Below are 72,089 nucleotides of genomic sequence, written 5' to 3' on the forward strand. Positions count from 1 at the left end.
AAATTTTAATTCTAGTGTCCTTTGTTTAGGAGAAAAATGCAAAGGTACAATACAGCTTTTCCTTGCCAATATCTCTCTTTTGCAAAGAGATAGGCATTGGAAAATTCACGGCTATAACGTGTAGATGAAGCACTAACAGGAGGCTTTAAAATTTTCATTCTAGTGTCTTTCGTTTGGGAGAAAAATGCAAAGGTACAATACAGCATTTCCTTGCCGATATCTCTCTTTTGCAAAGAGATAGGCATTGGAAAATTCAGGGCTATAACTTGTAGATGAAGCACTAACAGGAGGCTTTAAAATTTTCATTCTAGTGTCCTTTGTTTGGGAGAAAAATGCAAAGGTACAATACAGCTTTTCCTTGCCAATATTTCTCTTTTGCAAAGAGCTAGGCATTGGAAAATTCAAGGCTATACCGTGTAGATGAAGCACTAACAGGAGGCTTTTAAATTTTCATTCTAGTGACCTTCGTTTGGGAGAAAAATGCAAAGGTACAATACAGCTTTTCCTTGCCGATATCTCTCTTTTGCAAAGAGATAGGCATTGGAAAATGCAGGGCTATTACGTGTAGATGAAGCACTAACAGGAGGCTTTAAAATTTTCATTCTAGTGTCCTTCGTTTGGGAGAAAAATGCAAAGGTACAATACAGCTTTTCCTTGCCGATATCTCTCTTTTGCAAAGCGATAGGCATTGGAAAATTCAGGGCTATAACGTGTAGATGAAGCACTAACAGGAGGCTTTAAAATTTTCATTCTAGTATCTTTCGTTTGGGAGAAAAATGCAAAGGTACAATACAGCTTTTCCTTGCCGATATCTCTCTTTTGCAAAGAGATAGGCATTGGAAAATTCAGGGCTATAGCCCTGAATTTTCCAATGCCTATCTCTTTGCAAAAGAGAGATATCGGCAAGGAAAAGCTGTATTGTACCTTTGCACGTGTAGATGAAGCACTAACAGGAGGCTTTAAAATTTTCATTCTAGTGTCCTTCGTTTGGGAGAAAAATGCAAAGGTACAATACAGCTTTTCCTTGCCGATATCTCTCTTTTGCAAAGCGATAGGCATTGGAAAATTCAGGGCTATAACGTGTAGATGAAGCACTAACAGGAGGCTTTAAAATTTTCATTCTAGTGTCTTTCGTTTGGGAGAAAAATGCAAAGGTACAATACAGCTTTTCCTTGCCGATATCTCTCTTTTGCAAAGAGATAGGCATTGGAAAATTCAGGGCTATAACGTGTAGATGAAGCACTAACAGGAGGCTTTAAAATTTTCATTCTAGTGTCCTTCGTTTGGGAGAAAAATGCAAAGGTACAATACAGCTTTTCCTTGCCGATATCTCTCTTTTGCAAAGAGATAGGCATTGGAAAATTCAGGGCTATAACGTGTAGATGAAGCACTAACAGGAGGCTTTAACATTTTCATTCTAGTTTCCTTCGTTTGGGAGAAAAATGCAAAGGTACAATACAGCTTTTCCTTGCCGATATCTCTCTTTTGCAAAGAGATAGGCATTGGAAAATTCAGGGCTATAACGTGTAGATGAAGCACTAACAGGAGGCTTTAAAATTTTCATTCTAGTGTCCTTCGTTTGGGAGAAAAATGCAAAGGTTCAATACAGCTTTTCATTGCCGATATCTCTCTTTTGCAAAGAGCTAGGCATTGGAAAATGCAGGGCTATACCGTGTAGATGAAGCACTAACAGGAGGCTTTAAAATTTTCATTCTAGTGTCCTTCGTTTGGGAGAAAAATGCAAAGGTACAATACAGCTTTTCCTTGCCGATATCTCTCTTTTGCAAAGAGATAGGCATTGGAAAATTCAGGGCTATAACGTGTAGATGAAGCACTAACAGGAGGCTTTAAAATTTTAATTCTAGTGTCCTTTGTTTAGGAGAAAAATGCAAAGGTACAATACAGCTTTTCCTTGCCAATATCTCTCTTTTGCAAAGAGATAGGCATTGGAAAATTCACGGCTATAACGTGTAGATGAAGCACTAACAGGAGGCTTTAAAATTTTCATTCTAGTGTCTTTCGTTTGGGAGAAAAATGCAAAGGTACAATACAGCATTTCCTTGCCGATATCTCTCTTTTGCAAAGAGATAGGCATTGGAAAATTCAGGGCTATAACTTGTAGATGAAGCACTAACAGGAGGCTTTAAAATTTTCATTCTAGTGTCCTTCGTTTGGGAGAAAAATGCAAAGGTACAATACAGCTTTTCCTTGCCAATATTTCTCTTTTGCAAAGAGCTAGGCATTGGAAAATTCAAGGCTATACCGTGTAGATGAAGCACTAACAGGAGGCTTTTAAATTTTCATTCTAGTGACCTTCGTTTGGGAGAAAAATGCAAAGGTACAATACAGCTTTTCCTTGCCGATATCTCTCTTTTGCAAAGAGATAGGCATTGGAAAATGCAGGGCTATTACGTGTAGATGAAGCACTAACAGGAGGCTTTAAAATTTTCATTCTAGTGTCCTTCGTTTGGGAGAAAAATGCAAAGGTACAATACAGCTTTTCCTTGCCGATATCTCTCTTTTGCAAAGCGATAGGCATTGGAAAATTCAGGGCTATAACGTGTAGATGAAGCACTAACAGGAGGCTTTAAAATTTTCATTCTAGTATCTTTCGTTTGGGAGAAAAATGCAAAGGTACAATACAGCTTTTCCTTGCCGATATCTCTCTTTTGCAAAGAGATAGGCATTGGAAAATTCAGGGCTATAACGTGTAGATGAAGCACTAACAGGAGGCTTTAAAATTTTCATTCTAGTGTCCTTCGTTTGGGAGAAAAATGCAAAGGTACAATACAGCTTTTCCTTGCCGATATCTCTCTTTTGCAAAGCGAAAGGCATTGGAAAATTCAGGGCTATAACGTGTAGATGAAGCACTAACAGGAGGCTTTAAAATTTTCATTCTAGTGTCTTTCGTTTGGGAGAAAAATGCAAAGGTAAAATACAGCTTTTCCTTGCCGATATCTCTCTTTTGCAAAGAGATAGGCATTGGAAAATTCAGGGCTATAACGTGTAGATGAAGCACTAACAGGAGGCTTTAAAATTTTCATTCTAGTGTCCTTCGTTTGGGAGAAAAATGCAAAGGTACAATACAGCTTTTCCTTGCCGATATCTCTCTTTTGCAAAGAGATAGGCATTGGAAAATTCAGGGCTATAACGTGTAGATGAAGCACTAACAGGAGGCTTTAACATTTTCATTCTAGTTTCCTTCGTTTGGGAGAAAAATGCAAAGGTACAATACAGCTTTTCCTTGCCGATATCTCTCTTTTGCAAAGAGATAGGCATTGGAAAATTCAGGGCTATAACGTGTAGATGAAGCACTAACAGGAGGCTTTAAAATTTTCATTCTAGTGTCCTTCGTTTGGGAGAAAAATGCAAAGGTTCAATACAGCTTTTCATTGCCGATATCTCTCTTTTGCAAAGAGCTAGGCATTGGAAAATGCAGGGCTATACCGTGTAGATGAAGCACTAACAGGAGGCTTTAAAATTTTCATTCTAGTGTCCTTCGTTTGGGAGAAAAATGCAAAGGTACAATACAGCTTTTCCTTGCCGATATCTCTCTTTTGCAAAGAGATAGGCATTGGAAAATTCAGGGCTATAACGTGTAGATGAAGCACTAACAGGAGGCTTTAAAATTTTAATTCTAGTGTCCTTTGTTTAGGAGAAAAATGCAAAGGTACAATACAGCTTTTCCTTGCCAATATCTCTCTTTTGCAAAGAGATAGGCATTGGAAAATTCACGGCTATAACGTGTAGATGAAGCACTAACAGGAGGCTTTAAAATTTTCATTCTAGTGTCTTTCGTTTGGGAGAAAAATGCAAAGGTACAATACAGCATTTCCTTGCCGATATCTCTCTTTTGCAAAGAGATAGGCATTGGAAAATTCAGGGCTATAACTTGTAGATGAAGCACTAACAGGAGGCTTTAAAATTTTCATTCTAGTTTCCTTCGTTTGGGAGAAAAATGCAAAGGTACAATACAGCTTTTCCTTGCCAATATTTCTCTTTTGCAAAGAGCTAGGCATTGGAAAATTCAAGGCTATACCGTGTAGATGAAGCACTAACAGGAGGCTTTTAAATTTTCATTCTAGTGACCTTCGTTTGGGAGAAAAATGCAAAGGTACAATACAGCTTTTCCTTGCCGATATCTCTCTTTTGCAAAGAGATAGGCATTGGAAAATGCAGGGCTATTACGTGTAGATGAAGCACTAACAGGAGGCTTTAAAATTTTCATTCTAGTGTCCTTCGTTTGGGAGAAAAATGCAAAGGTACAATACAGCTTTTCCTTGCCGATATCTCTCTTTTGCAAAGCGATAGGCATTGGAAAATTCAGGGCTATAACGTGTAGATGAAGCACTAACAGGAGGCTTTAAAATTTTCATTCTAGTGTCTTTCGTTTGGGAGAAAAATGCAAAGGTACAATACAGCTTTTCCTTGCCGATATCTCTCTTTTGCAAAGAGATAGGCATTGGAAAATTCAGGGCTATAACGTGTAGATGAAGCACTAACAGGAGGCTTTAACATTTTCATTCTAGTTTCCTTCGTTTGGGAGAAAAATGCAAAGGTACAATACAGCTTTTCCTTGCCGATATCTCTCTTTTGCAAAGAGATAGGCATTGGAAAATTCAGGGCTATAACGTGTAGATGAAGCACTAACAGGAGGCTTTAAAATTTTCATTCTAGTGTCCTTCGTTTGGGAGAAAAATGCAAAGGTTCAATACAGCTTTTCATTGCCGATATCTCTCTTTTGCAAAGAGCTAGGCATTGGAAAATTCAGGGCTATAACGTGTAGATGAAGCACTAACAGGAGGCTTTAACATTTTCATTCTAGTTTCCTTCGTTTGGGAGAAAAATGCAAAGGTACAATACAGCTTTTCCTTGCCGATATCTCTCTTTTGCAAAGAGATAGGCATTGGAAAATTCAGGGCTATAACGTGTAGATGAAGCACTAACAGGAGGCTTTAAAATTTTCATTCTAGTGTCCTTCGTTTGGGAGAAAAATGCAAAGGTTCAATACAGCTTTTCATTGCCGATATCTCTCTTTTGCAAAGAGCTAGGCATTGGAAAATGCAGGGCTATACCATGTAGATGAAGCACTAACAGGAGGCTTTAAAATTTTCATTCTAGTGTCCTTCGTTTGGGAGAAAAATGCAAAGGTACAATACAGCTTTTCCTTGCCGATATCTCTCTTTTGCAAAGAGATAGGCATTGGAAAATTCAGGGCTATAACGTGTAGATGAAGCACTAACAGGAGGCTTTAACATTTTCATTCTAGTTTCCTTCGTTTGGGAGAAAAATGCAAAGGTACAATACAGCTTTTCCTTGCCGATATCTCTCTTTTGCAAAGAGATAGGCATTGGAAAATTCAGGGCTATAACGTGTAGATGAAGCACTAACAGGAGGCTTTAAAATTTTCATTCTAGTGTCCTTCGTTTGGGAGAAAAATGCAAAGGTTCAATACAGCTTTTCATTGCCGATATCTCTCTTTTGCAAAGAGCTAGGCATTGGAAAATGCAGGGCTATACCGTGTAGATGAAGCACTAACAGGAGGCTTTAAAATTTTCATTCTAGTGTCCTTCGTTTGGGAGAAAAATGCAAAGGTACAATACAGCTTTTCCTTGCCGATATCTCTCTTTTGCAAAGAGATAGGCATTGGAAAATTCAGGGCTATAACGTGTAGATGAAGCACTAACAGGAGGCTTTATAATTTTAATTCTAGTGTCCTTTGTTTAGGAGAAAAATGCAAAGGTACAATACAGCTTTTCCTTGCCAATATCTCTCTTTTGCAAAGAGATAGGCATTGGAAAATTCACGGCTATAACGTGTAGATGAAGCACTAACAGGAGGCTTTAAAATTTTCATTCTAGTGTCTTTCGTTTGGGAGAAAAATGCAAAGGTACAATACAGCATTTCCTTGCCGATATCTCTCTTTTGCAAAGAGATAGGCATTGGAAAATTCAGGGCTATAACTTGTAGATGAAGCACTAACAGGAGGCTTTAAAATTTTCATTCTAGTGTCCTTCGTTTGGGAGAAAAATGCAAAGGTACAATACAGCTTTTCCTTGCCAATATTTCTCTTTTGCAAAGAGCTAGGCATTGGAAAATTCAAGGCTATACCGTGTAGATGAAGCACTAACAGGAGGCTTTTAAATTTTCATTCTAGTGACCTTCGTTTGGGAGAAAAATGCAAAGGTACAATACAGCTTTTCCTTGCCGATATCTCTCTTTTGCAAAGCGATAGGCATTGGAAAATTCAGGGCTATAACGTGTAGATGAAGCACTAACAGGAGGCTTTAAAATTTTCATTCTAGTGTCTTTCGTTTGGGAGAAAAATGCAAAGGTACAATACAGCTTTTCCTTGCCGATATCTCTCTTTTGCAAAGAGATAGGCATTGGAAAATTCAGGGCTATAACGTGTAGATGAAGCACTAACAGGAGGCTTTAAAATTTTCATTCTAGTGTCTTTCGTTTGGGAGAAAAATGCAAAGGTACAATACAGCTTTTCCTTGCTGATATCTCTCTTTTGCAAATAGATAGGCATTGGAAAATTCAGGGCTATAACGTGTAGATGAAGCACTAACAGGAGGCTTTACAATTTTCATTCTAGTTTCTTTCGTTTGGGAGAAAAATGCAAAGGTACAATACAGCTTTTGCTTGCCGATATCTCTCTTTTGCAAAGAGATAGGCATTGGAAAATTCAGGGCTATAACGTGTAGATGAAGCACTAACAGGAGGCTTTAACATTTTCATTCTAGTGTCCTTCGTTTGGGAGAAAAATGCAAAGGTACAATACAGCTTTTCCTTGCCGATATCTCTCTTTTGCAAAGAGCTAGGCATTGGAAAATTCAGGGTTATACCGTGTAGATGAAGCACTAACAGGAGGCTTTAAAATTTTCATTCTAGTTTCCTTCGTTTGGGAGAAAACTGCAAAGGTACAATACAGCTTTTTCTTGCCGATATCTCTCTTTTGCAAAGAGATAGGCATTGGAAAATTCAGGGCTATAACGTGTAGATGAAGCACTAACAGGAGGCTTTAAAATTTTCATTCTAGTGTCCTTCGTTTGGGAGAAAAATGCAATGGTACAATACAGCTTTTCCTTGCCGATATCTCTCTTTTGCAAAGAGATAGGCATTGGAAAATTCAGGGCTATACCGTGTAGATGAAGCACTAACAGGAAGCTTTAAAATGTTCATTCTAGTGTCCTTCGTTTGGGAGAAAAATGCAAAGGTACAATACAGCTTTTCCTTGCCGATATCTCTCTTTTGCAAAGAGATAGGCATTGGAAAATTCAAGGCTATACCGTGTAGATGAAGCACTAACAGGGGGCTTTTAAATTTTCATTCTAGTGACCTTCGTTTGGGAGAAAAATGTAAAGGTACAATACAGCTTTTCCATGCCGATATCTCTCTTTTGCAAAGAGATAGGCATTGGAAAATTCAGGGCTATAACGTGTAGATGAAGCACTAACAGGAGGCTTTAAAATTTTCATTCTAGTGTCCTTTGTTTAGGAGAAAAATGCAAAGGTACAATACAGCTTTTCCTTGCCAATATCTCTCTTTTGCAAAGAGCTAGGCATTGGAAAATTCAAGGCTATACCGTGTAGATGAAGCACTAACAGGGGGCTTTTAAATTTTCATTCTAGTGACCTTCGTTTGGGAGAAAAATGTAAAGGTACAATACAGCTTTTCCATGCCGATATCTCTCTTTTGCAAAGAGATAGGCATTGGAAAATTCAGGGCTATAACGTGTAGATGAAGCACTAACAGGAGGCTTTTAAATTTTCATTCTAGTGACCTTCGTTTGGGAGAAAAATGCAAAGGTACAATACAGCTTTTCCTTGCCGATATCTCTCTTTTGCAAAGCGATAGGCATTGGAAAATTCAGGGCTATAACGTGTAGATGAAGCACTAACAGGAGGCTTTAAAATTTTCATTCTAGTGTCTTTCGTTTGGGAGAAAAATGCAAAGGTACAATACAGCTTTTCCTTGCCGATATCTCTCTTTTGCAAAGAGATAGGCATTGGAAAATTCAGGGCTATAACGTGTAGATGAAGCACTAACAGGAGGCTTTAAAATTTTCATTCTAGTGTCCTTCGTTTGGGAGAAAAATGCAAAGGTACAATACAGCTTTTCCTTGCCGATATCTCTCTTTTGCAAAGAGATAGGCATTGGAAAATTCAGGGCTATAACGTGTAGATGAAGCACTAACAGGAGGCTTTAAAATTTTCATTCTAGTGTCCTTTGTTTAGGAGAAAAATGCAAAGGTACAATACAGCTTTTCCTTGCCAATATCTCTCTTTTGCAAAGAGCTAGGCATTGGAAAATTCAAGGCTATACCGTGTAGATGAAGCACTAACAGGGGGCTTTTAAATTTTCATTCTAGTGACCTTCGTTTGGGAGAAAAATGTAAAGGTACAATACAGCTTTTCCATGCCGATATCTCTCTTTTGCAAAGAGATAGGCATTGGAAAATTCAGGGCTATAACGTGTAGATGAAGCACAAACAGGAGGCTTTAAAATTTTCATTCTAGTGTCCTTTGTTTGGGAGAAAAATGCAAAGGTGCAATACAGCTTTTCCTTGCCGATATCTCTCTTTTGCAAAGAGATAGGCATTGGAAAATTCAGGGCTATAACGTGTAGATGAAGCACTAACAGGAGGCTTTAACATTTTCATTCTAGTGTCCTTTGTTTGGGAGAAAAATGCAAAGGTACAATACAGCTTTTCCTTGCCGATATCTCTCTTTTGCAAAGAGATACGCATTGGAAAATTCAGGGCTATAACGTGTAGATGAAGCACTAACAGGAGGCTTTAAAATTTTCATTCTAGTGTCTTTCGTTTGGGAGAAAAATGCAAAGGTACAATACAGCATTTCCTTGCCGATATCTCTCTTTTGCAAAGAGATAGACATTGGAAAATTCAGGGCTATAACGTGTAGATGAAGCACTAACAGGAGGCTTTAAAATTTTCATTCTAGTGTCCTTCGTTTGGGAGAAAAATGCAAAGGTACAATACAGCTTTGCCTTGCCAATATCTCTATTTTGCAAAGAGCTAGGCATTGGAAAATTCAAGGCTATACCGTGTACATGAAGCACTAACAGGAGGCTTTTAAATTTTCATTCTAGTGACCTTCGTTTGGGAGAAAAATGCAAAGGTACAATACAGCTTTTCCATGCCGATATCTCTCTTTTGCAAAGAGATAGGCATTGGAAAATTCAGGGCTATAACGTGTAGATGAAGCACTAACAGGAGGCTTTTTAAATTTTCATTCTAGTGTCCTTCGTTTGGGAGAAAAATGCAAAGGTACAATACAGCTTTTCCTTGCCGATATCTCTCTTTTGCAAAGAGATAGGCATTGGAAAATTCAGGGCTATAACGTGTAGATGAAGCACTAACAGGAGGCTTTAAAATTTTCATTCTAGTGTCCTTTGTTTGGGAGAAAAATGCAAAGGTACAATACAGCTTTTCCTTGCCGATATCTCTCTTTTGCAAAGAGATACGCATTGGAAAATTCAGGGCTATAACGTGTAGATGAAGCACTAACAGGAGGCTTTAAAATTTTCATTCTAGTGTCTTTCGTTTGGGAGAAAAATGCAAAGGTACAATACAGCATTTCCTTGCCGATATCTCTCTTTTGCAAAGAGATAGGCATTGGAAAATTCAGGGCTATAACTTGTAGATGAAGCACTAACAGGAGGCTTTAAAATTTTCATTCTAGTGTCCTTCGTTTGGGAGAAAAATGCAAAGGTACAATACAGCTTTTCCTTGCCAATATTTCTCTTTTGCAAAGAGCTAGGCATTGGAAAATTCAAGGCTATACCGTGTAGATGAAGCACTAACAGGAGGCTTTTAAATTTTCATTCTAGTGACCTTCGTTTGGGAGAAAAATGCAAAGGTACAATACAGCTTTTCCTTGCCGATATCTCTCTTTTGCAAAGAGATAGGCATTGGAAAATGCAGGGCTATTACGTGTAGATGAAGCACTAACAGGAGGCTTTAAAATTTTCATTCTAGTGTCCTTCGTTTGGGAGAAAAATGCAAAGGTACAATACAGCTTTTCCTTGCCGATATCTCTCTTTTGCAAAGCGATAGGCATTGGAAAATTCAGGGCTATAACGTGTAGATGAAGCACTAACAGGAGGCTTTAAAATTTTCATTCTAGTGTCTTTCGTTTGGGAGAAAAATGCAAAGGTACAATACAGCTTTTCCTTGCCGATATCTCTCTTTTGCAAAGAGATAGGCATTGGAAAATTCAGGGCTATAACGTGTAGATGAAGCACTAACAGGAGGCTTTAAAATTTTCATTCTAGTGTCCTTCGTTTGGGAGAAAAATGCAAAGGTACAATACAGCTTTTCCTTGCCGATATCTCTCTTTTGCAAAGAGATAGGCATTGGAAAATTCAGGGCTATAACGTGTAGATGAAGCACTAACAGGAGGCTTTAACATTTTCATTCTAGTTTCCTTCGTTTGGGAGAAAAATGCAAAGGTACAATACAGCTTTTCCTTGCCGATATCTCTCTTTTGCAAAGAGATAGGCATTGGAAAATTCAGGGCTATAACGTGTAGATGAAGCACTAACAGGAGGCTTTAAAATTTTCATTCTAGTGTCCTTCGTTTGGGAGAAAAATGCAAAGGTTCAATACAGCTTTTCATTGCCGATATCTCTCTTTTGCAAAGAGCTAGGCATTGGAAAATGCAGGGCTATACCGTGTAGATGAAGCACTAACAGGAGGCTTTAAAATTTTCATTCTAGTGTCCTTCGTTTGGGAGAAAAATGCAAAGGTACAATACAGCTTTTCCTTGCCGATATCTCTCTTTTGCAAAGAGATAGGCATTGGAAAATTCAGGGCTATAACGTGTAGATGAAGCACTAACAGGAGGCTTTAAAATTTTAATTCTAGTGTCCTTTGTTTAGGAGAAAAATGCAAAGGTACAATACAGCTTTTCCTTGCCAATATCTCTCTTTTGCAAAGAGATAGGCATTGGAAAATTCACGGCTATAACGTGTAGATGAAGCACTAACAGGAGGCTTTAAAATTTTCATTCTAGTGTCTTTCGTTTGGGAGAAAAATGCAAAGGTACAATACAGCTTTTCCTTGCCGATATCTCTCTTTTGCAAAGAGATAGGCATTGGAAAATTCTGGGCTATAACGTGTAGATGAAGCACTAACAGGAGGCTTTAACATTTTCATTCTAGTGTCCTTCGTTTGGGAGAAAAATGCAAAGGTACAATACAGCTTTTCCTTGCCGATATCTCTCTTTTGCAAAGAGATAGGCATTGGAAAATTCAGGGCTATACCGTGTAGATGAAGCACTAACAGGAGGCTTTAAAATTTTCATTCTAGTTTCCTTCGTTTGGGAGAAAACTGCAAAGGTACAATACAGCTTTTTCTTGCCGATATCTCTCTTTTGCAAAGAGATAGGCATTGGAAAATTCAGGGCTATAACGTGTAGATGAAGCACTAACAGGAGGCTTTAAAATTTTAATTCTAGTGTCTTTCGTTTGGGAGAAAAATGCAAAGGTACAATACAGCATTTCCTTGCCGATATCTCTCTTTTGCAAAGAGATAGGCATTGGAAAATTCAGGGCTATAACTTGTAGATGAAGCACTAACAGGAGGCTTTAAAATTTTCATTCTAGTGTCCTTCGTTTGGGAGAAAAATGCAAAGGTACAATACAGCTTTTCCTTGCCAATATTTCTCTTTTGCAAAGAGCTAGGCATTGGAAAATTCAAGGCTATACCGTGTAGATGAAGCACTAACAGGAGGCTTTTAAATTTTCATTCTAGTGACCTTCGTTTGGGAGAAAAATGCAAAGGTACAATACAGCTTTTCCTTGCCGATATCTCTCTTTTGCAAAGAGATAGGCATTGGAAAATTCAGGGCTATAACGTGTAGATGAAGCACTAACAGGAGGCTTTAACATTTTCATTCTAGTTTCCTTCGTTTGGGAGAAAAATGCAAAGGTACAATACAGCTTTTCCTTGCCGATATCTCTCTTTTGCAAAGAGATAGGCATTGGAAAATTCAGGGCTATAACGTGTAGATGAAGCACTAACAGGAGGCTTTAAAATTTTCATTCTAGTGTCCTTCGTTTGGGAGAAAAATGCAAAGGTTCAATACAGCTTTTCATTGCCGATATCTCTCTTTTGCAAAGAGCTAGGCATTGGAAAATTCAGGGCTATACCGTGTAGATGAAGCACTAACAGGAGGCTTTAAAATTTTCATTCTAGTTTCTTTCGTTTGGGAGAAAAATGCAAAGGTACAATACAGCTTTTCCTTGCCGATATCTCTCTTTTGCAAAGAGATAGGCATTGGAAAATTCAGGGCTATAACGTGTAGATGAAGCACTAACAGGAGGCTTTAAAATTTTAATTCTAGTGTCCTTTGTTTAGGAGAAAAATGCAAAGGTACAATACAGCTTTTCCTTGCCAATATCTCTCTTTTGCAAAGAGATAGGCATTGGAAAATTCACGGCTATAACGTGTAGATGAAGCACTAACAGGAGGCTTTAAAATTTTCATTCTAGTGTCTTTCGTTTGGGAGAAAAATGCAAAGGTACAATACAGCTTTTCCTTGCCGATATCTCTCTTTTGCAAAGAGATAGGCATTGGAAAATTCTGGGCTATAACGTGTAGATGAAGCACTAACAGGAGGCTTTAACATTTTCATTCTAGTGTCCTTCGTTTGGGAGAAAAATGCAAAGGTACAATACAGCTTTTCCTTGCCGATATCTCTCTTTTGCAAAGAGATAGGCATTGGAAAATTCAGGGCTATACCGTGTAGATGAAGCACTAACAGGAGGCTTTAAAATTTTCATTCTAGTTTCCTTCGTTTGGGAGAAAACTGCAAAGGTACAATACAGCTTTTTCTTGCCGATATCTCTCTTTTGCAAAGAGATAGGCATTGGAAAATTCAGGGCTATAACGTGTAGATGAAGCACTAACAGGAGGCTTTAAAATTTTCATTCTAGTGTCTTTCGTTTGGGAGAAAAATGCAAAGGTACAATACAGCTTTTCCTTGCCGATATCTCTCTTTTGCAAAGAGATAGGCATTGGAAAATTCAGGGCTATAACGTGTAGATGAAGCACTAACAGGAGGCTTTAACATTTTCATTCTAGTGTCCTTCGTTTGGGAGAAAAATGCAATGGTACAATACAGCTTTTCCTTGCCAATATCTCTCTTTTGCAAAGAGCTAGGCATTGGAAAATTCAAGGCTATACCGTGTAGATGAAGCACTAACAGGAGGCTTTTAAATTTTCATTCTAGTGACCTTCGTTTGGGAGAAAAATGTAAAGGTACAATACAGCTTTTCCATGCCGATATCTCTCTTTTGCAAAGAGATAGGCATTGGAAAATTCAGGGCTATAACGTGTAGATGAAGCACAAACAGGAGGCTTTAAAATTTTCATTCTAGTGTCCTTAGTTTGGGAGAAAAATGCAAAGGTACAATACAGCTTTTCCTTGCCGATATCTCTCTTTTGCAAAGAGATAGGCATTGGAAAATTCAGGGCGATAACGTGTAGATGAAGCACTAACAGGAGGCTTCAAAATTTTCATTCTAGTGTCCTTTGTTTGGGAGAAAAATGCAAAGGTACAATACAGCTTTTCCTTGCCGATATCTCTCTTTTGCAAAGAGATAGGCATTGGAAAATTCAGGGCTATAACGTGTAGATGAAGCACTAACAGGAGGATTTAACATTTTCATTCTAGTGTCTTTTGTTTGGGAGAAAAATGCAAAGGTACAATACAGCTTTTCCTTGCCGATATCTTTCTTTTGCAAAGAGATAGGCATTGGAAAATTCAGGGCTATAACGTGTAGATGAAGCACTAACAGGAGGCTTTAAAATTTTCATTCTAGTGTCTTTCGTTTGGGAGAAAAATGCAAAGGTACAATACAGCTTTTCCTTGCCGATATCTCTCTTTTGCAAAGAGATAGGCATTGGAAAATTCAGGGCTATAACGTGTAGATGAAGCACTAACAGGAGGCTTTAAAATTTTCATTCTAGTGTCCTTCGTTTGGGAGAAAAATGCAAAGGTACAATACAGCTTTTCCTTGCCGATATCTTTCTTTTGCAAAGAGATAGGCATTGGAAAATTCAGGGCTATAACGTGTAGATGAAGCACTAACAGGAGGCTTTAACATTTTCATTCTAGTGTCCTTTGTTTGGGAGAAAAATGCAAAGGTACAATACAGCTTTTCCTTGCCGATATCTCTCTTTTGCAAAGAGATACGCATTGGAAAATTCAGGGCTATAACGTGTAGATGAAGCACTAACAGGAGGCTTTAAAATTTTCATTCTAGTGTCTTTCGTTTGGGAGAAAAATGCAAAGGTACAATACAGCATTTCCTTGCCGATATCTCTCTTTTGCAAAGAGATAGACATTGGAAAATTCAGGGCTATAACGTGTAGATGAAGCACTAACAGGAGGCTTTAAAATTTTCATTCTAGTGTCCTTCGTTTGGGAGAAAAATGCAAAGGTACAATACAGCTTTGCCTTGCCAATATCTCTATTTTGCAAAGAGCTAGGCATTGGAAAATTCAAGGCTATACCGTGTACATGAAGCACTAACAGGAGGCTTTTAAATTTTCATTCTAGTGACCTTCGTTTGGGAGAAAAATGCAAAGGTACAATACAGCTTTTCCATGCCGATATCTCTCTTTTGCAAAGAGATAGGCATTGGAAAATTCAGGGCTATAACGTGTAGATGAAGCACTAACAGGAGGCTTTTTAAATTTTCATTCTAGTGTCCTTCGTTTGGGAGAAAAATGCAAAGGTACAATACAGCTTTTCCTTGCCGATATCTCTCTTTTGCAAAGAGATAGGCATTGGAAAATTCAGGGCTATAACGTGTAGATGAAGCACTAACAGGAGGCTTTAAAATTTTCATTCTAGTGTCCTTTGTTTGGGAGAAAAATGCAAAGGTACAATACAGCTTTTCCTTGCCGATATCTCTCTTTTGCAAAGAGATACGCATTGGAAAATTCAGGGCTATAACGTGTAGATGAAGCACTAACAGGAGGCTTTAAAATTTTCATTCTAGTGTCTTTCGTTTGGGAGAAAAATGCAAAGGTACAATACAGCATTTCCTTGCCGATATCTCTCTTTTGCAAAGAGATAGGCATTGGAAAATTCAGGGCTATAACTTGTAGATGAAGCACTAACAGGAGGCTTTAAAATTTTCATTCTAGTGTCCTTCGTTTGGGAGAAAAATGCAAAGGTACAATACAGCTTTTCCTTGCCAATATTTCTCTTTTGCAAAGAGCTAGGCATTGGAAAATTCAAGGCTATACCGTGTAGATGAAGCACTAACAGGAGGCTTTTAAATTTTCATTCTAGTGACCTTCGTTTGGGAGAAAAATGCAAAGGTACAATACAGCTTTTCCTTGCCGATATCTCTCTTTTGCAAAGAGATAGGCATTGGAAAATTCAGGGCTATACCGTGTAGATGAAGCACTAACAGGAGGCTTTAACATTTTCATTCTAGTGTCCTTCGTTTGGGAGAAAAATGCAAAGGTACAATACAGCTTTTCCTTGCCGATATCTCTCTTTTGCAAAGAGATAGGCATTGGAAAATTCAGGGCTATACCGTGTAGATGAAGCACTAACAGGAGGCTTTAAAATTTTCATTCTAGTTTCCTTCGTTTGGGAGAAAACTGCAAAGGTACAATACAGCTTTTTCTTGCCGATATCTCTCTTTTGCAAAGAGATAGGCATTGGAAAATTCAGGGCTATAACGTGTAGATGAAGCACTAACAGGAGGCTTTAAAATTTTCATTCTAGTGTCTTTCGTTTGGGAGAAAAATGCAAAGGTACAATACAGCTTTTCCTTGCCGATATCTCTCTTTTGCAAAGAGATAGGCATTGGAAAATTCAGGGCTATAACGTGTAGATGAAGCACTAACAGGAGGCTTTAACATTTTCATTCTAGTGTCCTTCGTTTGGGAGAAAAATGCAATGGTACAATACAGCTTTTCCTTGCCAATATCTCTCTTTTGCAAAGAGCTAGGCATTGGAAAATTCAAGGCTATACCGTGTAGATGAAGCACTAACAGGAGGCTTTTAAATTTTCATTCTAGTGACCTTCGTTTGGGAGAAAAATGTAAAGGTACAATACAGCTTTTCCATGCCGATATCTCTCTTTTGCAAAGAGATAGGCATTGGAAAATTCAGGGCTATAACGTGTAGATGAAGCACAAACAGGAGGCTTTAAAATTTTCATTCTAGTGTCCTTAGTTTGGGAGAAAAATGCAAAGGTACAATACAGCTTTTCCTTGCCGATATCTCTCTTTTGCAAAGAGATAGGCATTGGAAAATTCAGGGCGATAACGTGTAGATGAAGCACTAACAGGAGGCTTCAAAATTTTCATTCTAGTGTCCTTTGTTTGGGAGAAAAATGCAAAGGTACAATACAGCTTTTCCTTGCCGATATCTCTCTTTTGCAAAGAGATAGGCATTGGAAAATTCAGGGCTATAACGTGTAGATGAAGCACTAACAGGAGGATTTAACATTTTCATTCTAGTGTCTTTTGTTTGGGAGAAAAATGCAAAGGTACAATACAGCTTTTCCTTGCCGATATCTTTCTTTTGCAAAGAGATAGGCATTGGAAAATTCAGGGCTATAACGTGTAGATGAAGCACTAACAGGAGGCTTTAAAATTTTCATTCTAGTGTCTTTCGTTTGGGAGAAAAATGCAAAGGTACAATACAGCTTTTCCTTGCCGATATCTCTCTTTTGCAAAGAGATAGGCATTGGAAAATTCAGGGCTATAACGTGTAGATGAAGCACTAACAGGAGGCTTTAAAATTTTCATTCTAGTGTCCTTCGTTTGGGAGAAAAATGCAAAGGTACAATACAGCTTTTCCTTGCCGATATCTCTCTTTTGCAAAGAGATAGGCATTGGAAAATTCAGGGCTATAACGTGTAGATGAAGCACTAACAGGAGGCTTTAAAATTTTCATTCTAGTGTCCTTTGTTTAGGAGAAAAATGCAAAGGTACAATACAGCTTTTCCTTGCCAATATCTCTCTTTTGCAAAGAGCTAGGCATTGGAAAATTCAAGGCTATACCGTGTAGATGAAGCACTAACAGGGGGCTTTTAAATTTTCATTCTAGTGACCTTCGTTTGGGAGAAAAATGTAAAGGTACAATACAGCTTTTCCATGCCGATATCTCTCTTTTGCAAAGAGATAGGCATTGGAAAATTCAGGGCTATAACGTGTAGATGAAGCACAAACAGGAGGCTTTAAAATTTTCATTCTAGTGTCCTTTGTTTGGGAGAAAAATGCAAAGGTGCAATACAGCTTTTCCTTGCCGATATCTCTCTTTTGCAAAGAGATAGGCATTGGAAAATTCAGGGCTATAACGTGTAGATGAAGCACTAACAGGAGGCTTTAACATTTTCATTCTAGTGTCCTTTGTTTGGGAGAAAAATGCAAAGGTACAATACAGCTTTTCCTTGCCGATATCTCTCTTTTGCAAAGAGATACGCATTGGAAAATTCAGGGCTATAACGTGTAGATGAAGCACTAACAGGAGGCTTTAAAATTTTCATTCTAGTGTCTTTCGTTTGGGAGAAAAATGCAAAGGTACAATACAGCATTTCCTTGCCGATATCTCTCTTTTGCAAAGAGATAGACATTGGAAAATTCAGGGCTATAACGTGTAGATGAAGCACTAACAGGAGGCTTTAAAATTTTCATTCTAGTGTCCTTCGTTTGGGAGAAAAATGCAAAGGTACAATACAGCTTTGCCTTGCCAATATCTCTATTTTGCAAAGAGCTAGGCATTGGAAAATTCAAGGCTATACCGTGTACATGAAGCACTAACAGGAGGCTTTTAAATTTTCATTCTAGTGACCTTCGTTTGGGAGAAAAATGCAAAGGTACAATACAGCTTTTCCATGCCGATATCTCTCTTTTGCAAAGAGATAGGCATTGGAAAATTCAGGGCTATAACGTGTAGATGAAGCACTAACAGGAGGCTTTTTAAATTTTCATTCTAGTGTCCTTCGTTTGGGAGAAAAATGCAAAGGTACAATACAGCTTTTCCTTGCCGATATCTCTCTTTTGCAAAGAGATAGGCATTGGAAAATTCAGGGCTATAACGTGTAGATGAAGCACTAACAGGAGGCTTTAAAATTTTCATTCTAGTGTCCTTTGTTTGGGAGAAAAATGCAAAGGTACAATACAGCTTTTCCTTGCCGATATCTCTCTTTTGCAAAGAGATACGCATTGGAAAATTCAGGGCTATAACGTGTAGATGAAGCACTAACAGGAGGCTTTAAAATTTTCATTCTAGTGTCTTTCGTTTGGGAGAAAAATGCAAAGGTACAATACAGCATTTCCTTGCCGATATCTCTCTTTTGCAAAGAGATAGGCATTGGAAAATTCAGGGCTATAACTTGTAGATGAAGCACTAACAGGAGGCTTTAAAATTTTCATTCTAGTGTCCTTCGTTTGGGAGAAAAATGCAAAGGTACAATACAGCTTTTCCTTGCCAATATTTCTCTTTTGCAAAGAGCTAGGCATTGGAAAATTCAAGGCTATACCGTGTAGATGAAGCACTAACAGGAGGCTTTTAAATTTTCATTCTAGTGACCTTCGTTTGGGAGAAAAATGCAAAGGTACAATACAGCTTTTCCTTGCCGATATCTCTCTTTTGCAAAGAGATAGGCATTGGAAAATGCAGGGCTATTACGTGTAGATGAAGCACTAACAGGAGGCTTTAAAATTTTCATTCTAGTGTCCTTCGTTTGGGAGAAAAATGCAAAGGTACAATACAGCTTTTCCTTGCCGATATCTCTCTTTTGCAAAGCGATAGGCATTGGAAAATTCAGGGCTATAACGTGTAGATGAAGCACTAACAGGAGGCTTTAAAATTTTCATTCTAGTGTCTTTCGTTTGGGAGAAAAATGCAAAGGTACAATACAGCTTTTCCTTGCCGATATCTCTCTTTTGCAAAGAGATAGGCATTGGAAAATTCAGGGCTATAACGTGTAGATGAAGCACTAACAGGAGGCTTTAAAATTTTCATTCTAGTGTCCTTCGTTTGGGAGAAAAATGCAAAGGTACAATACAGCTTTTCCTTGCCGATATCTCTCTTTTGCAAAGAGATAGGCATTGGAAAATTCAGGGCTATAACGTGTAGATGAAGCACTAACAGGAGGCTTTAACATTTTCATTCTAGTTTCCTTCGTTTGGGAGAAAAATGCAAAGGTACAATACAGCTTTTCCTTGCCGATATCTCTCTTTTGCAAAGAGATAGGCATTGGAAAATTCAGGGCTATAACGTGTAGATGAAGCACTAACAGGAGGCTTTAAAATTTTCATTCTAGTGTCCTTCGTTTGGGAGAAAAATGCAAAGGTTCAATACAGCTTTTCATTGCCGATATCTCTCTTTTGCAAAGAGCTAGGCATTGGAAAATGCAGGGCTATACCGTGTAGATGAAGCACTAACAGGAGGCTTTAAAATTTTCATTCTAGTGTCCTTCGTTTGGGAGAAAAATGCAAAGGTACAATACAGCTTTTCCTTGCCGATATCTCTCTTTTGCAAAGAGATAGGCATTGGAAAATTCAGGGCTATAACGTGTAGATGAAGCACTAACAGGAGGCTTTAAAATTTTAATTCTAGTGTCCTTTGTTTAGGAGAAAAATGCAAAGGTACAATACAGCTTTTCCTTGCCAATATCTCTCTTTTGCAAAGAGATAGGCATTGGAAAATTCACGGCTATAACGTGTAGATGAAGCACTAACAGGAGGCTTTAAAATTTTCATTCTAGTGTCTTTCGTTTGGGAGAAAAATGCAAAGGTACAATACAGCTTTTCCTTGCCGATATCTCTCTTTTGCAAAGAGATAGGCATTGGAAAATTCTGGGCTATAACGTGTAGATGAAGCACTAACAGGAGGCTTTAACATTTTCATTCTAGTGTCCTTCGTTTGGGAGAAAAATGCAAAGGTACAATACAGCTTTTCCTTGCCGATATCTCTCTTTTGCAAAGAGATAGGCATTGGAAAATTCAGGGCTATACCGTGTAGATGAAGCACTAACAGGAGGCTTTAAAATTTTCATTCTAGTTTCCTTCGTTTGGGAGAAAACTGCAAAGGTACAATACAGCTTTTTCTTGCCGATATCTCTCTTTTGCAAAGAGATAGGCATTGGAAAATTCAGGGCTATAACGTGTAGATGAAGCACTAACAGGAGGCTTTAAAATTTTAATTCTAGTGTCTTTCGTTTGGGAGAAAAATGCAAAGGTACAATACAGCATTTCCTTGCCGATATCTCTCTTTTGCAAAGAGATAGGCATTGGAAAATTCAGGGCTATAACTTGTAGATGAAGCACTAACAGGAGGCTTTAAAATTTTCATTCTAGTGTCCTTCGTTTGGGAGAAAAATGCAAAGGTACAATACAGCTTTTCCTTGCCAATATTTCTCTTTTGCAAAGAGCTAGGCATTGGAAAATTCAAGGCTATACCGTGTAGATGAAGCACTAACAGGAGGCTTTTAAATTTTCATTCTAGTGACCTTCGTTTGGGAGAAAAATGCAAAGGTACAATACAGCTTTTCCTTGCCGATATCTCTCTTTTGCAAAGAGATAGGCATTGGAAAATTCAGGGCTATAACGTGTAGATGAAGCACTAACAGGAGGCTTTAACATTTTCATTCTAGTTTCCTTCGTTTGGGAGAAAAATGCAAAGGTACAATACAGCTTTTCCTTGCCGATATCTCTCTTTTGCAAAGAGATAGGCATTGGAAAATTCAGGGCTATAACGTGTAGATGAAGCACTAACAGGAGGCTTTAAAATTTTCATTCTAGTGTCCTTCGTTTGGGAGAAAAATGCAAAGGTTCAATACAGCTTTTCATTGCCGATATCTCTCTTTTGCAAAGAGCTAGGCATTGGAAAATTCAGGGCTATACCGTGTAGATGAAGCACTAACAGGAGGCTTTAAAATTTTCATTCTAGTTTCTTTCGTTTGGGAGAAAAATGCAAAGGTACAATACAGCTTTTCCTTGCCGATATCTCTCTTTTGCAAAGAGATAGGCATTGGAAAATTCAGGGCTATAACGTGTAGATGAAGCACTAACAGGAGGCTTTAAAATTTTAATTCTAGTGTCCTTTGTTTAGGAGAAAAATGCAAAGGTACAATACAGCTTTTCCTTGCCAATATCTCTCTTTTGCAAAGAGATAGGCATTGGAAAATTCACGGCTATAACGTGTAGATGAAGCACTAACAGGAGGCTTTAAAATTTTCATTCTAGTGTCTTTCGTTTGGGAGAAAAATGCAAAGGTACAATACAGCTTTTCCTTGCCGATATCTCTCTTTTGCAAAGAGATAGGCATTGGAAAATTCTGGGCTATAACGTGTAGATGAAGCACTAACAGGAGGCTTTAACATTTTCATTCTAGTGTCCTTCGTTTGGGAGAAAAATGCAAAGGTACAATACAGCTTTTCCTTGCCGATATCTCTCTTTTGCAAAGAGATAGGCATTGGAAAATTCAGGGCTATACCGTGTAGATGAAGCACTAACAGGAGGCTTTAAAATTTTCATTCTAGTTTCCTTCGTTTGGGAGAAAACTGCAAAGGTACAATACAGCTTTTTCTTGCCGATATCTCTCTTTTGCAAAGAGATAGGCATTGGAAAATTCAGGGCTATAACGTGTAGATGAAGCACTAACAGGAGGCTTTAAAATTTTCATTCTAGTGTCTTTCGTTTGGGAGAAAAATGCAAAGGTACAATACAGCTTTTCCTTGCCGATATCTCTCTTTTGCAAAGAGATAGGCATTGGAAAATTCAGGGCTATAACGTGTAGATGAAGCACTAACAGGAGGCTTTAACATTTTCATTCTAGTGTCCTTCGTTTGGGAGAAAAATGCAATGGTACAATACAGCTTTTCCTTGCCAATATCTCTCTTTTGCAAAGAGCTAGGCATTGGAAAATTCAAGGCTATACCGTGTAGATGAAGCACTAACAGGAGGCTTTTAAATTTTCATTCTAGTGACCTTCGTTTGGGAGAAAAATGTAAAGGTACAATACAGCTTTTCCATGCCGATATCTCTCTTTTGCAAAGAGATAGGCATTGGAAAATTCAGGGCTATAACGTGTAGATGAAGCACAAACAGGAGGCTTTAAAATTTTCATTCTAGTGTCCTTAGTTTGGGAGAAAAATGCAAAGGTACAATACAGCTTTTCCTTGCCGATATCTCTCTTTTGCAAAGAGATACGCATTGGAAAATTCAGGGCTATAACGTGTAGATGAAGCACTAACAGGAGGCTTTAAAATTTTCATTCTAGTGTCTTTCGTTTGGGAGAAAAATGCAAAGGTACAATACAGCATTTCCTTGCCGATATCTCTCTTTTGCAAAGAGATAGACATTGGAAAATTCAGGGCTATAACGTGTAGATGAAGCACTAACAGGAGGCTTTAAAATTTTCATTCTAGTGTCCTTCGTTTGGGAGAAAAATGCAAAGGTACAATACAGCTTTGCCTTGCCAATATCTCTATTTTGCAAAGAGCTAGGCATTGGAAAATTCAAGGCTATACCGTGTACATGAAGCACTAACAGGAGGCTTTTAAATTTTCATTCTAGTGACCTTCGTTTGGGAGAAAAATGCAAAGGTACAATACAGCTTTTCCATGCCGATATCTCTCTTTTGCAAAGAGATAGGCATTGGAAAATTCAGGGCTATAACGTGTAGATGAAGCACTAACAGGAGGCTTTTTAAATTTTCATTCTAGTGTCCTTCGTTTGGGAGAAAAATGCAAAGGTACAATACAGCTTTTCCTTGCCGATATCTCTCTTTTGCAAAGAGATAGGCATTGGAAAATTCAGGGCTATAACGTGTAGATGAAGCACTAACAGGAGGCTTTAAAATTTTCATTCTAGTGTCCTTTGTTTGGGAGAAAAATGCAAAGGTACAATACAGCTTTTCCTTGCCGATATCTCTCTTTTGCAAAGAGATACGCATTGGAAAATTCAGGGCTATAACGTGTAGATGAAGCACTAACAGGAGGCTTTAAAATTTTCATTCTAGTGTCTTTCGTTTGGGAGAAAAATGCAAAGGTACAATACAGCATTTCCTTGCCGATATCTCTCTTTTGCAAAGAGATAGGCATTGGAAAATTCAGGGCTATAACTTGTAGATGAAGCACTAACAGGAGGCTTTAAAATTTTCATTCTAGTGTCCTTCGTTTGGGAGAAAAATGCAAAGGTACAATACAGCTTTTCCTTGCCAATATTTCTCTTTTGCAAAGAGCTAGGCATTGGAAAATTCAAGGCTATACCGTGTAGATGAAGCACTAACAGGAGGCTTTTAAATTTTCATTCTAGTGACCTTCGTTTGGGAGAAAAATGCAAAGGTACAATACAGCTTTTCCTTGCCGATATCTCTCTTTTGCAAAGAGATAGGCATTGGAAAATGCAGGGCTATTACGTGTAGATGAAGCACTAACAGGAGGCTTTAAAATTTTCATTCTAGTGTCCTTCGTTTGGGAGAAAAATGCAAAGGTACAATACAGCTTTTCCTTGCCGATATCTCTCTTTTGCAAAGCGATAGGCATTGGAAAATTCAGGGCTATAACGTGTAGATGAAGCACTAACAGGAGGCTTTAAAATTTTCATTCTAGTGTCTTTCGTTTGGGAGAAAAATGCAAAGGTACAATACAGCTTTTCCTTGCCGATATCTCTCTTTTGCAAAGAGATAGGCATTGGAAAATTCAGGGCTATAACGTGTAGATGAAGCACTAACAGGAGGCTTTAAAATTTTCATTCTAGTGTCCTTCGTTTGGGAGAAAAATGCAAAGGTACAATACAGCTTTTCCTTGCCGATATCTCTCTTTTGCAAAGAGATAGGCATTGGAAAATTCAGGGCTATAACGTGTAGATGAAGCACTAACAGGAGGCTTTAACATTTTCATTCTAGTTTCCTTCGTTTGGGAGAAAAATGCAAAGGTACAATACAGCTTTTCCTTGCCGATATCTCTCTTTTGCAAAGAGATAGGCATTGGAAAATTCAGGGCTATAACGTGTAGATGAAGCACTAACAGGAGGCTTTAAAATTTTCATTCTAGTGTCCTTCGTTTGGGAGAAAAATGCAAAGGTTCAATACAGCTTTTCATTGCCGATATCTCTCTTTTGCAAAGAGCTAGGCATTGGAAAATGCAGGGCTATACCGTGTAGATGAAGCACTAACAGGAGGCTTTAAAATTTTCATTCTAGTGTCCTTCGTTTGGGAGAAAAATGCAAAGGTACAATACAGCTTTTCCTTGCCGATATCTCTCTTTTGCAAAGAGATAGGCATTGGAAAATTCAGGGCTATAACGTGTAGATGAAGCACTAACAGGAGGCTTTAAAATTTTAATTCTAGTGTCCTTTGTTTAGGAGAAAAATGCAAAGGTACAATACAGCTTTTCCTTGCCAATATCTCTCTTTTGCAAAGAGATAGGCATTGGAAAATTCACGGCTATAACGTGTAGATGAAGCACTAACAGGAGGCTTTAAAATTTTCATTCTAGTGTCTTTCGTTTGGGAGAAAAATGCAAAGGTACAATACAGCTTTTCCTTGCCGATATCTCTCTTTTGCAAAGAGATAGGCATTGGAAAATTCTGGGCTATAACGTGTAGATGAAGCACTAACAGGAGGCTTTAACATTTTCATTCTAGTGTCCTTCGTTTGGGAGAAAAATGCAAAGGTACAATACAGCTTTTCCTTGCCGATATCTCTCTTTTGCAAAGAGATAGGCATTGGAAAATTCAGGGCTATACCGTGTAGATGAAGCACTAACAGGAGGCTTTAAAATTTTCATTCTAGTTTCCTTCGTTTGGGAGAAAACTGCAAAGGTACAATACAGCTTTTTCTTGCCGATATCTCTCTTTTGCAAAGAGATAGGCATTGGAAAATTCAGGGCTATAACGTGTAGATGAAGCACTAACAGGAGGCTTTAAAATTTTAATTCTAGTGTCTTTCGTTTGGGAGAAAAATGCAAAGGTACAATACAGCATTTCCTTGCCGATATCTCTCTTTTGCAAAGAGATAGGCATTGGAAAATTCAGGGCTATAACTTGTAGATGAAGCACTAACAGGAGGCTTTAAAATTTTCATTCTAGTGTCCTTCGTTTGGGAGAAAAATGCAAAGGTACAATACAGCTTTTCCTTGCCAATATTTCTCTTTTGCAAAGAGCTAGGCATTGGAAAATTCAAGGCTATACCGTGTAGATGAAGCACTAACAGGAGGCTTTTAAATTTTCATTCTAGTGACCTTCGTTTGGGAGAAAAATGCAAAGGTACAATACAGCTTTTCCTTGCTGATATCTCTCTTTTGCAAAGAGATAGGCATTGGAAAATTCAGGGCTATAACGTGTAGATGAAGCACTAACAGGAGGCTTTAACATTTTCATTCTAGTTTCCTTCGTTTGGGAGAAAAATGCAAAGGTACAATACAGCTTTTCCTTGCCGATATCTCTCTTTTGCAAAGAGATAGGCATTGGAAAATTCAGGGCTATAACGTGTAGATGAAGCACTAACAGGAGGCTTTAAAATTTTCATTCTAGTGTCCTTCGTTTGGGAGAAAAATGCAAAGGTTCAATACAGCTTTTCATTGCCGATATCTCTCTTTTGCAAAGAGCTAGGCATTGGAAAATTCAGGGCTATACCGTGTAGATGAAGCACTAACAGGAGGCTTTAAAATTTTCATTCTAGTTTCTTTCGTTTGGGAGAAAAATGCAAAGGTACAATACAGCTTTTCCTTGCCGATATCTCTCTTTTGCAAAGAGATAGGCATTGGAAAATTCACGGCTATAACGTGTAGATGAAGCACTAACAGGAGGCTTTAAAATTTTCATTCTAGTGTCTTTCGTTTGGGAGAAAAATGCAAAGGTACAATACAGCTTTTCCTTGCCGATATCTCTCTTTTGCAAAGAGATAGGCATTGGAAAATTCTGGGCTATAACGTGTAGATGAAGCACTAACAGGAGGCTTTAACATTTTCATTCTAGTGTCCTTCGTTTGGGAGAAAAATGCAAAGGTACAATACAGCTTTTCCTTGCCGATATCTCTCTTTTGCAAAGAGATAGGCATTGGAAAATTCAGGGCTATACCGTGTAGATGAAGCACTAACAGGAGGCTTTAAAATTTTCATTCTAGTTTCCTTCGTTTGGGAGAAAACTGCAAAGGTACAATACAGCTTTTTCTTGCCGATATCTCTCTTTTGCAAAGAGATAGGCATTGGAAAATTCAGGGCTATAACGTGTAGATGAAGCACTAACAGGAGGCTTTAAAATTTTAATTCTAGTGTCTTTCGTTTGGGAGAAAAATGCAAAGGTACAATACAGCATTTCCTTGCCGATATCTCTCTTTTGCAAAGAGATAGGCATTGGAAAATTCAGGGCTATAACTTGTAGATGAAGCACTAACAGGAGGCTTTAAAATTTTCATTCTAGTGTCCTTCGTTTGGGAGAAAAATGCAAAGGTACAATACAGCTTTTCCTTGCCAATATTTCTCTTTTGCAAAGAGCTAGGCATTGGAAAATTCAAGGCTATACCGTGTAGATGAAGCACTAACAGGAGGCTTTTAAATTTTCATTCTAGTGACCTTCGTTTGGGAGAAAAATGCAAAGGTACAATACAGCTTTTCCTTGCCGATATCTCTCTTTTGCAAAGAGATAGGCATTGGAAAATTCAGGGCTATAACGTGTAGATGAAGCACTAACAGGAGGCTTTAACATTTTCATTCTAGTTTCCTTCGTTTGGGAGAAAAATGCAAAGGTACAATACAGCTTTTCCTTGCCGATATCTCTCTTTTGCAAAGAGATAGGCATTGGAAAATTCAGGGCTATAACGTGTAGATGAAGCACTAACAGGAGGCTTTAAAATTTTCATTCTAGTGTCCTTCGTTTGGGAGAAAAATGCAAAGGTTCAATACAGCTTTTCATTGCCGATATCTCTCTTTTGCAAAGAGCTAGGCATTGGAAAATTCAGGGCTATACCGTGTAGATGAAGCACTAACAGGAGGCTTTAAAATTTTCATTCTAGTTTCTTTCGTTTGGGAGAAAAATGCAAAGGTACAATACAGCTTTTCCTTGCCGATATCTCTCTTTTGCAAAGAGATAGGCATTGGAAAATTCAGGGCTATAACGTGTAGATGAAGCACTAACAGGAGGCTTTAAAATTTTAATTCTAGTGTCCTTTGTTTAGGAGAAAAATGCAAAGGTACAATACAGCTTTTCCTTGCCAATATCTCTCTTTTGCAAAGAGATAGGCATTGGAAAATTCACGGCTATAACGTGTAGATGAAGCACTAACAGGAGGCTTTAAAATTTTCATTCTAGTGTCTTTCGTTTGGGAGAAAAATGCAAAGGTACAATACAGCTTTTCCTTGCCGATATCTCTCTTTTGCAAAGAGATAGGCATTGGAAAATTCTGGGCTATAACGTGTAGATGAAGCACTAACAGGAGGCTTTAACATTTTCATTCTAGTGTCCTTCGTTTGGGAGAAAAATGCAAAGGTACAATACAGCTTTTCCTTGCCGATATCTCTCTTTTGCAAAGAGATAGGCATTGGAAAATTCAGGGCTATACCGTGTAGATGAAGCACTAACAGGAGGCTTTAAAATTTTCATTCTAGTTTCCTTCGTTTGGGAGAAAACTGCAAAGGTACAATACAGCTTTTTCTTGCCGATATCTCTCTTTTGCAAAGAGATAGGCATTGGAAAATTCAGGGCTATAACGTGTAGATGAAGCACTAACAGGAGGCTTTAAAATTTTCATTCTAGTGTCTTTCGTTTGGGAGAAAAATGCAAAGGTACAATACAGCTTTTCCTTGCCGATATCTCTCTTTTGCAAAGAGATAGGCATTGGAAAATTCAGGGCTATAACGTGTAGATGAAGCACTAACAGGAGGCTTTAACATTTTCATTCTAGTGTCCTTCGTTTGGGAGAAAAATGCAATGGTACAATACAGCTTTTCCTTGCCAATATCTCTCTTTTGCAAAGAGCTAGGCATTGGAAAATTCAAGGCTATACCGTGTAGATGAAGCACTAACAGGAGGCTTTTAAATTTTCATTCTAGTGACCTTCGTTTGGGAGAAAAATGTAAAGGTACAATACAGCTTTTCCATGCCGATATCTCTCTTTTGCAAAGAGATAGGCATTGGAAAATTCAGGGCTATAACGTGTAGATGAAGCACAAACAGGAGGCTTTAAAATTTTCATTCTAGTGTCCTTAGTTTGGGAGAAAAATGCAAAGGTACAATACAGCTTTTCCTTGCCGATATCTCTCTTTTGCAAAGAGATAGGCATTGGAAAATTCAGGGCGATAACGTGTAGATGAAGCACTAACAGGAGGCTTCAAAATTTTCATTCTAGTGTCCTTTGTTTGGGAGAAAAATGCAAAGGTACAATACAGCTTTTCCTTGCCGATATCTCTCTTTTGCAAAGAGATAGGCATTGGAAAATTCAGGGCTATAACGTGTAGATGAAGCACTAACAGGAGGCTTTAACATTTTCATTCTAGTGTCTTTTGTTTGGGAGAAAAATGCAAAGGTACAATACAGCTTTTCCTTGCCGATATCTCTCTTTTGCAAAGAGATACGCATTGGAAAATTCAGGGCTATAACGTGTAGATGAAGCACTAACAGGAGGCTTTAAAATTTTCATTCTAGTGTCTTTCGTTTGGGAGAAAAATGCAAAGGTACAATACAGCATTTCCTTGCCGATATCTCTCTTTTGCAAAGAGATAGACATTGGAAAATTCAGGGCTATAACGTGTAGATGAAGCACTAACAGGAGGCTTTAAAATTTTCATTCTAGTGTCCTTCGTTTGGGAGAAAAATGCAAAGGTACAATACAGCTTTGCCTTGCCAATATCTCTCTTTTGCAAAGAGCTAGGCATTGGAAAATTCAAGGCTATACCGTGTAGATGAAGCACTAACAGGAGGCTTTTAAATTTTCATTCTAGTGACCTTCGTTTGGGAGAAAAATGCAAAGGTACAATACAGCTTTTCCTTGCCGATATCTCTCTTTTGCAAAGAGATAGGCATTGGAAAATTCAGGGCTATAACGTGTAGATGAAGCACTAACAGGAGGCTTTAACATTTTCATTCTAGTTTCCTTCGTTTGGGAGAAAAATGCAAAGGTACAATACAGCTTTTCCTTGCCGATATCTCTCTTTTGCAAAGAGATAGGCATTGGAAAATTCAGGGCTATAACGTGTAGATGAAGCACTAACAGGAGGCTTTAAAATTTTCATTCTAGTGTCCTTCGTTTGGGAGAAAAATGCAAAGGTTCAATACAGCTTTTCATTGCCGATATCTCTCTTTTGCAAAGAGCTAGGCATTGGAAAATTCAGGGCTATACCGTGTAGATGAAGCACTAACAGGAGGCTTTAAAATTTTCATTCTAGTTTCTTTCGTTTGGGAGAAAAATGCAAAGGTACAATACAGCTTTTCCTTGCCGATATCTCTCTTTTGCAAAGAGATAGGCATTGGAAAATTCAGGGCTATAACGTGTAGATGAAGCACTAACAGGAGGCTTTAAAATTTTAATTCTAGTGTCCTTTGTTTAGGAGAAAAATGCAAAGGTACAATACAGCTTTTCCTTGCCAATATCTCTCTTTTGCAAAGAGATAGGCATTGGAAAATTCACGGCTATAACGTGTAGATGAAGCACTAACAGGAGGCTTTAAAATTTTCATTCTAGTGTCTTTCGTTTGGGAGAAAAATGCAAAGGTACAATACAGCTTTTCCTTGCCGATATCTCTCTTTTGCAAAGAGATAGGCATTGGAAAATTCTGGGCTATAACGTGTAGATGAAGCACTAACAGGAGGCTTTAACATTTTCATTCTAGTGTCCTTCGTTTGGGAGAAAAATGCAAAGGTACAATACAGCTTTTCCTTGCCGATATCTCTCTTTTGCAAAGAGATAGGCATTGGAAAATTCAGGGCTATACCGTGTAGATGAAGCACTAACAGGAGGCTTTAAAATTTTCATTCTAGTTTCCTTCGTTTGGGAGAAAACTGCAAAGGTACAATACAGCTTTTTCTTGCCGATATCTCTCTTTTGCAAAGAGATAGGCATTGGAAAATTCAGGGCTATAACGTGTAGATGAAGCACTAACAGGAGGCTTTAAAATTTTCATTCTAGTGTCTTTCGTTTGGGAGAAAAATGCAAAGGTACAATACAGCTTTTCCTTGCCGATATCTCTCTTTTGCAAAGAGATAGGCATTGGAAAATTCAGGGCTATAACGTGTAGATGAAGCACTAACAGGAGGCTTTAACATTTTCATTCTAGTGTCCTTCGTTTGGGAGAAAAATGCAATGGTACAATACAGCTTTTCCTTGCCAATATCTCTCTTTTGCAAAGAGCTAGGCATTGGAAAATTCAAGGCTATACCGTGTAGATGAAGCACTAACAGGAGGCTTTTAAATTTTCATTCTAGTGACCTTCGTTTGGGAGAAAAATGTAAAGGTACAATACAGCTTTTCCATGCCGATATCTCTCTTTTGCAAAGAGATAGGCATTGGAAAATTCAGGGCTATAACGTGTAGATGAAGCACAAACAGGAGGCTTTAAAATTTTCATTCTAGTGTCCTTAGTTTGGGAGAAAAATGCAAAGGTACAATACAGCTTTTCCTTGCCGATATCTCTCTTTTGCAAAGAGATAGGCATTGGAAAATTCAGGGCGATAACGTGTAGATGAAGCACTAACAGGAGGCTTCAAAATTTTCATTCTAGTGTCCTTTGTTTGGGAGAAAAATGCAAAGGTACAATACAGCTTTTCCTTGCCGATATCTCTCTTTTGCAAAGAGATAGGCATTGGAAAATTCAGGGCTATAACGTGTAGATGAAGCACTAACAGGAGGCTTTAACATTTTCATTCTAGTGTCTTTTGTTTGGGAGAAAAATGCAAAGGTACAATACAGCTTTTCCTTGCCGATATCTCTCTTTTGCAAAGAGATACGCATTGGAAAATTCAGGGCTATAACGTGTAGATGAAGCACTAACAGGAGGCTTTAAAATTTTCATTCTAGTGTCTTTCGTTTGGGAGAAAAATGCAAAGGTACAATACAGCATTTCCTTGCCGATATCTCTCTTTTGCAAAGAGATAGACATTGGAAAATTCAGGGCTATAACGTGTAGATGAAGCACTAACAGGAGGCTTTAAAATTTTCATTCTAGTGTCCTTCGTTTGGGAGAAAAATGCAAAGGTACAATACAGCTTTGCCTTGCCAATATCTCTCTTTTGCAAAGAGCTAGGCATTGGAAAATTCAAGGCTATACCGTGTAGATGAAGCACTAACAGGAGGCTTTTAAATTTTCATTCTAGTGACCTTCGTTTGGGAGAAAAATGCAAAGGTACAATACAGCTTTTCCTTGCCGATATCTCTCTTTTGCAAAGAGATAGGCATTGGAAAATTCAGGGCTATAACGTGTAGATGAAGCACTAACAGGAGGCTTTAAAATTTTCATTCTAGTGTCCTTCGTTTGGGAGAAAAATGCAAAGGTACAATACAGCTTTTCCTTGCCGATATCTCTCTTTTGCAAAGAGATAGGCATTGGAAAATTCAGGGCTATAACGTGTAGATGAAGCACTAACAGGAGGCTTTAAAATTTTCATTCTAGTGTCCTTTGTTTGGGAGAAAAATGCAAAGGAACAATACAGCTTTTCCTTGCCGATATCTCTCTTTTGCAAAGAGATACGCATTGGAAAATTCAGGGCTATAACGTGTAGATGAAGCACTAACAGGAGGCTTTAAAATTTTCATTCTAGTGTCTTTCGTTTGGGAGAAAAATGCAAAGGTACAATACAGCATTTCCTTGCCGATATCTCTCTTTTGCAAAGAGATAGGCATTGGAAAATTCAGGCCTATAACTTGTAGATGAAGCACTAACAGGAGGCTTTAAAATTTTCATTCTAGTGTCCTTCGTTTGGGAGAAAAATGCAAAGGTACAATACAGCTTTTCCTTGCCAATATTTCTCTTTTGCAAAGAGCTAGGCATTGGAAAATTCAAGGCTATACCGTGTAGATGAAGCACTAACAGGAGGCTTTTAAATTTTCATTCTAGTGACCTTCGTTTGGGAGAAAAATGCAAAGGTACAATACAGCTTTTCCTTGCCGATATCTCTCTTTTGCAAAGAGATAGGCATTGGAAAATTCAGGGCTATAACGTGTAGATGAAGCACTAACAGGAGGCTTTAAAATTTTCATTCTAGTGTCCTTCGTTTGGGAGAAAAATGCAAAGGTACAATACAGCTTTTCCTTGCCGATATCTCTCTTTTGCAAAGCGATAGGCATTGGAAAATTCAGGGCTATAACGTGTAGATGAAGCACTAACAGGAGGCTTTAAAATTTTCATTCTAGTGTCTTTCGTTTGGGAGAAAAATGCAAAGGTACAATACAGCTTTTCCTTGCCGATATCTCTCTTTTGCAAAGAGATAGGCATTGGAAAATTCAGGGCTATAACGTGTAGATGAAGCACTAACAGGAGGCTTTAAAATTTTCATTCTAGTGTCCTTCGTTTGGGAGAAAAATGCAAAGGTACAATACAGCTTTTCCTTGCCGATATCTCTCTTTTGCAAAGAGATAGGCATTGGAAAATTCAGGGCTATAACGTGTAGATGAAGCACTAACAGGAGGCTTTAACATTTTCATTCTAGTTTCCTTCGTTTGGGAGAAAAATGCAAAGGTACAATACAGCTTTTCCTTGCCGATATCTCTCTTTTGCAAAGAGATAGGCATTGGAAAATTCAGGGCTATAACGTGTAGATGAAGCACTAACAGGAGGCTTTAAAATTTTCATTCTAGTGTCCTTCGTTTGGGAGAAAAATGCAAAGGTTCAATACAGCTTTTCATTGCCGATATCTCTCTTTTGCAAAGAGCTAGGCATTGGAAAATTCAGGGCTATACCGTGTAGATGAAGCACTAACAGGAGGCTTTAAAATTTTCATTCTAGTGTCTTTCGTTTGGGAGAAAAATGCAAAGGTACAATACAGCTTTTCCTTGCCGATATCTCTCTTTTGCAAAGAGATAGGCATTGGAAAATTCAGGGCTATAACGTGTAGATGAAGCACTAACAGGAGGCTTTAAAATTTTAATTCTAGTGTCCTTTGTTTAGGAGAAAAATGCAAAGGTACAATACAGCTTTTCCTTGCCAATATCTCTCTTTTGCAAAGAGATAGGCATTGGAAAATTCACGGCTATAACGTGTAGATGAAGCACTAACAGGAGGCTTTAAAATTTTCATTCTAGTGTCTTTCGTTTGGGAGAAAAATGCAAAGGTACAATACAGCTTTTCCTTGCCGATATCTCTCTTTTGCAAAGAGATAGGCATTGGAAAATTCTGGGCTATAACGTGTAGATGAAGCACTAACAGGAGGCTTTAACATTTTCATTCTAGTGTCCTTTGTTTGGGAGAAAAATGCAAAGGTACAATACAGCTTTTCCTTGCCGATATCTCTCTTTTGCAAAGAGATAGGCATTGGAAAATTCAGGGCTATACCGTGTAGATGAAGCACTAACAGGAGGCTTTAAAATTTTCATTCTAGTTTCCTTCGTTTGGGAGAAAACTGCAAAGGTACAATACAGCTTTTTCTTGCCGATATCTCTCTTTTGCAAAGAGATAGGCATTGGAAAATTCAGGGCTATAACGTGTAGATGAAGCACTAACAGGAGGCTTTAAAATTTTAATTCTAGTGTCTTTCGTTTGGGAGAAAAATGCAAAGGTACAATACAGCATTTCCTTGCCGATATCTCTCTTTTGCAAAGAGATAGGCATTGGAAAATTCAGGGCTATAACTTGTAGATGAAGCACTAACAGGAGGCTTTAAAATTTTCATTCTAGTGTCTTTCGTTTGGGAGAAAAATGCAAAGGTACAATACAGCTTTTCCTTGCCGATATCTCTCTTTTGCAAAGAGATAGGCATTGGAAAATTCTGGGCTATAACGTGTAGATGAAGCACTAACAGGAGGCTTTAACATTTTCATTCTAGTGTCCTTCGTTTGAGAGAAAAATGCAAAGGTACAATACAGCTTTTCCTTGCCGATATCTCTCTTTTGCAAAGAGATAGGCATTGGAAAATTCAGGGCTATACCGTGTAGATGAAGCACTAACAGGAGGCTTTAAAATTTTCATTCTAGTTTCCTTCGTTTGGGAGAAAACTGCAAAGGTACAATACAGCTTTTTCTTGCCGATATCTCTCTTTTGCAAAGAGATAGGCATTGGAAAATTCAGGGCTATAACGTGTAGATGAAGCACTAACAGGAGGCTTTAAAATTTTCATTCTAGTGTCTTTCGTTTGGGAGAAAAATGCAAAGGTACAATACAGCTTTTCCTTGCCGATATCTCTCTTTTGCAAAGAGATAGGCATTGGAAAATTCAGGGCTATAACGTGTAGATGAAGCACTAACAGGAGGCTTTAACATTTTCATTCTAGTGTCCTTCGTTTGGGAGAAAAATGCAATGGTACAATACAGCTTTTCCTTGCCAATATCTCTCTTTTGCAAAGAGCTAGGCATTGGAAAATTCAAGGCTATACCGTGTAGATGAAGCACTAACAGGAGGCTTTTAAATTTTCATTCTAGTGACCTTCGTTTGGGAGAAAAATGTAAAGGTACAATACAGCTTTTCCATGCCGATATCTCTCTTTTGCAAAGAGATAGGCATTGGAAAATTCAGGGCTATAACGTGTAGATGAAGCACAAACAGGAGGCTTTAAAATTTTCATTCTAGTGTCCTTAGTTTGGGAGAAAAATGCAAAGGTACAATACAGCTTTTCCTTGCCGATATCTCTCTTTTGCAAAGAGATAGGCATTGGAAAATTCAGGGCGATAACGTGTAGATGAAGCACTAACAGGAGGCTTCAAAATTTTCATTCTAGTGTCCTTTGTTTGGGAGAAAAATGCAAAGGTACAATACAGCTTTTCCTTGCCGATATCTCTCTTTTGCAAAGAGATAGGCATTGGAAAATTCAGGGCTATAACGTGTAGATGAAGCACTAACAGGAGGCTTTAACATTTTCATTCTAGTGTCTTTTGTTTGGGAGAAAAATGCAAAGGTACAATACAGCTTTTCCTTGCCGATATCTCTCTTTTGCAAAGAGATACGCATTGGAAAATTCAGGGCTATAACGTGTAGATGAAGCACTAACAGGAGGCTTTAAAATTTTCATTCTAGTGTCTTTCGTTTGGGAGAAAAATGCAAAGGTACAATACAGCATTTCCTTGCCGATATCTCTCTTTTGCAAAGAGATAGGCATTGGAAAATTCAGGCCTATAACTTGTAGATGAAGCACTAACAGGAGGCTTTAAAATTTTCATTCTAGTGTCCTTCGTTTGGGAGAAAAATGCAAAGGTACAATACAGCTTTTCCTTGCCAATATTTCTCTTTTGCAAAGAGCTAGGCATTGGAAAATTCAAGGCTATACCGTGTAGATGAAGCACTAACAGGAGGCTTTTAAATTTTCATTCTAGTGACCTTCGTTTGGGAGAAAAATGCAAAGGTACAATACAGCTTTTCCTTGCCGATATCTCTCTTTTGCAAAGAGATAGGCATTGGAAAATTCAGGGCTATAACGTGTAGATGAAGCACTAACAGGAGGCTTTAAAATTTTCATTCTAGTGTCCTTCGTTTGGGAGAAAAATGCAAAGGTACAATACAGCTTTTCCTTGCCGATATCTCTCTTTTGCAAAGCGATAGGCATTGGAAAATTCAGGGCTATAACGTGTAGATGAAGCACTAACAGGAGGCTTTAAAATTTTCATTCTAGTGTCTTTCGTTTGGGAGAAAAATGCAAAGGTACAATACAGCTTTTCCTTGCCGATATCTCTCTTTTGCAAAGAGATAGGCATTGGAAAATTCAGGGCTATAACGTGTAGATGAAGCACTAACAGGAGGCTTTAAAATTTTCATTCTAGTGTCCTTCGTTTGGGAGAAAAATGCAAAGGTACAATACAGCTTTTCCTTGCCGATATCTCTCTTTTGCAAAGAGATAGGCATTGGAAAATTCAGGGCTATAACGTGTAGATGAAGCACTAACAGGAGGCTTTAACATTTTCATTCTAGTTTCCTTCGTTTGGGAGAAAAATGCAAAGGTACAATACAGCTTTTCCTTGCCGATATCTCTCTTTTGCAAAGAGATAGGCATTGGAAAATTCAGGGCTATAACGTGTAGATGAAGCACTAACAGGAGGCTTTAAAATTTTCATTCTAGTGTCCTTCGTTTGGGAGAAAAATGCAAAGGTACAATACAGCTTTTCCTTGCCGATATCTCTCTTTTGCAAAGAGATAGGCATTGGAAAATTCAGGGCTATAACGTGTAGATGAAGCACTAACAGGAGGCTTTAACATTTTCATTCTAGTGTCTTTTGTTTGGGAGAAAAATGCAAAGGTACAATACAGCTTTTCCTTGCCGATATCTCTCTTTTGCAAAGAGATACGCATTGGAAAATTCAGGGCTATAACGTGTAGATGAAGCACTAACAGGAGGCTTTAAAATTTTCATTCTAGTGTCTTTCGTTTGGGAGAAAAATGCAAAGGTACAATACAGCATTTCCTTGCCGATATCTCTCTTTTGCAAAGAGATAGGCATTGGAAAATTCAGGCCTATAACTTGTAGATGAAGCACTAACAGGAGGCTTTAAAATTTTCATTCTAGTGTCCTTCGTTTGGGAGAAAAATGCAAAGGTACAATACAGCTTTTCCTTGCCAATATTTCTCTTTTGCAAAGAGCTAGGCATTGGAAAATTCAAGGCTATACCGTGTAGATGAAGCACTAACAGGAGGCTTTTAAATTTTCATTCTAGTGACCTTCGTTTGGGAGAAAAATGCAAAGGTACAATACAGCTTTTCCTTGCCGATATCTCTCTTTTGCAAAGAGATAGGCATTGGAAAATTCAGGGCTATAACGTGTAGATGAAGCACTAACAGGAGGCTTTAAAATTTTCATTCTAGTGTCCTTCGTTTGGGAGAAAAATGCAAAGGTACAATACAGCTTTTCCTTGCCGATATCTCTCTTTTGCAAAGCGATAGGCATTGGAAAATTCAGGGCTATAACGTGTAGATGAAGCACTAACAGGAGGCTTTAAAATTTTCATTCTAGTGTCTTTCGTTTGGGAGAAAAATGCAAAGGTACAATACAGCTTTTCCTTGCCGATATCTCTCTTTTGCAAAGAGATAGGCATTGGAAAATTCAGGGCTATAACGTGTAGATGAAGCACTAACAGGAGGCTTTAAAATTTTCATTCTAGTGTCCTTCGTTTGGGAGAAAAATGCAAAGGTACAATACAGCTTTTCCTTGCCGATATCTCTCTTTTGCAAAGAGATAGGCATTGGAAAATTCAGGGCTATAACGTGTAGATGAAGCACTAACAGGAGGCTTTAACATTTTCATTCTAGTTTCCTTCGTTTGGGAGAAAAATGCAAAGGTACAATACAGCTTTTCCTTGCCGATATCTCTCTTTTGCAAAGAGATAGGCATTGGAAAATTCAGGGCTATAACGTGTAGATGAAGCACTAACAGGAGGCTTTAAAATTTTCATTCTAGTGTCCTTCGTTTGGGAGAAAAATGCAAAGGTTCAATACAGCTTTTCATTGCCGATATCTCTCTTTTGCAAAGAGCTAGGCATTGGAAAATTCAGGGCTATACCGTGTAGATGAAGCACTAACAGGAGGCTTTAAAATTTTCATTCTAGTGTCTTTCGTTTGGGAGAAAAATGCAAAGGTACAATACAGCTTTTCCTTGCCGATATCTCTCTTTTGCAAAGAGATAGGCATTGGAAAATTCAGGGCTATAACGTGTAGATGAAGCACTAACAGGAGGCTTTAAAATTTTAATTCTAGTGTCCTTTGTTTAGGAGAAAAATGCAAAGGTACAATACAGCTTTTCCTTGCCAATATCTCTCTTTTGCAAAGAGATAGGCATTGGAAAATTCACGGCTATAACGTGTAGATAAAGCACTAACAGGAGGCTTTAAAATTTTCATTCTAGTGTCTTTCGTTTGGGAGAAAAATGCAAAGGTACAATACAGCTTTTCCTTGCCGATATCTCTCTTTTGCAAAGAGATAGGCATTGGAAAATTCTGGGCTATAACGTGTAGATGAAGCACTAACAGGAGGCTTTAACATTTTCATTCTAGTGTCCTTCGTTTGGGAGAAAAATGCAAAGGTACAATACAGCTTTTCCTTGCCGATATCTCTCTTTTGCAAAGAGATAGGCATTGGAAAATTCAGGGCTATACCGTGTAGATGAAGCACTAACAGGAGGCTTTAAAATTTTCATTCTAGTTTCCTTCGTTTGGGAGAAAACTGCAAAGGTACAATACAGCTTTTTCTTGCCGATATCTCTCTTTTGCAAAGAGATAGGCATTGGAAAATTCAGGGCTATAACGTGTAGATGAAGCACTAACAGGAGGCTTTAAAATTTTCATTCTAGTGTCTTTCGTTTGGGAGAAAAATGCAAAGGTACAATACAGCTTTTCCTTGCCGATATCTCTCTTTTGCAAAGAGATAGGCATTGGAAAATTCTGGGCTATAACGTGTAGATGAAGCACTAACAGGAGGCTTTAACATTTTCATTCTAGTGTCCTTCGTTTGGGAGAAAAATGCAAAGGTACAATACAGCTTTTCCTTGCCAATATCTCTCTTTTGCAAAGAGATAGGCATTGGAAAATTCACGGCTATAACGTGTAGATGAAGCACTAACAGGAGGCTTTAAAATTTTCATTCTAGTGTCTTTCGTTTGGGAGAAAAATGCAAAGGTACAATACAGCTTTTCCTTGCCGATATCTCTCTTTTGCAAAGAGATAGGCATTGGAAAATTCAGGGCTATAACGTGTAGATGAAGCACTAACAGGAGGCTTTAAAATTTTAATTCTAGTGTCCTTCGTTTGGGAGAAAAATGCAAAGGTACAATACAGCTTTTCCTTGCCGATATCTCTCTTTTGTAAAGAGATAGGCATTGGAAAATTCAGGGCTATAACGTGTAGATGAAGCACTAACAGGAGGCTTTAAAATTTTCATTCTAGTGTCCTTCGTTTGGGAGAAAAATGCAAAGGTACAATACAGCTTTTCCTTGCCGATATCTCTCTTTTGCAAAGAGATAGGCATTGGAAAATTCAGGGCTATAACGTGTAGATGAAGCACTAACAGGAGTCTTTAAAATTTTTATTCTAGTGTCCTTCGTTTGGGAGAAAAATGCAAAGGTACAATACAGCTTTTCCTTGCCGATATCTCTCTTTTGCAAAGAGATAGGCATTGGAAAATTCAGGGCTATAACGTGTAGATGAAGCACTAACAGGAGGCTTTAACATTTTCATTCTAGTTTCCTTCGTTTGGGAGAAAAATGCAAAGGTACAATACAGCTTTTCCTTGCCGATATCTCTCTTTTGCAAAGAGATAGGCATTGGAAAATTCAGGGCTATAACGTGTAGATGAAGCACTAACAGGAGGCTTTTAAATTTTAATTCTAGTATCCTTCGTTTGGGAGAAAAATGCAAAGGTACAATACAGCTTTTCCTTGCCGATATCTCTCTTTTGTAAAGAGATAGGCATTGGAAAATTCAGGGCTATAACGTGTAGATGAAGCACTAACAGGAGGCTTTAAAATTTTCATTCTAGTGTCCTTCGTTTGGGAGAAAAATGCAAAGGTACAATACAGCTTTTCCTTGCCGATATCTCTCTTTTGCAAAGAGATAGGCATTGGAAAATTCAGGGCTATAACGTGTAGATGAAGCACTAACAGGAGGCTTTAAAATTTTCATTCGAGTTTCCTTCGTTTGGGAGAAAAATGCAAAGGTACAATACAGCTTTTCCTTGCCGATATCTCTCTTTTGCAAAGAGATAGGCATTGGAAAATTCAGGGCTATAACGTGTAGATGAAGCACTAACAGGAGGCTTTAAAATATTCATTCTAGTGTCCTTCGTTTGGGAGAAAAATGCAAAGGTTCAATACAGCTTTTCATTGCCGATATCTCTCTTTTGCAAAGAGTTAGGCATTGGAAAATTCAGGGCTATACCGTGTAGATGAAGCACTAACAGGAGGCTTTAAAATTTTCATTCTAGTGTCCTTCGTTTGGGAGAAAAATGCAAAGGTACAATACAGCTTTTCCTTGCCGATATCTCTCTTTTGCAAAGAGATAGGCATTGGAAAATTCACGGCTATAACGTGTAGATGAAGCACTAACAGGAGGCTTTAAAATTTTCATTCTAGTATCCTTCGTTTGGGAGAAAAATGCAAAGGTACAATACAGCTTTTCCTTGCCGATATCTCTCTTTTGAAAAGAGATAGGCATTGGAAAATTCAGGGCTATACCGTGTAGATGAAGCACTAACAGGAGGCTTTAAAATTTTCATTCTAGTGTCCTTCGTTTGGGAGAAAAATGCAAAGGTACAATACAGCTTTTCCTTGCCGATATCTCTCTTTTGCAAAGAGATAGGCATTGGAAAATTCAGGGCTATAACGTGTAGATGAAGCACTAACAGGAGGCTTTAAAATTTTCATTCTAGTGTCTTTCGTTTGGGAGAAAAATGCAAAGGTACAATACAGCTTTTCCTTGCCGATATCTCTCTTTTGCAAAGAGATAGGCATTGGAAAATTCAGGGCTATAACGTGTAGATGAAGCACTAACAGGAGGCTTTAAAATTTTTATTCTAGTGTCCTTCGTTTGGGAGAAAAATGCAAAGGTACAATACAGCTTTTCCTTGCCGATATCTCTCTTTTGCAAAGAGATAGGCATTGGAAAATTCAGGTCTATAACGTGTAGATGAAGCACTAACAGGAGGCTTTAAAATTTTTATTCTAGTGTCCATCGTTTGGGAGAAAAATGCAAAGGTACAATACAGCTTTTCCTTGCCGATATCTCTCTTTTGCAAAGAGATAGGCATTGGAAAATTCAGGGCTATAACGTGTAGATGAAGCACTAACAGGAGGCTTTAAAATTTTCATTCTAGTGTCCTTCGTTTGGGAGAAAAATGCAAAGGTACAATACAGCTTTTCCTTGCCGATATCTCTCTTTTGCAAAGAGATAGGCATTGGAAAATTCTGGGCTATAACGTGTAGATGAAGCACTAACAGGAGGCTTTAACATTTTCATTCTAGTGTCCTTCGTTTGGGAGAAAAATGCAAAGGTACAATACAGCTTTTCCTTGCCGATATCTCTCTTTTGCAAAGAGATAGGCATTGGAAAATTCAGGGCTATAACGTGTAGATGAAGCACTAACAGGAGGCTTTAAAATTTTCATTCTAGTGTCTTTCGTTTGGGAGAAAAATGCAAAGGTACAATACAGCTTTTCCTTGCCGATATCTCTCTTTTGCAAAGAGATAGGCATTGGAAAATTCAGGGCTATAACGTGTAGATGAAGCACTAACAGGAGGCTTTAAAATTTTCATTCTAGTGTCTTTCGTTTGGGAGAAAAATGCAAAGGTACAATACAGCTTTTCCTTGCCGATATCTCTCTTTTGCAAAGAGCTAGGCATTGGAAAATTCAAGGCTATACCGTGTAGATGAAGCACTAACAGGAGGCTTTTAAATTTTCATTCTAGTGACCTTCGTTTGGGAGAAAAATGTAAAGGTACAATACAGCTTTTCCTTGCCGATATCTCTCTTTTGCTAAGAGATAGCCATTGGAAAATTCAGGGCTATAACGTGTAGATGAAGCACTAACAGGAGGCTTTAAAATTTTCATTCTAGTTTCCTTCGTTTGGGAGAAAAATGCAAAGGTACAATACAGCTTTTCCTTGCCGATATCTCTCTTTTGCAAAGAGATAGGCATTGGAAAATTCAGGGCTATAACGTGTAGATGAAGCACTAACAGGAGGCTTTAAAATTTGTATTCTAGTGTCCTTCATTTGGGAGAAAAATGCAAAGGTACAATACAGCTTTTCCTTGCCGATATCTCTCTTTTGCAAAGAGATAGGCATTGGAAAATTCAGGGCTTTAACGTGTAGATGAAGCACTAACAGGAGGCTTTAAAATTTTCATTCTAGTGTCCTTCGTTTGGGAGAAAAATGCAAAGGTACAATACAGCTTTTCCTTGCCGATATCTCTCTTTTGCAAAGCGATAGGCATTGGAAAATTCAGGGCTATAACGTGTAGATGAAGCACTAACAGGAGGCTTTAAAATTTTCATTCTAGTGTCTTTCGTTTGGGAGAAAAATGCAAAGGTACAATACAGCTTTTCCTTGCCGATATCTCTCTTTTGCAAAGAGATAGGCATTGGAAAATTCAGGGCTATAACGTGTAGATGAAGCACTAACAGGAGGCTTTAAAATTTTCATTCTAGTGTCCTTCGTTTGGGAGAAAAATGCAAAGGTACAATACAGCTTTTCCTTGCCGATATCTCTCTTTTGCAAAGAGATAGGCATTGGAAAATTCAGGGCTATAACGTGTAGATGAAGCACTAACAGGAGGCTTTAACATTTTCATTCTAGTTTCCTTCGTTTGGGAGAAAAATGCAAAGGTACAATACAGCTTTTCCTTGCCGATATCTCTCTTTTGCAAAGAGATAGGCATTGGAAAATTCAGGGCTATAACGTGTAGATGAAGCACTAACAGGAGGCTTTAAAATTTTCATTCTAGTGTCTTTCGTTTGGGAGAAAAATGCAAAGGTACAATACAGCTTTTCCTTGCCGATATCTCTCTTTTGCAAAGAGATAGGCATTGGAAAATTCTGGGCTATAACGTGTAGATGAAGCACTAACAGGAGGCTTTAAAATTTTGATTCTAGTGTCTTTCGTTTGGGAGAAAAATGCAAAGGTACAATACAGCTTTTCCTTGCCGATATCTCTCTTTTGCAAAGAGATAGGCATTGGAAAATTCAGGGCTATAACGTGTAGATGAAGCACTAACAGGAGGCTTTAAAATTTTAATTCTAGTGTCCTTCGTTTGGGAGAAAAATGCAAAGGTACAATACAGCTTTTCCTTGCCGATATCTCTCTTTTGTAAAGAGATAGGCATTGGAAAATTCAGGGCTATAACGTGTAGATGAAGCACTAACAGGAGGCTTTAAAATTTTCATTCTAGTGTCCTTCGTTTGGGAGAAAAATGCAAAGGTACAATACAGCTTTTCCTTGCCGATATCTCTCTTTTGCAAAGAGATAGGCATTGGAAAATTCAGGGCTATAACGTGTAGATGAAGCACTAACAGGAGTCTTTAAAATTTTTATTCTAGTGTCCTTCGTTTGGGAGAAAAATGCAAAGGTACAATACAGCTTTTCCTTGCCGATATCTCTCTTTTGCAAAGAGATAGGCATTGGAAAATTCAGGGCTATAACGTGTAGATGAAGCACTAACAGGAGGCTTTAACATTTTCATTCTAGTTTCCTTCGTTTGGGAGAAAAATGCAAAGGTACAATACAGCTTTTCCTTGCCGATATCTCTCTTTTGCAAAGAGATAGGCATTGGAAAATTCAGGGCTATAACGTGTAGATGAAGCACTAACAGGAGGCTTTTAAATTTTAATTCTAGTATCCTTCGTTTGGGAGAAAAATGCAAAGGTACAATACAGCTTTTCCTTGCCGATATCTCTCTTTTGTAAAGAGATAGGCATTGGAAAATTCAGGGCTATAACGTGTAGATGAAGCGCTAACAGGAGGCTTTAAAATTTTCATTCTAGTGTCCTTCGTTTGGGAGAAAAATGCAAAGGTACAATACAGCTTTTCCTTGCCGATATCTCTCTTTTGCAAAGAGATAGGCATTGGAAAATTCAGGGCTATAACGTGTAGATGAAGCACTAACAGGAGGCTTTAAAATTTTCATTCGAGTTTCCTTCGTTTGGGAGAAAAATGCAAAGGTACAATACAGCTTTTCCTTGCCGATATCTCTCTTTTGCAAAGAGATAGGCATTGGAAAATTCAGGGCTATAACGTGTAGATGAAGCACTAACAGGAGGCTTTAAAATATTCATTCTAGTGTCCTTCGTTTGGGAGAAAAATGCAAAGGTTCAATACAGCTTTTCATTGCCGATATCTCTCTTTTGCAAAGAGTTAGGCATTGGAAAATTCAGGGCTATACCGTGTAGATGAAGCACTAACAGGAGGCTTTAAAATTTTCATTCTAGTGTCCTTCGTTTGGGAGAAAAATGCAAAGGTACAATACAGCTTTTCCTTGCCGATATCTCTCTTTTGCAAAGAGATAGGCATTGGAAAATTCACGGCTATAACGTGTAGATGAAGCACTAACAGGAGGCTTTAAAATTTTCATTCTAGTATCCTTCGTTTGGGAGAAAAATGCAAAGGTACAATACAGCTTTTCCTTGCCGATATCTCTCTTTTGAAAAGAGATAGGCATTGGAAAATTCAGGGCTATACCGTGTAGATGAAGCACTAACAGGAGGCTTTAAAATTTTCATTCTAGTGTCCTTCGTTTGGGAGAAAAATGCAAAGGTACAATACAGCTTTTCCTTGCTGATATCTCTCTTTTGCAAAGAGATAGGCATTGGAAAATTCAGGGCTATAACGTGTAGATGAAGCACTAACAGGAGGCTTTAAAATTTTCATTCTAGTGTCTTTCGTTTGGGAGAAAAATGCAAAGGTACAATACAGCTTTTCCTTGCCGATATCTCTCTTTTGCAAAGAGATAGGCATTGGAAAATTCAGGGCTATAACGTGTAGATGAAGCACTAACAGGAGGCTTTAAAATTTTTATTCTAGTGTCCTTCGTTTGGGAGAAAAATGCAAAGGTACAATACAGCTTTTCCTTGCCGATATCTCTCTTTTGCAAAGAGATAGGCATTGGAAAATTCAGGTCTATAACGTGTAGATGAAGCACTAACAGGAGGCTTTAAAATTTTTATTCTAGTGTCCATCGTTTGGGAGAAAAATGCAAAGGTACAATACAGCTTTTCCTTGCCGATATCTCTCTTTTGCAAAGAGATAGGCATTGGAAAATTCTGGGCTATAACGTGTAGATGAAGCACTAACAGGAGGCTTTAACATTTTCATTCTAGTGTCCTTCGTTTGGGAGAAAAATGCAAAGGTACAATACAGCTTTTCCTTGCCGATATCTCTCTTTTGCAAAGAGATAGGCATTGGAAAATTCAGGGCTATAACGTGTAGATGAAGCACTAACAGGAGGCTTTAAAATTTTCATTCTAGTGTCTTTCGTTTGGGAGAAAAATGCAAAGGTACAATACAGCTTTTCCTTGCCGATATCTCTCTTTTGCAAAGAGATAGGCATTGGAAAATTCAGGGCTATAACGTGTAGATGAAGCACTAACAGGAGGCTTTAAAATTTTCATTCTAGTGTCTTTCGTTTGGGAGAAAAATGCAAAGGTACAATACAGCTTTTCCTTGCCGATATCTCTCTTTTGCAAAGAGCTAGGCATTGGAAAATTCAAGGCTATACCGTGTAGATGAAGCACTAACAGGAGGCTTTTAAATTTTCATTCTAGTGACCTTCGTTTGGGAGAAAAATGTAAAGGTACAATACAGCTTTTCCTTGCCGATATCTCTCTTTTGCTAAGAGATAGCCATTGGAAAATTCAGGGCTATAACGTGTAGATGAAGCACTAACAGGAGGCTTTAAAATTTTCATTCTAGTTTCCTTCGTTTGGGAGAAAAATGCAAAGGTACAATACAGCTTTTCCTTGCCGATATCTCTCTTTTGCAAAGAGATAGGCATTGGAAAATTCAGGGCTATAACGTGTAGATGAAGCACTAACAGGAGGCTTTAAAATTTGTATTCTAGTGTCCTTCGTTTGGGAGAAAAATGCAAAGGTACAATACAGCTTTTCCTTGCCGATATCTCTCTTTTGCAAAGAGATAGGCATTGGAAAATTCAGGGCTTTAACGTGTAGATGAAGCACTAACAGGAGGCTTTAAAATTTTCATTCTAGTGTCCTTCGTTTGGGAGAAAAATGCAAAGGTACAATACAGCTTTTCCTTGCCGATATCTCTCTTTTGCAAAGCGATAGGCATTGGAAAATTCAGGGCTATAACGTGTAGATGAAGCACTAACAGGAGGCTTTAAAATTTTCATTCTAGTGTCTTTCGTTTGGGAGAAAAATGCAAAGGTACAATACAGCTTTTCCTTGCCGATATCTCTCTTTTGCAAAGAGATAGGCATTGGAAAATTCAGGGCTATAACGTGTAGATGAAGCACTAACAGGAGGCTTTAAAATTTTCATTCTAGTGTCCTTCGTTTGGGAGAAAAATGCAAAGGTACAATACAGCTTTTCCTTGCCGATATCTCTCTTTTGCAAAGAGATAGGCATTGGAAAATTCAGGGCTATAACGTGTAGATGAAGCACTAACAGGAGGCTATAACATTTTCATTCTAGTTTCCTTCGTTTGGGAGAAAAATGCAAAGGTACAATACAGCTTTTCCTTGCCGATATCTCTCTTTTGCAAAGAGATAGGCATTGGAAAATTCAGGGCTATAACGTGTAGATGAAGCACTAACAGGAGGCTTTAAAATTTGTATTCTAGTGTCCTTCGTTTGGGAGAAAAATGCAAAGGTACAATACTGCTTTTCCTTGCCGATATCTCTCTTTTGCAAAGAGATAGGCATTGGAAAATTCAGGGCTTTAACGTGTAGATGAAGCACTAACAGGAGGCTTTAAAATTTTCATTCTAGTGTCCTTCGTTTGGGAGAAAAATGCAAAGGTACAATACAGCTTTTCCTTGCCGATATCTCTCTTTTGCAAAGCGATAGGCATTGGAAAATTCAGGGCTATAACATGTAGATGAAGCACTAACAGGAGGCTTTAAAATTTTCATTCTAGTGTCCTTCGTTTGGGAGAAAAATGCAAAGGTACAATACAGCTTTTCCTTGCCGATATCTCTCTTTTGCAAAGAGATAGGCATTGGAAAATTCAGGGCTATAACGTGTAGATGAAGCACTAACAGGAGGCTTTAAAATTTTCATTCTAGTGTCCTTCGTTTGGGAGAAAAATGCAAAGGTACAATACAGCTTTTCCTTGCCGATATCTCTCTTTTGCAAAGAGATAGGCATTGGAAAATTCAGGGCTATAACGTGTAGATGAAGCACTAACAGGAGGCTTTAACATTTTCATTCTAGTTTCCTTCGTTTGGGAGAAAAATGCAAAGGTACAATACAGCTTTTCCTTGCCGATATCTCTCTTTTGCAAAGAGATAGGCATCGGAAAATTCAGGGCTATAACGTGTAGATGAAGCACTAACAGGAGGCTTTAAAATTTTCATTCTAGTGTCCTTCGTTTGGGAGAAAAATGCAAAGGTTCAATACAGCTTTTCATTGCCGATATCTCTCTTTTGCAAAGAGCTAGGCATTGGAAAATTCAGGGCTATACCGTGTAGATGAAGCACTAACAGGAGGCTTTAAAATTTTCATTCTAGTGTCTTTCGTTTGGGAGAAAAATGCAAAGGTACAATACAGCTTTTCCTTGCCGATATCTCTCTTTTGCAAAGAGATAGGCATTGGAAAATTCAGGGCTTTAACGTGTAGATGAAGCACTAACAGGAGGCTTTAAAATTTTCATTCTAGTGTCCTTCGTTTGGGAGAAAAATGCAAAGGTACAATACAGCTTTTCCTTGCCGATATCTCTCTTTTGCAAAGCGATAGGCATTGGAAAATTCAGGGCTATAACGTGTAGATGAAGCACTAACAGGAGGCTTTAAAATTTTCATTCTAGTGTCCTTCGTTTGGGAGAAAAATGCAAAGGTACAATACAGCTTTTCCTTGCCGATATCTCTCTTTTGCAAAGAGATAGGCATTGGAAAATTCAGGGCTATACCGTGTAGATGAAGCACTAACAGGAGGCTTTAAAATTTTCATTCTAGTGTCTTTCGTTTGGGAGAAAAATGCAAAGGTACAATACAGCTTTTCCTTGCCGATATCTCTCTTTTGCAAAGAGATAGGCATTGGAAAATTCAGGGCTTTAACGTGTAGATGAAGCACTAACAGGAGGCTTTAAAATTTTCATTCTAGTGTCCTTCGTTTGGGAGAAAAATGCAAAGGTACAATACAGCTTTTCCTTGCCGATATCTCTCTTTTGCAAAGCGATAGGCATTGGAAAATTCAGGGCTATAACATGTAGATGAAGCACTAACAGGAGGCTTTAAAATTTTCATTCTAGTGTCCTTCGTTTGGGAGAAAAATGCAAAGGTACAATACAGCTTTTCCTTGCCGATATCTCTCTTTTGCAAAGAGATAGGCATTGGAAAATTCAGGGCTATAACGTGTAGATGAAGCACTAACAGGAGGCTTTAAAATTTTCATTCTAGTGTCCTTCGTTTGGGAGAAAAATGCAAAGGTACAATACAGCTTTTCCTTGCCGATATCTCTCTTTTGCAAAGAGATAGGCATTGGAAAATTCAGGGCTATAACGTGTAGATGAAGCACTAACAGGAGGCTTTAACATTTTCATTCTAGTTTCCTTCGTTTGGGAGAAAAATGCAAAGGTACAATACAGCTTTTCCTTGCCGATATCTCTCTTTTGCAAAGAGATAGGCATTGGAAAATTCAGGGCTATAACGTGTAGATGAAGCACTAACAGGAGGCTTTAAAATTTTCATTCTAGTGTCCTTCGTTTGGGAGAAAAATGCAAAGGTTCAATACAGCTTTTCATTGCCGATATCTCTCTTTTGCAAAGAGCTAGGCATTGGAAAATTCAGGGCTATACCGTGTAGATGAAGCACTAACAGGAGGCTTTAAAATTTTCATTCTAGTGTCTTTCGTTTGGGAGAAAAATGCAAAGGTACAATACAGCTTTTCCTTGCCGATATCTCTCTTTTGCAAAGAGATAGGCATTGGAAAATTCAGGGCTATAACGTGTAGATGAAGCACTAACAGGAGGCTTTAAAATTTTAATTCTAGTGTCCTTTGTTTAGGAGAAAAATGCAAAGGTACAATACAGCTTTTCCTTGCCAATATCTCTCTTTTGCAAAGAGATAGGCATTGGAAAATTCACGGCTATAACGTGTAGATGAAGCACTAACAGGAGGCTTTAAAATTTTCATTCTAGTGTCTTTCGTTTGGGAGAAAAATGCAAAGGTACAATACAGCTTTTCCTTGCCGATATCTCTCTTTTGCAAAGAGATAGGCATTGGAAAATTCTGGGCTATAACGTGTAGATGAAGCACTAACAGGAGGCTTTAACATTTTCATTCTAGTGTCCTTCGTTTGGGAGAAAAATGCAAAGGTACAATACAGCTTTTCCTTGCCGATACAGATGTAGCCACCTTTATCTTGAGTGGCCGCGGCGTTTGTCCCGTTCGACCATACGCAGCGTACTGTGGCGTAGCGAGGCGCGCCTAGCCACAGAGAGGCTATCTAATCGCACGGAGACAGACATTTGACGTTTGGCGTTACCTTTACGTGTAATACCTGCGATCAGCCACCAGATGTCGCTTTTTACAATCACCACTGCGCATGCGTGTGGTCTCCCGTAAAATACAATACTGACATACATAATAAGGACTACTTTACTAAGGCGTCTCATTACGCTGCATACAGTAAATACTGTACTCATTACGCTGCATTATTTAATACAGTACTGTATATACAGTACGACACCGACGCAAATAGTACAGCATACAGTATATGATCCATCTACAATACTTTATGAATACTGTATGTGAGCGTCCAAGTCCCGCAGACAAAACACAGTACTGTAAAACCAGTAGTGTACACTGTCGCAAATGGATGTGTGTTACAAGTTCACTATTGCCTCTCAAGATTAGGAATTTTCTACAGTATGTTATCGTCCTAATCCCGTAGCCATTACAGCATAATCAAAACCAACGGATTTATACATTTGTCTGCGGCGAAGTGGTGAAGTGTTTCGCTTCCTATACTCAGAGTCCAGGGTTCGATTCCTTAAGTACGAATGCATGTTACTGTAGTTTTTTTCAGACACTTTATTATTTTTTTTATTCACATACTGTAAACCAGGGCATACAGTAGCTGCATGAGCGGTTCTATGCGATCGAGTCCGGTGTACCATAATGTGCAGGTTCTATGCAGGTTAAGGTTCTATGCTCCGTACACAGTACACATACAATTCTGTAGCTGGGCAGACTGAATAGAAATGGCTACCACCTATGACTCCTTGCCCCACAGAGGCCCTAGGCTACGGAGCAAGTAATAGTCCAGATTGTACAGACTATGGGGCAATGCTGAAGGAGCGTCACAATCCCCTAGCTAAAATACACAGTATGCATATTATGGTACACCGGACTCGATGACATACTGTAGCACACTGGCAAAATGGCCGCCGCCCCTGAACCCTTGTGCAGGTTATGGGGCAATGCTGAAGGAGCGTCACAATCCCCTAGCCAAAATACACAGGGGAGGGATAAGCTACTGTAGGATTGCATACAGTATTACGGTACACCGGACTCAATCGCATAGCACACTGTCAAAACGACCACTACCCATGAACCCCCACCTCCTGAACCCCGACCTCGTGGCAGGCAGCAGTTGGGTATGGAATGAGAAATGGCATAAGCTGTGCAGGCTACGGGGCGATGCTGAAGGAGCGTCACAATCCCCTAGCCAAAATACACAGAGATACTGTAAGCGAGGTCTATGCACATTACAGTACTGTACGTTACACCGGGCTCGGTCGCATAGCAAACTGACAAAACACAAGTTTTACAGTACATACAGTAAAGCAGGCCAAAGCTGCAGGAGAGTTTCTACTGTAAAGGTTCTATGCACCGTACGGTAATGTACACATACCTGTACAATTCTATAGCAGGGCAGACTCAATTGAAATGGCTACCGCCTGTGACTCCTAGCTCCTAGGAGGCACTCAGCTATGGAGCAAATAACAGCACAGATTTTGCAGGCTACGGGGCAATGCTGAAGGAGCGTCACAATCCCCTAGCTACAATACACAGGGGTGATAGAGATAATCGAGTGGCTGGAGGGGGGTCCCCTTGATTTAAGGGGCCCCCACTCCTCCAGGGTACTCCGGCCAGGTGTGACTAGTTGGGTATTTAATTCCATGGCCGCAGGGACCGGTATAAAAGTCTCCCCCGGCTGTGCATTATCTGTCCAGCTAGTGGAGCCCAGTGCTGATTCAAAAAATATGGGGAACCCCTACGCTTTTTTTGTCCCCCTTATTTTTTGCACCAGGACCAGGCGCAGAGCCCGGTGCTGGTTCTAAAAAGATGGGGGATCCCGTGTCCATTTTTTCCGTATTCCTGCCGGAATTCGACTGCAATTGCATATACAGTACTGTACCCCTTAATGTCACTGCTTACAGTATACAGTATTTAGACATGAGCTTGTGTACAGTATCTGTCATGAGGTGCTTTTTTCACTGACACTATAACTTTTTTCTATTGTGATATACTGTACAGAGGCGGCAAACTAGCCAAACGGGAATAATCAGCTTCTGCAGAATAAAATGAGATGCTACAGTACATGCCTATATTCTGTGAGTGACTGCGGCTCTATGAAATTAAATCAGAAAATTTAAATATGAAATGCATTACTAATGTGTGGCATTACTGTACTGTATGTGTATAAGGTGTACTACAATATTTTCTGGTGTAACATAAGGAAAGGGCACTACTGCATGGTCTAATGCAGTGGTTCTCAAACTTGGTCCTCAGGACCCCACACAGTGCATGTTTTGCAGGTAAACCAGCAAGTGCACAGATGTATTCATTACTAACTGACACATTTTAGAAGGTCCATACAGTAGGTGGAGCTAATTTTTTCACTTGTGATTCTGTGAGACCTGCAAAACCTGCACTGTGTGGGGTCCTGAGGACTGAGTTTGAGAACCTGTGGTCTAATGTAAATAAAGATGAATGTGGTGGGGTGTAATGTGAATAAGGGGCATTACTGTTAGGAGTAATGTGGTACTATGATATGATGTCATGAGAATAAGAGACACCACTGCATGATATAATGTGAATAAAGTTGCAGTACTGTGTTGTGTCATTTCATCTTCGGGTATTATTGTGTTACCATGCCCCTTCCCAGCAAGAACATACTGTACACTGTTTTGGGCTGGCACTAAATGTGCACATTGTTCTTATTTAGATTATAGGGGGTAGGAGCGCCAAAATGGGTGATGGTGCTGGGAAAGGGGTGCAGGGTTAGAGGCGGAACTACGTAGCATCTGTGCAAGAGGGCATCAGCCAAAATCTAGCCTAGGGCATCATGTTGGTCAGGTTTGGCTCTGATAATACTGTATACTGTACTCTTACTGTACTTTGCATTCAATACAGATACTGTTTGCACACAGGTTTTACATGAATCATTGGCAATGCTGCAGGAGTGTCTCATTAGGCAATCTAAAATATACCTCGACTATGGGTGGGGATACAGTAGGGAAGTTCTGTCACCATAAGCTGTCTGCTGTGTATAGCATATTTCCATCTGAGATGCATTTGTGTGTTTGTAATAAGAAAAAAACATTTTACTGTACATTTAGTGGATACAGTATTTCTCCCCCATAATGACGTATCATACTGTACAGGTACCCTCATGTACTGTACCGTACCATACTGTAAAATTGAATATTTATTGGAAAAACATCAATATTAATGTAAAAATAAAGTATTACAACATCCGATTCCATGTACTGCACTGATCAAAATGTACAGTACTCTTATTCAGGACTTATAAAACTGAAAATAACTGTTCATACAGTACACATCAATAACATTACTACTGTATAATATTCTACATTAGTTTATGCAATAATCAGACAAAGGCAATTTTATCATTTTTTTTAATAATGCACCAATTTAAAATTTTAAACAGAAAATACAGAACTACATATTTGTGGCTTGACCATTTCTTTCAACTACAACAGGTAATACTTTATACAGGTGATTTATATAATTATTACAATGTTCAGGTGTGAGTACTTCTAGCCAAAATTTCTTTATCCCATCCACCAGTTGCTGTTTTGTTGTTGGCTTTGCAACACTCCTAACGTACCTCTTCAATTGAGCCCACACTAATTCGATTGGGTTCATGTCTGGTGATCTATATAAAAATAAAAAAAAAGCGTATAGAAAAAATTAATTACATTACAGTAAATAGAGAAAATTAAACATACAATATTGTACTGTTTATTAAACAAAAAATTTTTTTTACAGTACTAGAGTGCTATCCAAAATTTTACTTGTACACTGTTGAAAGAATACTCACTCTGGTGGTGTGCGTTCCCAATTCATACCTTTCTCTTCCATAAATTTGGCTGAGGCGGAGTGTTTAGGATCATTGTCTTGGAATATCCTATGGTGAGTTGGGTAATATTTATTCACAAATGGCACCATACATTTCTCTACTATTGTTTCTTGGAAAAATTTCTTATCCATGATTCCTACAGAAATCAAAAAAATGTTGTTCATTAATAAGCAACTCCTTTTATTGTGCAGTTACACGTACTCTACAGTACAACATGTATTTTTACAGAACACAGGCACAGAATAAAGTATAGTACTGTACCTTCGAAAAATAATAGGGGACCAGCTCCTAATCGTGATATGCCTCCCCATACATGGACTTTCAATGGATGCTTTGGGCGTGGTTTTAAAGAGATATGGTTACGTTTCCTGAATGACATTCTGGAGAACCGCTCAAGGGCAACAGACGATTCATCTGTGAAAATGACATCATCAAATGTTTCACCACTCTCAATCCATCGCCGTGCCTGTTCCACTCTCTTTTCTTTATTCATATCTCTTATCATTGGAGATATCCTGTGAAGAGCCAAAAATAATGAAATCAGATACAGTTATGAAATTACAGATTTACAGATTACTGTATATACAGTAGACTGTATGTGCAGTATACTGTATTATATACCTACTGTATACATTAAACTGTACATACAGTACATTAAGTTACATACAGAGTAATATATATATACATACTGTACATACACACAAACACACACACACAGTATACAGTATGTAATCATCACAATAAGCCGGCAATGCTTCATTGCTGTCTCTGAGTGCCTATACAGTAGGTATCTCTTTTGGGATAGAATATATACAGTATATACACACACACATACTGTATATAGTATAAAGTACACACTCTGTATAATGATTTATGGCATTATTATATCACGTATCAAGGGATTATTAACAGTGCATTTACTGTATGGTTTATACTGCTTTCAGTATTTTACCTTGTTGCGCCAAAGGTCCATCCCATTTTCCGTCGCATCCTTCTGATGCTGGTGGCCGATATGTCCAGGTCATACTTGGAATGGAGAATTCGTTTTATTTGCAGAGCAGTACGCTCATCATCCTCACGAGTTAGTTCCTCCACAATTTGTTGCACTCTCCTACAGTACAATACAGTATGAAAAATATGATTTCATGAACAGCACAATCACAGTTACAATTGATGAAGTTTTTATTTTATTTCAAAAAAATTGTTTATGGTATAAAGCAAGTCATTTAAACATTACAGTAGTGTACAGTACGTACCATGTGCATTTTGTAGGAAATACAAATCTGGGCGTTGTTCTCTCGAATGCATGATAGCGCACCGTTTCTAAAGTGACTATAATGCCACTTTCCTTGAGCCATGCATGGATCTCTTTGATGGTTTTATTTTCTTTTTTCATGTTGGCGATTATCTTGCTCATCGTTTTGTTGATAGTTACTGGCATGTTGTCCAACTATAATTCCTGTATGGAGAGAAAACATTTGTGAATACTGTAGTCTAAAATTTACACATCTGAAAATGCATAAGAGTTTTATGATAGAAGTTAATACTGTACATGTTTACTATCCAGTACCTGATGTTCAAATTTAAGTATTGTATACTGTACAGTACTGAAAATACAACTTCAGTGTTATGGACTGCAATTAGTTTCCTGTATGAAACAGATACAGTACAGTAAATAACCCTCCTTGGAAGTGCATGGGCCCTGTGAGACTTACAGTAGTGTACAGCATAAGGGTCGACTGACATGATGTACAAGCATTACATACAGTACATGTCAGTACTGTATGTAAATTCTTCAATTATTGCCTAACAACAATGCTGCTTACTGTATATTAAATACTGTAGGCCTAGAAATGTGCATCTCAATATAGTAGTTAAAAACACAGGGGCCTATGTGGATAAGCGAGTTCTATGCACACTAAAAATGGCCACCGACCGTGAACCCCCAGCACGTGGCAGCGCTCGGATATGTAGTGAGATACAGTATGGCATACATTTCACACTCCAGGGGGCAATGCTGAAGGAGCGTCACAATCCCCTAGCTCAATTACACTGGGATAAGCGAGGTCTACTGTATGCACATTACGGTATACCGAGCTGGATCGCTTAGCAACCTGACAACATGGCCGCCGACCGTGAACTCCCAGCACGTGGCAGCGCTCGGATATGTAGTGAGATACAGTATGGCATACATTTCACACTCCAGGGGGCAATGCTGAAGGAGCGTCACAATCCCCTAGCTCAATTACATTGGGATAAGCGAGGTCTATGCACATTACGGTATACCGAGCTGGATCGCTTAGCAACCTGACAAAATGGCCGCCGACCGTGAACTCCCAGCACGTGGCAGCGCTCGGATATGTAGTGAGATACAGTATGGCATACATTTCACACTCCAGGGGGCAATGCTGAAGGAGCGTCACAATCCCCTAGCTCAATTACACTGGGATAAGCGAGGTCTACTGTATGCACATTACGGTATACCGAGCTGGATCGCTTAGCAACCTGACAACATGGCCGCCGACCGTGAACTCCCAGCACGTGGCAGCGCTCGGATATGTAGTGAGATACAGTATGGCATACATTTCACACTCCAGGGGGCAATGCTGAAGGAGCGTCACAATCCCCTAGCTCAATTACATTGGGATAAGCGAGGTCTATGCACATTACGGTATACCGAGCTGGATCGCTTAGCAACCTGACAAAATGGCCGCCGACCGTGAACTCCCAGCACGTGGCAGCGCTCGGATATGTAGTGAGATACAGTATGGCATACATTTCACACTCCAGGGGGCAATGCTGAAGGAGCGTCACAATCCCCTAGCTCAATTACATTTGGATAAGCGAGGTCTATGCACATTACGGTATACCGAGCTGGATCGCTTAGCAACCTGACAAAATGGCCGCCGACCGTGAACTCCCAGCACGTGGCAGCGCTCGGATATGGAGTGAGAGATGGTATACATTTTAAAATACACCGGGATAAGTTGTACAGGCCATGGAGCAATGCACAGGGACATTCATCATTTACGTACAGTATATAAATAATTGTAAACCGTAAATGAAAGAATTACCGGTCAAATACTGTATGACGAAACTGTGTCAATGAGCTGGAACAGTATGGCCTGTGAAGAAGTTTTCGAAGGCAGAAACGGAGAGCAAATTATCAGGAGATTTCTGAAAGGTCGGAGAAGATCCACACAGCAAGTCTGCTTACGAGGAAACAGCTTTGCAAAGTGGGTAGCGGGGCGGTGACTGAGACGCTCTTTTATTCACATTCACACAAAAGGAATTCTTACCGCTGTGATTGGTGCCAATATAGGCGCATTCATCCTTACACCAATCACAGAGCATACTGTACTTTTGAATGTGAATAAAAGAGCGTCTCAGTCACCGCCCGCTACCCACTTTGCAAATCTGTTTCCTCGTAGGCAGACTTGCTGTGTGGATCTTCTCCGACCTTTCAGAAATCTCCTGATAATTTGCTCTCCGTTTCTGCCTTCGAAAACTTCTTCACAGGCCATACTGTTCCAGCTCATTGACACAGTTTCGTCATACAATATTTGACCGGTAATTCTTTCATTTACGGTTTACAATTATTTATATACTGTACGTAAATGATGAATGTCCCTGTGCATTGCTCCATGGCCTGTACAACTTATCCCGGTGTATTTTAAAATGTATACCATCTCTCACTCCATATTTGAGCGCTGCCACGTGCTGGGAGTTCACGGTCGGCGGCCATTTTGTCAGGTTGCTAAGCGATCCAGCTCGGTATACCGTAATGGGCATAGACCTCGCTTATCCCAATGTAATTGAGCTAGGGGATTGTGACGCTCCTTCAGCATTGCCCCCTGGAGTGTGAAATGTATGCCATACTGTATCTCACTACATATCCGAGCGCTGCCACGTGCTGGGAGTTCACGGTCGGCGGCCATTTTGTCAGGTTGCTAAGCGATCCAGCTCGGTATACCGTAATGTGCATACAGTAGACCTCGCTTATCCCAGTGTAATTGAGCTAGGGGATTGTGACGCTCCTTCAGCATTGCCCCCTGGAGTGTGAAATGTATGCCATATTGTATCTCACTACATATCCGAGCGCTGCCACGTGCTGGGAGTTCACGGTCGGCGGCCATGTTGTCAGGTTGCTAAGCGATCCAGCTCGGTATACCGTAATGTGCATAGACCTCGCTTATCCCAATGTAATTGAGCTAGGGGATTGTGACGCTCCTTCAGCATTGCCCCCTGGAGTGTGAAATGTATGCCATACTGTATCTCACTACATATCCGAGCGCTGCCACGTGCTGGGAGTTCACGGTCGGCGGCCATTTTGTCAGGTTGCTAAGCGATCCAGCTCGGTATACCGTAATGTGCATACAGTAGACCTCGCTTATCCCAGTGTAATTGAGCTAGGGGATTGTGACGCTCCTTCAGCATTGCCCCCTGGAGTGTGAAATGTATGCCATATTGTATCTCACTACATATCCGAGCGCTGCCACGTGCTGGGAGTTCACGGTCGGCGGCCATTTTGTCAGGTTGCTAAGCGATCCAGCTCGGTATACCGTAATGTGCATAGACCTCGCTTATCCCGGTGTAATTAAGCTAGGGGGATTGTGACGCTCCTTCAGCATTGCCCCCTGAACTGTGAAATGTATGCCATTTTGTATCTCACTACATATCCGAGCGCTGCCACGTGCTGGGAGTTCACGGTCGGCGGCCATGTTGTCAGGTTGCTAAGCGATCCAGCTCGGTATACCGTAATGTGCATAGACCTCGCTTATCCCAATGTAATTGAGCTAGGGGATTGTGACGCTCCTTCAGCATTGCCCCCTGGAGTGTGAAATGTATGCCATACTGTATCTCACTACATATCCGAGCGCTGCCACGTGCTGGGAGTTCACGGTCGGCGGCCATTTTGTCAGGTTGCTAAGCGATCCAGCTCGGTATACCGTAATGTGCATACAGTAGACCTCGCTTATCCCAGTGTAATTGAGCTAGGGGATTGTGACGCTCCTTCAGCATTGCCCCCTGGAGTGTGAAATGTATGCCATATTGTATCTCACTACATATCCGAGCGCTGCCACGTGCTGGGAGTTCACGGTCGGCGGCCATTTTGTCAGGTTGCTAAGCGATCCAGCTCGGTATACCGTAATGTGCATAGACCTCGCTTATCCCGGTGTAATTAAGCTAGGGGGATTGTGACGCTCCTTCAGCATTGCCCCCTGAACTGTGAAATGTATGCCATATTGTATCTCACTACATATCCGAGCGCTGCCACGTGCTGGGAGTTCACGGTCGGCGGCCATGTTGTCAGGTTGCTAAGCGATCCAGCTCGGTATACCGTAATGTGCATACAGTAGACCTCGCTTATCCCAGTGTAATTGAGCTAGGGGATTGTGACGCTCCTTCAGCATTGCCCCCTGGAGTGTGAAATGTATGCCATACTGTATCTCACTACATATCCGAGCGCTGCCACGTGCTGGGGGTTCACGGTCGGTGGCCATTTTTAGTGTGCATAGAACTCGCTTATCCACATAGGCCCCTGTGTTTTTAACTACTATATTGAGATGCACATTTCTAGGCCTACAGTATTTAATATACAGTAAGCAGCATTGTTGTTAGGCAATAATTGAAGAATTTACATACAGTACTGACATGTACTGTATGTAATGCTTGTACATCATGTCAGTCGACCCTTATGCTGTACACTACTGTAAGTCTCACAGGGCCCATGCACTTCCAAGGAGGGTTATTTACTGTACTGTATCTGTTTCATACAGGAAACTAATTGCAGTCCATAACACTAATATTAAGCCCACTCCATTATCCACTCCTCCCCTGTGTATTAAACACCCCCTACCACCCTGGAAGTCATGTACCAGGGCCCCTTCATTCAGCACAATGCCCCCTTCTACAGTTTAGTGTTCTCCTTCCTGCCCCATCTGTGCAGTAAAGGAATAATTAGCAGAAATTATTTCTCCAGGTCCTACTGTACATACTGAGCGAAAGATAGAACCCCCCTATCCCCCGCGGAGCATCAAAGCTGCCGCTGATAGCTCCCCCCACCCCTTCCGCTGGTGAGTGGGTAGGGGCCCCAGTGCATTGCTGTGTCCAGGGGCCCACACTGCTGTTAAGATGGCTCTAGTAATTGAGCTAGGGGATTGTGACGCTCCTTCAGCATTGCCCCTGGACTGTACCATACTGTATCTCACTCCATATCCAAGCGCTGCCACGTGCTGGGAGTTCACGGTCGGTGGCCATTTTGTCAGGTTGCTAAGCGATCCAGCTCGGTATAACGTAATGTACATAGACCTTGCTTATCCCGGTGTACTATGTGCAGTAGTACTGAATGATTGCTATCACTTGTGGTGAAACACCTATCTTATCAAATACAGTAACTACTGTACAGTATAGTTGTTCGCACAGGTGATGGTAATCATACTGTATATTTAAACTGAAGTCCGTAACAGAGCATTCTGTCCCTCCTGCAGAGGTTCTTGTTGGGAGGCACAGGGAAAAAAGGCAAATACTGTACAGTATTTGCACTTTACTGTTGTGCACTTTATTTGAAAATGTACAGTTGTTTGCTATTTTTAGCATGCTGTGCTTTACATGTTTTCTTATTGTGGTTTTTATATTTTTAGACAAAAGACAAAGAATGCAGACTACCAGATTTTACGGGAGTGCCAAAACCCACCCATCAGTGGCACAGAAACTTGCTGCAGTAGTCCCACAAAAGAAGAAGAAAACTGCCAAGGCGGCTCAGAAAGAAAATGTGGTGAAACCACGAAAAAATGCCAAGGCAAAGAATAATACGTTGGAGCTGATATGTGGTGTGGCAAATGATGTAATTGTTCCATCTCCTGCAGATCACAGTGTTCAGCCAATGAATCTGGAAATACCGGTGCTAGAGGACGTGACAAACACGCTGCATCAGGAAGCTTCTTTTTTGGACCATGTAGCCACCCCTGGACAAGAAGACATGACACATTCACCACGAAGAAGGTTGCATTTCACAGATGTGAACACCAAAGTGCAGGACTGCCAGTGTACCTGTCCTGTTTTACTAAAGGAGCTACTCAGTAAGGTGACCAATATGGAGTCAGAAGTTGGTGGACAGGTCAATCAGCTGCAGACCGATGTGGCTGGCCTTAAAGAAGGCATAAAGGAACAGATGGTAGAAGCCATGAAGAAAGTCATTGAACAAACGAGGGAAGAATGGCAAGTTGGAGTTTGCCGCACCATCATTGCAACACACCACCAAGCGGTTCAAGTCAGCGGCCTGGACGACCGAGGCCTGGAGGACCGCAGAGGAGGCCTGGAGGACCGCAGAGGAGGCCTGGAGGACCGCAGAGGAGGCCTAGAGGACCGCAGCGGACTGGACGAAGTCAGCGGCATGGACGACCGCAGAGGAGGCCTGGAGGACCGCAGAAGAGACCTGGAGGACCGCAGAGGAGGCCTGGAGGACCGCAGAGGAGGTCTGGAGGACCGCAGCGGACTGGACGAAGTCAGCGGCATGGACGACCACAGAGGAGGCCTGGAGGACCGCAGAGGAGGCCTGGAGGACCGCAGAGGAGGCCTGGAGGACCGCAGAGGAGGCCTGGACGACCGCAGAGGAGGCCTGGACGACCGCAGAGGAGGCCTGGACGACCGTAGAGGAGGCCTGGGGGACCGCAGCAGCGGACTGGACGAAGTCAGCGACTTGGACGACCGCAGAGGAGGCCTGGAGGACCGCAGAGGAGGCCTGGAGGACCGCAGAGGAGGCCTGGACGACCGCAGAGGAGGCCTGGACGACCGCAGAGGAGGCCTGGACGACCGCAGAGGAGGCCTGGACGACCGTAGAGGAGGCCTGGGGGACCGCAGCAGCGGACTGGACGAAGTCAGCGACTTGGACGACCGCAGAGGAGGCCTGGAGGACCGCAGAAGAGACCTGGAGGACCGCAGAGGAGGCCTGTAGGACCGCAGAGGAGGTCTGGAGGACCGCAGCAGACTGGACGAAGTCAGCGGCATGGACGACCACAGAGGAGGCCTGGAGGACCGCAGAGGAGGCCTGGAGGACCGCAGAGGAGGCCTGGAGGACCGCAGAGGAGGCCTGGACGACCGCAGAGGAGGCCTGGACGACCGCAGAGGAGGCCTGGACGACCGTAGAGGAGGCCTGGGGGACCGCAGCAGCGGACTGGACGAAGTCAGCGACTTGGACGACCGCAGAGGAGGCCTGGAGGACCGCAGAAGAGACCTGGAGGACCGCAGAGGCCTGGACCACAGCAGCGGACTGGACGAAGTCAGCGACTTGGGCGACCGCAGAGGAGGCCTGGACGACTGCAGAGGAGGCCTGGACGACCACAGAGGCCTGGAGGACCGCAGAGGAAACCTGGAGGACCGCAGAGGAGGCCTGGAGGACCGCAGAGGAGGCCTGGAGGACCGCAGAAGAGACCTGGAGGACCGCAGAGGAGGCCTGGAGGACCGCAGAGGAGGCCTGGAGGACCGCAGAGGAAACCTGGAGGACCGCAGAGGAGCCCTGGAGGACCGCAGAGGCCTGGACCACAGCAGCGGACTGGACGAAGTCAGCGACTTGGGCGACCGCAGAGGAGGCCTGGAGGACCGCAGAAGAGACCTGGAGGACCGCAGAGGAAACCTGGAGGACCGCAGAGGAGGCCTGGAGGACCGCAGAAGAGACCTGGAGGACCGCAGAGGAGGCCTGGAGGACCGCAGAGGAGGCCTGGAGGACCGCAGAGGCCTGGACCACAGCAGCGGACTGGACGAAGTCAGCGACTTGGACGACCGCAGAGGAGGCCTGGAGGACCGCAGAGGAGGCCTGGAGGACCGCAGAAGAGACCTGGAGGACCGCAGAGGAGGCCTGGAGGACCGCAGAGGAGGTCTGGAGGACCGCAGCGGACTGGACGAAGTCAGCGGCATGGACGACCACAGAGGAGGCCTGGAGGACCGCAGAGGAGGCCTGGAGGACCGCAGAGGAGGCCTGGAGGACCGCAGAGGAGGCCTGGACGACCGCAGAGGAGGCCTGGACGACCGCAGAGGAGGCCTGGACGACCGCAGAGGAGGCCTGGACGACCGTAGAGGAGGCCTGGGGGACCGCAGCAGCGGACTGGACGAAGTCAGCGACTTGGACGACCGCAGAGGAGGCCTGGAGGACCGCAGAAGAGACCTGGAGGACCGCAGAGGAGGCCTGGAGGACCGCAGAGGAGGTCTGGAGGACCGCAGCGGACTGGACGAAGTCAGCGGCATGGACGACCACAGAGGAGGCCTGGAGGACCGCAGAGGAGGCCTGGAGGACCGCAGAGGAGGCCTGGAGGACCGCAGAGGTGGCCTGGACGACCGCAGAGGAGGCCTGGACGACCGCAGAGGAGGCCTGGACGACCGTAGAGGAGGCCTGGGGGACCGCAGCAGCGGACTGGACGAAGTCAGCGACTTGGACGACCGCAGAGGAGGCCTGGAGGACCGCAGAAGAGACCTGGAGGACCGCAGAGGCCTGGACCACAGCAGCGGACTGGACGAAGTCAGCGACTTGGGCGACCGCAGAGGAGGCCTGGACGACTGCAGAGGAGGCCTGGACGACCACAGAGGCCTGGAGGACCGCAGAGGAAACCTGGAGGACCGCAGAGGAGGCCTGGAGGACCGCAGAGGAGGCCTGGAGGACCGCAGAAGAGACCTGGAGGACCGCAGAGGAGGCCTGGAGGACCGCAGAGGAGGCCTGGAGGACCGCAGAGGAAACCTGGAGGACCGCAGAGGAGCCCTGGAGGACCGCAGAGGCCTGGACCACAGCAGCGGACTGGACGAAGTCAGCGACTTGGGCGACCGCAGAGGAGGCCTGGAGGACCGCAGAAGAGACCTGGAGGACCGCAGAGGAAACCTGGAGGACCGCAGAGGAGGCCTGGAGGACCGCAGAAGAGACCTGGAGGACCGCAGAGGAGGCCTGGAGGACCGCAGAGGAGGCCTGGAGGACCGCAGAGGAGGCCTGGAGGACCGCAGAGGAAACCTGGAGGACCGCAGAGGAGGCCTGGAGGACCGCAGAAGAGACCTGGAGGACCGCAGAAGAGACCTGGAGGACCGCAGAGGAGGCCTGGAGGACCGCAGAGGAGGCCTGGAGGACCGCAGAGGAGGCCTGGAGGACCGCAGAGGCCTGGACCACAGCAGCGGACTGGACGAAGTCAGCGACTTGGACGACCGCAGAGGAGGCCTGGAGGACCGCAGAAGAGACCTGGAGGACCGCAGAAGAGACCTGGAGGACCGCAGAGGAGGCCTGGAGGACCGCAGAGGAGGCCTGGAGGACCGCAGAGGAGGCCTGGAGGACCGCAGAGGAGGCCTGGAGGACCGCAGAGGAGGCCTGGACGACCGCAGAGGGCTGGACGACCGCAGAGGCCTGGATTCAAGTGTGCTGTTGCCAGGAACACCAATGATGACCAGCACACCTGCTCACAGGCCACTTCGCAATACATTCGGAGGCTCTCTGAACAATATTGCCCTGGCTGTCATCTCAACTTCCCTGGACGACCATCTGTACAGAGCTTCAAATGGACATATTCAGAAATATGCATATTCTCTGTTCCAGCACCATGTACGGTACGACAAATACTTGACGTGGGCCAATCGTGTGAACTTTGATGGTTCCAAGGGCAAACTTCCGCTGCCCAAAAATCTGGTACATGACATCATGGCTAGGTGTGAACGCCGCGTGAGGATTGGTGATCCAGAAAAGAGGAAGATAAGGGATACCATAAACTCTGTGCTGAGAACGAAGAGGAAAATGACTTGGAAGCTCGACTATGATGAAACCAGATCATTACCTACCTCCTAGCTTCAGCACATCAGCTTCACACAGCTGAAGCTAAAAAATTGTGTCAATGTACCTGTATGACCTGTACATTTTCTGGGGCTGCATGCACTGTGCTGAATCCACTTGGAGCAGCTCGGTTACTCAAAGGGGAGTGCATGAACTTGGCTCACCACATTCCTGGTAATGTAAGGGCCTGTTACAAGTTGCCCCTTTTATTCCTGTTGATTTTTTGGGCGCTGCTGTATCTATCCAGTAGCAGCCGAGTCCATTGTGCTGTGTCCATCTGGGGCCTTGGGCTGCGTTTCCATCCAGGGGCTGCTGTTGTCAGTCCTCTATTCTGGTGTCCGTATGCGACAGTGTTAAAAAGCAAAAGACAAAAACGAAAAATAATTCAAAAAAGCAAAACCTAAAAATAAAGTACAAAAACCATTACCCCGCACCACCACCACAAAAAAATAAATTATAAAAATGTTAAAGTTGATATTGTTACTGTATTTGTGCTGTTACCTTTTGATTAAAGTACCGTACAGTATGTGTGATGTTGGCTTTATTACAATACAGTACAGTATGTGTGATGTTACATGTTCCAAATGATTTTGTCCGTAAATAAAGTGTTTCTTAAAATAAACATGACGTGGTTTCCAATGTTTGTATTCCCAACTTCCTGTACTGTATAAATTAGTACTACTGTATGATGGGAATTCAATTAAGAGTGGTATACTGTATGTAAAACAACTTGGTTAGGCATCTTGCATTTCATATTTTAATAAAAACCACAGGAAACTTCTATTTTTAAAAGTTTATTGAAGAAAAAAAAGGTGTTTTTTTTTAAATAAAGTTTGAAAGTTAATTAAAACAAAAAAGTAGTTTGTTCTTCGTTACATTCTTTTCTTGTGTATATAGATATCTGTGGGAAAAAAAAAAAAAAAGTATTAAAGTAAAGACACTCATGTTCATTTGTTTTCCAAGAAAATTTGTGGAACCTCACAGCCCAGCAATAAGTCATGCTGGGCTGTGTGGTTCCACAAAAGGCATGCGGTACAAAGTGAAATAGTGGTGTCAGTGGTCAGCACTTTGACACGCTAACATTTGTGGAACCACACAGCAATGGCTGACACACATAAAATGGCTGACACACACAAAATGCCTGACACACACAAAATGCCTGACACACACAAAATGCCTGACACACACATGCTGGAGTGAAAACACATGTTTGCCAAACAGTCGACAGCACATGTCGGCCAGATGGCCGACCAAACTTGCTCCAAATCACCCCAAACTGGCCAGAAAGCACCCCAGCACACTCAGGAGGTACTGTACACCACAGCTAAATTAGGAGAGAATTTCATTACAAACAGCCAGATCTTGCAGATTATCTGCCAGATAATTGTATGGTGTACAGTATGCCTATCTTATACAGTAGAAAAAGATACTATACAATGGAGTACAAGAACAAAAATTTTTATTAAATAAAATTAAATTAATCTTAATAAAAAATTAAAAAAGTGGTCCACTAAGAGGTGGACCACCACCCGCAGGAGCTGGATGGCACGCTGCAACTGTTCTGTGGGAAAAAAAGGACAGTATTACAAAACAAATACTGAATACTTTACAGTGTAGTAATGGCAATACAGTACTTTACTCTATATTAGACAATATTGTTATTTACAATGTACAGTACTGTATTGTCAGTACAGTAAATCAAACACTACTGTATGCTGTCGAGGTAATTTAAACATTGCTTTAGTTTACCTCTTGTATAAGTGGGCTGCTGCCTGCCCGCTTCTGGGCCAGCCCACCTATCTTGCCCCTGTCTGGGGCCCCCATAAATAATTGGCACTATATTGGAGAAAAAAAAACATTTAGTCACATTCAAATAGTAAACAATTATTACTGTATACTGTAGGTACAGTATTATACTGTATTGCTGGTATTCAAAATATAAAGTACTGTACAAGAGTTTAGCTTCAATAGGTCATAAACAAATTGTCAAAGGAATAAAACACCACAGTACAAATACTGTAGACATTTACTGTATGTATTAGCAGTCATGACATTTCATGACCGCTTCAGAAAAAAGAGGGTTACAGTACTGTAGGTGGTGTTGTAGGGAGTACTATCCATAATAGTGGACTGTACTCAGAGCCAGCCATAAATAATATGATTCCCTAGTCAAGTTTTTGGATGCTGCCCCCTTGCACAGATGCTATTTCCGCCTCTGAGCCTGTACCCCTTTCCCAGCACCATCACCCCTCAACCATAGCAGTCCTCATTTTGGTGCTCCTCCAACTTACTGTACTGTATGTTTAAAATAGCAACAGTGTGCACATTCGGTGTGCATCCCAAAACGGTGCATGTTCTTGCTGGGAAGGGGCATGGCCACACAGTAATTCCCCAATCTGAAATGACGCCACACAGTACTGCAACTTTATTCACAACATATCATGCAATAGTGTCTCTTTTTCTCGTTACATCATATGATAGTACCACATTACTCCTCAAAGTATTCCCACTTATTCACATTGCATCACATCATATTGCTCTTTGTTCACATTAGACCACACAGTAGTGCCCTTGCTACAGTATATGTTACACAACAAAGTACTGTATACACATAATGCTGCACATTAGTAATGCATTTTGTATGCACAGAATATACTGTAGGCATGCTGCATATCATATTAATCAGCAGAAGCTGCTTGTGCCCCTGGGCATTTGGCAAGTATGCCTATGCCTAGGGCAGGCTCAGACTGGAGATCAGTACGTAATCCCGCTGGACGGGATCCCGGCAGTCAAAATACAGACGCCGGAATCCCGACCACACAATCCCGACAGGGGCGGCGAGCGGAAAGCAGCCCCTTGCATGCTTGCTTCGCTCGCCACGCGGTGGGCACGGTGCCTCGCTACGCTCTACACACTATTATATCAGTAGTCAGGAAACGCAGCATGCATTTGTGTAGTGAAGAGGGTGAAAAAGGAGAGAAAGTACAGTTTGTACTGTAAGGTTATGTCAGAGGGTGTGAAGATGATCAGCTCAGTGTTATACATGTTACAGTAAGTTAGAATACAGTACAGTGCATTATGTATTTCTATTTTATTACCAGGTGTCTCCTCCACTGGTTGGCGACGGACTGTAAAAAGATAAAATACAGTTAGTCATATCAGTTGGACTTAAAGTAATGTTGGAGAAAAAAAATACTGTAATTGCAGTACCAACTATTGCTACTGTACAGTATATTTATTTACCAAAATGGTATTCTGGCTCGTCGTCTGTGGGTAAAAGAGAAGAATATTATAAGATACAGTATACAGTAAAAAGTATAGTAATAGTAAACTAGTGTCCAGGCCTAGTGACAGGTGGGTAAAAAAAAGGTATGCTTGTGACAGGCATGGTGATTCCAAGGGACCCCACCGAGACCATCAGAAAATTTGTGAGTGGCCCGTATGCCGGTGATTATGACTAGACTAAGGTAGCAACTCTCTTTTGCTTTGAATTATGCATACTGTACAGTACTGTACTGTATGTGCATATTGTACAGTACACTTAAAATATTTAGCAGTTACTGTAGTGGTAATTTGTAGTGGCAAATATGAGAATTCTAACTACAGTATATGAAGATACTTCTCTGACAATTACAAATATTACCTACTGTACTGCATTATCGTCTGTAAGTGTAACTACTGTAGATAAATGTTAATGTGGAATGTGATTGGTTGCTACTGTATGGGCAATATCACCAGTTCAAACAAAAACAATCATCTAAAGTCCCCCATCCACTATTCCGATTTGTGCAATTTTTATCCGATTTCTACGCATTTTCCAGAAAAATCTGATGAAAAGTGCTACTCTGGTGGAATCAAATCAATGTCAGTGATAATTCTTACCACTAAATGCCGCCTCATCGTATTCATCATCCTCCTCGGCGGCCTGTTCCAGTGTAGGAACTATGAAAAAACATTAATGAGAAAAAAAAGGTTCATTCCAGGAAATACACTACTTTACACCTAACCGCTAGAATCCTGACTGCTGGTCATGCAAACCCAACCCATTGGTTTAACACAATGTACAGTACAGTACAATACTTTAGTTTACTTACCAAGTTGGGGAGAGGGCTTTTTCTCCCCTTCCTCATCACTGTCAATAATTACTGAGTGGAAAATAAAAAAATATTATAAACAAAATACAGTAGAGTACAGTTACTACAAAATTGCACAGTAGTACAGTGCTACAGGAGGCAGAGATATATTCATAATACAGTAGGAGCAGAATGACTGTCCAGTGGTAGGGGACATACAGTACTGTACTGTGCCTGTATTTAACTCGTGTTGGAGGAGAGGCGATTTCGCACACAGAGGCGAAAAGGGGTCTTCACAGTGAGGGAAATACTGTACAGTACATGTTTGGAATTCCCTGCCTGAAAAGTAATAAAAGTGGACTTGGTCAATACTTTTAAGAATGGGCTTGAGAAAATCCTACTGTACTTACTATACTCCTCCGGCTCAGAGTCCACGTACAGGTAAGTGACATCTGTGTTGAATATAAAAAAAACAAAAAGAAAAGTCAATGGGATTTCTGCAATCAGGATACCGCTGTCGGTCACTTGACTGCTGGAATCCTGACCACTGGTCACGCAAACCCAAGCCATTGGTACTGTTAATAAATCAATGAATGTAGAATGTAGAGTACTGTACAGTAGATTACAATTCTTACCAGGCTGGCCTGAAGGCTCCCCCATTTCCTCCTCCTCCTCCTCGGTATCAATAACGAGGCGGTCTCTGTGTACAAGATAACAAGTATTGTAAAATAAAAAAATTACAGTAATACTGTAGGAAACTAGTGTGTCTGTAACAAAAATAATGATTACCACTTCCAGAGCTCTGGCGGTCAGACGGTGTTGGTGGTGGTGGTGGTGGTGGTACTGTGAGAAAAAACAACAGTGCTGTTAGTGAAGCTGTCAATTTGTAACATGTACTATACAGTATCCAGGACACATGTACAGTAGTGTAACGATGACAGTCACACCAGAATTCTCGTTACACAATACCTGGCAGCGCAGCAGGTGGTGGTGGTGGTGGTGGTGGTGTTGTTGGTACTGTGGGAAAAAAAATAACAGTACTGTAAGTGAAGCTGTCAATTGGAAACATGTACTGTACAGTATCCAGGACACATGTACAGTAGTGTAACAACGATGACAGTAGCACCAGAATTCTCGTTACACAATACCTGGCAGCGCAGCAGGTGGTGGTGGTGGTGGTGGTGGTGTTGTTGGTACTGTGGGAAAAAAAATAACAGTACTGTAAGTGAAGCTGTCAATTGGAAACATGTACTGTACAGTATCCAGGACACATGTACAGTAGTGTAACAACGATGACAGTAGCACCAGAATTCTCGTTACACAATACCTGGCAGCGCAGCAGGTGGTGGTGGTGGTGGTGGTGGTGGTGGTGGTGTTGTTGGTACTGTGGGAAAAAAAATAACAGTACTGTAAGTGAAGCTGTCAATTGGAAACATGTACTGTACAGTATCCAGGACACATGTACAGTAGTGTAACGATGACAGTCACACCAGAATTCTCGTTACACAATACCTGGCAGCGCAGCAGGTGGTGGTGGTGGTGGTGGTGGTGTTGGTACTGTGGGAAAAAAAATAACAGTACTGTAAGTGAAGCTGTCAATTGGAAACATGTACTGTACAGTATCCAGGACACATGTACAGTAGTGTAACAACGATGACAGTAGCACCAGAATTCTCGTTACACAATACCTGGCAGCGCAGCAGGTGGTGGTGGTGGTGGTGGTGGTGGTGGTGGTGGTACTGTGGGAAAAAAAATAACAGTACTGTAAGTGAAGCTGTCAATTTGAAACATGTACTGTACAGTATCCAGGACCAAAAAGGGGTCCGGCCAATAAACAATCTGCATCAGAGAAGCAAGATACAGTATGCTTAAAGTATACAGTACTATATACTAGATCGCCAACAAACGTAAATTAACAAACAACTATCACTGGAATTGACCATCCTCATCCCGTAGCGAAGCACGGGTATTCAGCTATCTACAATGTTATTTATACTTTGTGTTTAATATTTACATTTAGTTTTGTAAACAGACATTCTTAACATTAACGGATTGCAGCGAGTTATCTGTGATGGTCAGGACAGGGGGTTGGGACTATAGAAATCACTATGTACTGTACACTACTGTATTTGACAATACTTACCAGCTTGGCGGCGCCTGTCCCGCCTCCTGTGACGTCGTGCTACCAGCCCTGTAAAAATATATATATACACAGTATAATGGCAGCATACTGTACAGCCAATGAAATTCAACATTGACAGCATCTTTATGACATCACAATAAATGGAATTGTTCATTCTAGTACCCTGCACCTAATCACTCAGGAGGGCATAGTGTACTGTACTGTCTTCAAAACTTAAGGGGCACATTTCTAAATGTGACATACAGTACAGTACACTTACAGTATCGCTACAGTACAGTAGGTCCAGGGTATTAGACAGAACACTACCTTTATAGACATTGTAACACACATAAGCATTGCCCTTATAAACATTATGACACACATCAGCATGCAGCCCTCCCACCCTTAACCATCTCAGTACTGTTCATTACATTACAAATTGATTTCATGACAGATGATGCAGTACTCACCTGAATTCATCTTATTCACGTCATGTCACAGTAGTGCAGTTTATTCACGTCACAGTACTGTCCTTGATTCACGTTGTGTCACACAGTAGAGCACCGTATTCACGTCACAGTACTGTCCTTGATTCACGTTGTGTCACACAGTAGAGCACCGTATTCACGTCACAGTACTGTCCTTGATTCACGTTGTGTCACACAGTAGAGCACCTTATTCACGTTACTGTACTGTACGTCACAGTAGTGCAGTAGTATATCCACATTACGTCACAAAGTAGAGATCTGCCACAGTCATGAACCTTATAACACATTATGCAAGAGTAATGCACGTCAGAACACATTAGGCCACTGTAACATCCCTTAGAATAATTTCTGCCAAAGTAACATCCCTTAGAACACTGTACTATCTGAAACACAAATTTCTGCACACTGCACGACACACTGCAATTAAACCACACAATGCACTGCACGACTGCATAGTGTATGCACTGCGTGATATGACAAACTGCACATTTCCCTGCAAAATATGATACAATGTACACTACACAAAAAACTGCAATTACCACATGTGTATACAGTACACTGCACGACAGTGCTGGCCCTAGCCAGATACAGATACAGCCGCAGTCACGCAAAATATAGGCATGCCGCATATCATTTTAATCAGCAGAAGCTGCTGGTGCCCCTAAGCATAGCAAATGCCCTAGGCATTTGCCTACTGTAGTTTGCCTATGCCTAAGGCCGGCTCTGCTGCACGATGTGATTCACTATGCATTACACTCACTGCACAATACCATATACTGAATGTACACTGCATGACACGCTGCAATTACGCAGCACGATACACTGTGATACATTGCATATACTGTACACTGCATGATACTGTACACTGCACAATCGTAGACCACGTGGATTGTAAAGAACTACTGTATATATACACAAGTTTAAAAAAATAACAATTGTTTTTGTAAAACGCATGTCGATCTTTTTCCATGTCAACTTAACGACCATGTCAACCTACAGTAACTGGTGTCAACCAATTTCAAAAGCCGCACCATCTAGGTCCACGCCAAAAAACAAATTGACCTTTTGACCCGGGTTAATGTTTGGTCCTTGTTTAACCATTTGTTTACCACAAATACTGTACAGTGCTATATAGACCGGATACCTGCTGCTACAGCAGCCCCTGCTATAATGTACTGTACCTGTAACTACAGTAACTTAAAGTACAGTAATCTACAGTAATGTACTGTACTTACAATCCCTTATGGCCTGCAGGCGTCGTGGGGTCCTCCTCACGAGGTCACTCCATCTCCTCTGGAGAGACCTCACCGTTCTCCTCCGGTTGTAGGTCCGGAGGATATCCCTGCTGGCCCTCCTATATGACCTAACCTTCTCCTCGTTGCTGGCGAGAGTTCTGTCCCGCCAGCGAACGAGGAGACGCAGCTCACCCAGAGCATAGGGACGGTCCCGTACAGCAGCCATGACCGTCCTTATGCTCAATGA

This window comes from Pseudophryne corroboree, chromosome 10 (assembly GCF_028390025.1).
Source record: "Pseudophryne corroboree isolate aPseCor3 chromosome 10, aPseCor3.hap2, whole genome shotgun sequence".
Lineage (NCBI taxonomy): Eukaryota > Metazoa > Chordata > Amphibia > Anura > Myobatrachidae > Pseudophryne > Pseudophryne corroboree.